The sequence below is a fragment of the Hydra viridissima genome, unplaced genomic scaffold (assembly GCF_058129835.1).
Source record: "Hydra viridissima isolate aposymbiotic clone 2 unplaced genomic scaffold, HvirCarnegie_v1 scaffold_9, whole genome shotgun sequence".
NCBI lineage: Eukaryota > Metazoa > Cnidaria > Hydrozoa > Anthoathecata > Hydridae > Hydra > Hydra viridissima.
Window position 1 is genome coordinate 47,832 of NW_028324308.1, and position 60,948 is coordinate 108,779.

The 60,948-nt window shown below is 32.0% G+C and overlaps 1 protein-coding gene and 1 long non-coding RNA gene across 3 annotated transcripts; both read right to left on the reverse strand.

Annotated features, from left to right (window-relative positions):
- Window positions 1-26,953: 26,953 nt before the first annotated feature.
- LOC149883466 (uncharacterized) lies at window positions 26,954-57,929 on the reverse strand. Of its 2 annotated transcripts, none has more exons than XM_090097946.1 (11): window positions 55,248-57,929; window positions 54,549-54,683; window positions 48,530-48,661; window positions 42,136-42,342; window positions 41,852-41,944; window positions 41,652-41,761; window positions 34,414-34,590; window positions 34,152-34,260; window positions 28,557-28,762; window positions 28,290-28,415; window positions 26,954-27,378 (listed from the first exon to the last, which is right to left on the reverse strand). In XM_090097946.1, the coding sequence occupies exons 1-7, from the start codon at window positions 57,919-57,921 to the stop codon at window positions 34,516-34,518; spliced, it is 3,426 nt and encodes a 1,141-aa protein (XP_089954072.1). In that variant the 5' UTR covers window positions 57,922-57,929; the 3' UTR covers window positions 26,954-27,378; window positions 28,290-28,415; window positions 28,557-28,762; window positions 34,152-34,260; window positions 34,414-34,515. The 2 variants fall into 2 exon arrangements, with proteins under 2 accessions (XP_089954072.1, XP_089954073.1); XM_090097947.1 differs by lacking the exon at window positions 26,954-27,378 and adding an exon at window positions 39,357-39,534 and having other exon boundaries at window positions 27,399-28,415.
- Window positions 57,930-57,990: 61 nt separating this feature from the next.
- On the reverse strand, window positions 57,991-60,735 carry LOC149883467 (uncharacterized). The gene is made up of 2 exons (XR_016455698.1): window positions 60,623-60,735; window positions 57,991-58,180 (listed from the first exon to the last, which is right to left on the reverse strand). It is a non-coding gene; the product is annotated as an uncharacterized LOC149883467 (long non-coding RNA).
- Window positions 60,736-60,948: the final 213 nt, after the last annotated feature.

Genomic DNA, 60,948 nt, shown 5'->3' on the forward strand with positions numbered 1-60,948 from the left:
TTTCTTCTGTTCAAATATTTATTACAATTTAAAGTGTTAAATAATGTTACAGAAACGACCTAAAACGCCTGTTATATTAATTTAAACGAACAAAATAGATAAAAAAAAAGAAAAGCTATCATTTAAAAAAAAAAAAGAAAAAAAGAAAAGAAATAGAAGTTGAGGAAAAATAAAAATAAGAACTTCTAACAAAGAGCTCTTCTTTTTATTTTTCAGATTTTAGATGCTTAATTCCTTGAATGAAAAGTTGAACTGATGACCCACTACTAAGGTTGTTCCTAGCCTTCCGTTCTCAAACTAGGCAATTCTGAGAGGCTGTTTGATTAAGTACCGTTGATAGTAGTATCGCACGTAAGAGACTTCTAAAACTCTGATTATTAATTCCTTGAATGAAGAGATGACTTCATACTAACTAACGAGGTTGTTCTTAGCCATCCGTTCTCAAACTAAGCAAAACAGTGAAGTTGTTTGATTAAGTATCACAGTTTGCTGATTTGCACGTGCACCTTTGCCGAAACTGTGATGCTTGGTTCCTTGATTGGATTGAAGAAGCTCATCACCATGCTTTTTACAAGCTGTCCGTTGTTATGTTTTGCAATTCAGTGGTTCTGTTTTGCAATTCTATTTCTGCTTGTTTAAGTATCATCGATGGTGGTGTCGTGCATGCAAACTTTCCGAAACTCTGATGCTTGTTTTACTTGAATGGAGAGATGAGCTTATACTTTAGGTGACTTTTAAAACTGCAGTAATTTGTGCCTCGAATGGAAAAACGAACTCATTCATTACAGACCAAGGTTGTTCCTGGCCATCCGTTAACATATTAGGCAAACCACAGGGTTGTTACCGTAACATTCCTCCGTGAGTACCTCCATCTCGAGTGGCTTTTGGGGAAACGTTCGTTTTAAACTCAAAGGGATGGTTGTTAAAGCTCACAAACGCCTGGTTAACGATTTTCTAACGGCAGAGACCGTGTTTACAATGGATGCAGGCCGTTTGCCCGAGCCCAAAGCGCAAGACCTTTCGGAGAACTCCTCTAGGTCGATGCAACGAAACTACTAGACGCGTGCACCTAGCGGCACGTTACAACCGAAGGACGCCCCTCGTGGACACTACCCCCTGCACCCTATCCTTGTCCCCGGGCTTCCAAACCGTAAACCCTACCCCCCTCCAACTCTTACCCCCCAATCCTCTAACTAAAAAAAAAAAACAAAAAAAAACTGCTTCTCTTCTTTCTTTTGGCATTTTTGCCGCCCTCCGCTAGAAGGGAGTAGGGAGTAACGAAAGTTCGGCATCAAAGTAGCGTTTCGTATGAGATTTGTTTGCCAAAATTTGACCGTTTTTAAAAAAGCCATGACTTTGTGAGAGGGGTTTCTTCTTTATCTTTCTTTCTTCTTTTCTCCTAAATTTATCGAACGATTAAAAAGCTCAAAGCAAAGAAATTCAAAACGAAAGACAAAAACAGCAAGTTTTAATTTCCGCACAACAAGCCAAGCGCTCGTTTAATGTGGAGATTGAAAAAAGCAATCGAATGATTTCATCTCTCAAACCACTGAGCTGCCATTGGTCGGCAGTTACACGTTTGGAGACCATTGAGAGAGAGAGAGTAAAAAGGCGTTTTTTTGAGCACAACATTAAATGCTTAATCGTTAGATGTTAAAAAGACACCTTTAGAACGCAATGTCATTAAACATTTTTTTCGATGTTTTAAAAAATTAATAAATACAAAACTTAGTCTCACACGGCGACAACTTTCAAAAAGCAAACAGAGCAAGAAACCCTAACGGCCAAATTTTCCTTTCGAATCCTTCACATTTCACACAAAAAAAACAAAAAAACAAAAAACAAAAAACAAAAATAAAAACAAAACAGAAAAGGAAAAGAGAGTGAGCCGACTGATTTCGCTCAACTGCCTTAAACGAGAAGTCATAAATGTTTAAAAGTTGTAAATTAAGTTATAAATGAACTGCACTGCAAAACTTAACGACAGTTTATTAAGCATATTAAGCCTTTGCTGACATATTAAGACATTTTAAGCCTTTGCTGTCATCATGAGGCTTTTGCTCCACGAGCCAAAAAAGTACGCTAGAGTTGACAAACTGCATCGCGATCGAAAAGTGTAATTACGCCAACTCTTTTATCCGTTTTAAGCATTTCGTTTTCGCACTTTTTTTTATAACTTGTTTATATTACATTGTTATTAAGAAAACAGCGTTGTTTATACTAAATGTGACATAATTGGCAATTATCCGTAACTAAAAATAAGATAGAAATTACAAACTTGATACCATATATTAATTACTGTAACAAAACTAGACGTCATCGCGTGAGAAAATAAATGTTTATGACACAAAACCTCTTTTTTTGTTTTTGTTTTTATTATTGTTATTATTTTATTATTATTTTTTTCTTCACATTTTCCTTTAATCTCTTTTCTTTCCTCCAAAAAGCGTTTTGATTTGCCTCGCCACAAGCGATGAAATCGATAAAAAACCCTGCTCGGAGATTCTCAACTCTCAACAATGAAAGCAATCAAAGCTCGAGCTTTCGAGCACGTGCGCTAACAGGTTGATGAAACCGTTCAAATATGCTTGATCGCTAGATTTTTAAAAAAACAAACCAGAAACAAACAAAAATAAAAAAAAAAAACAAAAACGAAGAAGGACATCCTTAAGAACGCTCAAAATTTATAAAATAAATTCCTCTATGTTTTTAACCAGCTAAACTGCGGTTGAGTTTTTTCGGTGCAGTTCATTTAAAACTTAATTTACAACTTTTAAACGTTTTAGACTTCTCGTTTAAGGCAGTTGAGAAAAATCAGTCGACTCGCTCTCTCTCTCCCTTTTCGGTTTTGTTTTTGTTTATTTGTTTTTGTTTTTTTTTGTTTGCCTTCGTTTGAAATGCAAAGGATTCGAAATGAAGGGTGTTTGCTTTGTTTGCTTTTCGAAAGTTGTCGCCATGCGAGACTTTTTTGTGCTCAATTTATGATTAAGTCAAGATCTAGTCTAGAAAGTGTGCAAAGTGTGGGCCAATCAGGAGGCTGGAGTGATGACTCGTGAATGCTGAAAACTCCAGACTTTGAGCGGATTCAGCGTACATAGAAAGATATTGGAGCATTCACGTGGGTCTCTCCTAAGCGTTCTATTGGTTGGTCTACTGGCCTTAAATACTACCCCCCTCCAGGTTAGATTTGCGCAACTTTCTCGGACTTTGGCGCCCCAAGAAAGTTCGAGGAAGGCCGAAATGGCGAAGTTTCGGTGCGCTGTTTGTTTTGCTTATTTATGAATTTGTTTTTGTTTGTTTGTTTGTTTGTTTGTTTCGTTTTTTTCGCTTGCTTCGTTTGTTTTGTTTTGTTTTGTTTTCCCTTCTTGATGGCACAAATCAGAAGCAAACAAAACTTTCGGTTATATTCGGTTATATTCGGTTATATTCGGTTCAATAAAAGTTTGTTGGTTTCTGCACAACAACAACAAAAGTCCCTCTGTCCCTCAAAAGCAGTTGCTCCTTTGTCCAAAAGAAGACCCTCTTTGTAATCGATCTTGTCTGAATGCAGCTCTCAAAACGACCACTCTCGAAAACGTCTCCTTTTGCCTATAGGTTTTTATTCCTACCCTTTTGTTGTTGTTAGTGCCATTGACACTTGTGTCAGCAATGTTGTTGTTATTGTTATACTCTGTAAAAGCAGTTGTTGCTGTTGTACTTGTTTGTTGTTTCTAAAGACACTGTTGTTGCTGCTGTTAGCGCTGTTAGTAATCACCCACTTGGCTTGTACTTTTGTTTTTTGTTTTTTGTTTTATTTATCAACACTCTCTGAGTAAGTGATGCTGTTGCTGCTGTTGTTATTGTAGTTGCAATGAGTGTTTGTTAATGTTCCCGCACTTGGCTTGTATATTTGTTTTCTGCTTTTTTTTTTTGTTTTTTTTTCTCAACACTCTCTGAGTCAGTGATGGTGTTGCTGTTGCTTTTGTCGTTATTATGCTTGCGATGGGAGTTGTTACTGTTCACCCACTTTGCTTTGTTTGTTTTTATTAATTTTTTAAATTTTTTCTATCAACACCCTCTGAGTCAGTGATAGTGTTGCTGTTGTCGTTGTTGTAGTTGCAATGAGTGTTTGTTAATGTTCACCCACTTTGCTTGCTTTGTTTTTTGTTTGTTTGTTTGTTTGCGTTTTTATCAATATCCTCTGAGTCAGTGATGCTGTTGCTAATGCTGCTGTTGGTGTAGTTGTTATTATGCTAGCAATGAGGGTTGTTAATGTCCACCCTCTTTGCTTGTTTATAATCTATTTTATTTTATCAACACTCTCTGAGTCAATGATACTGATGCTGTTGCTGTTGTTGTTGTTATACATGCAATGATTGTTGTTACTGTTCAGCCACATTGCTTGTTTTTTAAATCTGTTTTGTTTTACCAACACTCTCTGAGTCAGTGATGCTGATGCTGTTGTTGTTATTATGCTTGCAATGAGAGTTGTTACTGTTGTAGTTATGTCTGTCATTTGTCCTTGTTAGCAAGTTCTATTTGACCTCTCTTGCCTTCTTTCAACACTGTTTCTTTCTTTGAGTCATATGGTTGCGAGATCCTCGTTTAGTTTATTTGTTTCTTTTTTTTTTCTTATTCTTCTTCTCATAATAGCAATCACTGTTGCCACCATGCATATAATGCTATATGCTCTTATTTTTCTTCTTTTGCTAGTGCAAGCTTTGTTTCTTCTTGTTGCTCTCTTTACTTTCTTCTTGCTCTTTTGCAGAGGATTCAAAAAAACACAGCCAGAATAAAAAAAAATCTCACTAACTGTTTTCTTTTTTAGCTTAAGCCGTTGCAAACAAACACCTGAACATGTCTTCTTCACAAGAAAACACTGTTGTTGCCCCTTCTCCAAACTCTAAAGCAAAATAAAAAAAGAAAAGAAAGCAGTCACAAGAACACAGAGACTTAAAGCTCAAAAACAGAGTCAGGGCCGCATTAGTTGCAGTGTGTGGGTCCGTAAACAGGGTTGTACCCCTGTTTGCAATGTTGGAAATATTACGACCGACTGCATATACACTTGAATGAGCCTCATTTCTACGATTCCAAGATGATTAAACAAAAGATTGGAGAGGCAAAGTGATACGACAACGAGAAGCTCTATGTCCCTCAATTTAATCGACCTGCCTTCTTTCGTATTAAGCCAGTAGCTGAACAAGCGTCTGCTTCAGGGTCTGCATCCTCTTTTTCTTCTCCAGCTCTTTCCTCTGATCCTCTTTTAAGCTTGCCCTTACCAGTTGCTGGTTCGTCCGAGGCTCCTTCTGCAAACCAATGCACCTCTGTAGAAAACAAAGAGCTGAAAACCGAATTTGTCCTAGAGTCTGATTTTGATTCCTTAGAGCACTTGGTGTCCAACTCCTCTGTCTTGACTAAAGATACGAGACTCTTGTTTCAGCTGGACAAAGGTGCTTTTCATTTTTATTACCAGTCAGCAGATGAACTCTTTCGAGATTTGGAAAAGTGGCTTGTGGTAGCCAACAACAACACTTTCTCACAAGCAAAGATCTACAAAAATGCAGTTGTGGAAAAATTGACTTGTTGTGACAGCACGTTGACGCTGCACCCAAACGTCCTCACCAATTCCAATATTTTGGAGGATAGATACTTTTCCTTGCACTTTAAAAACATTCGGGTCAATTCCAAGCTGAGTGAACTTGACCAAACAAAAGTCATGTCTTGTCATACGTTGTACAACCGCCTCGTCTACCTTTGTCTCCTGTTTCGTTTTAGTGAAGCCAGAAACGTCTATTTCGGACTTTCTCATGAGGCCATCAGACGGTTGCGCTGCAAGGTGGAGGAGTTGCAAAAAGTGCTGACGCCCTTTCGTTCTTTGAGGAGAAGCCTTGTGAAAAGAAAAAAAGGCCTCAACATCATCAATGTTAGTTTTCTGACCGATTATGGCAAGTCTGCGTATGTAAGAGAGTTAGTGGAATCGATTAGAAAGGCGTCTCTTTCGCTGACTAGAGACAATGCTGTGTCTCTACGAAACCATCTTCTGCTCTCTGTCACTGTAATTAACAGTTTAAGAAAATCTAACATTGCTCTTTTAAACATTAGAGACTACATGGCTGCTGAGTAGAGTGAGTGTGGATATTGCATTGTGCAAGAGCGCTACAAAACAGCATACAAGTACGGAGCCAAAAACATTCTAGTGCCGAACGACTTGAAAGTGTTGATCGATATTTATTTGCTGAGATGCAGAGACCTTCTTGTCAATGACTCTCACTACATGGCTGCAGACACCAAGACTGTTTTGGGGTTAAGCGACTGCTACAGGCCCCTCTTTCCTTCGATGAGAGCCAACAAAGACGAATGTGTGACACTCGGTGCAACTAGAGTGCCTGTTTACCAGATGGGTTCCTCTGCTATCACCTCTAGCCTGACGTCCTGCTTCAGAAAAAGCCAAGTAAACATTCCCATGAAGCGTCTTACTCCCACTTGCATTCGCGGTTCGATAGCCACTTACTTTGCCAACAACAGCAAAGAAGACCGCGAGCGGTTTGCTACACTCTACATGAAGCACAGCAGGAACACAATGGATAGTTTTTATGTGTCCCAGTGGAACGCGGCAGAGGAGTTGCGCTTTGCCCTCGGCATTGGACAGTCCTTTGGAGCCATAGAGTCTTTGACTGTTGAAAAGTCTGAGAGTTCACCAAAGAAGGAGAAGGATGTGATGGACTGGCTCCGAACTAATGCAGAGGAGTACGGTTTTCATGAGGTTCAAGACTTCTTTGAGGAAGATTCAGACTCTGGTTCTGACTCTGAAGAATGTGCTGCTACTTTCAGCTGTACCACAGTGATTCCATTTTCTCCAGCTGTAAAAAACGATGCTCCTTTAGAGGACAGCAATGAACATGTTGTAGGTTTCTTGTGTGAACCTACCTCAACTCCTGTTTCGCCTGTTCCGTCTGAACAAACAATCTCTGGTCTAGTTCTTGAACTATCCCCTGCTCTTGCACAACTAGTTCCTAATGAACAAGCTGTTTGCGTTGATGTAGATCAGACTTTAGCTGTTCCTGTTGACATAGCTTGTTCTCCTCTTGCATTAACATTTTTTCCAGATTCAGCTGTTCCAGTCCAACAGGCTGGTACTGTTCTTGCAAAACAAACTTATGCTGTTCAATCTGTTGGTAGTCTATTTAGCCAAAGCCTTGCTTGTACATCCAGAGGTAAATTCTTTTTGATTTTTGATTTTTATGCAAATCTCATCACGCTTTCAAGAAAAAGAAAAAAAATACCCAAGTCAACTTCTTGCCAAAATGTTATTGTTAAAGCTGCAAAAAAAAAAAACAAAACAAAAAAACAAAGAGGTGTGTATGCAATTGTTGCAGGACTAATTCTGTGATTGCTTCAATGTTTGTACAAGTGAATGATACTAAAACTGATTATGTTTTAGAAGTAAAAGATCCAAGAAGTAAAAAAATCAAGCTGGAAAAGCCGTCTTTCACTCAAGAACACATCGGTAATGTAAAACCTAATTTTTGCAAAGATAGAAAAAAGAAGCTATGCTTATAAATTTTCATTTTTCGCAAGTTGACAAAATTGTAAACATATAAACACAAACCTCTTCTTGCAAAAGTTCAGATAGTTAACAGTTAATAAAAACTAGCCATCATTGCTAAGCACACTTTTAGAAAGTTGTGTCTACCCGATTTCTGATGATGAAGTTAGAAACATCACCGTTAGAAATCATGCACAGCTTGTTATCATCACAAACACTTAGAAACTGTTGATAGTTTTTATGAATTAGGAAAATGAACATGGTTGTATTTTATTTCAGGATCAACTCAGCCAAGAACAAAGGAAAACAAAGCAGAAGTTAGCCAATGGCAATTAGGTAATCATCCTTTGTATTTAGCACAGAAATCAAATGAACTCAGATTAAAAAGAAACAAACAAACATACAATAAAGAAAAGACAAAGAATCTAGTTAAAAATAAATAAAAACTAGCTCAACATCTTTCAAAAACCAGTTAGTGATCTGTCCTTTAATTTTGGCATACATCTTGCAAGACGTTTTTACAGATGTAAGCTCAAGTTGCTCATTCAAAGATTACATTGGCATCTTGGCAAACCATAGCAGTGACAAGCTCATTTATGTCTTGCAAAAGTACCCCTACCAAAGCCATATTAAAGACAAAATTAAAAACATCAAGCTGAATATTAAAAAAGACGGTAGTTTAGAAAAGTTTGTTCAATATGGCAATATCGTGAGACCATTTATGTAGTTTAGATAAGTTTGTCCAGTTTGGCAATAAAGATAGGCCTTTTGTGTAGTTTATTTTGTCTATGCTTTTTGCAAATATTTTTATCTGTTTCGCTAAATATATAATAAACGAGATGCTCTGTTAAACTCTTCTTACATTTCTTATTTAAAAATAGTTCAAACTATTTATCTTTACAAAAGGAAGTCGTTTTGTTATTCTGTTAAAACTTTTTAGAGTTGCACTTAGATATACTTCTGATGTTTTAAGAGTTTGTTAAAAAGCAAAACAATATTTATGCAGCCTAACTTTTGTTTCACTTATATTTTATTTTACGTTTGTCTTGTATTTTATGCCTTTTTGGTTTTCGCGTTTTCTGATCTCAAGCTACATAAACTAAACTTAAAAGAGGAAAACTAAGCTAACTTTTCTTTGAAAAAGTATTCAAAAACTACCTTAAACGAAAGAGAAAGCGCACAAATTTAAAAAGTTGTATCTTGCCATCCAATTCTTCTTGAGCAAAATAGCGAGGCATTTTATGAACCTTTACTCTTTAGTTTACCTACATTTACGCAAAGGGTTATATTTAGTTCAATGTAAACATACATAGAAGTATATTATGTTATGTTTTTTTCTTATGCAGCCTAACTTTTGTTTCACTTCTATTTTATTTTACGTTTATCTTGTATTTAATCATGCCTTTTTGGTTTTTTGCGTTTTGTGGTGTCAAGCTAAACTAAACATAAGCTAAATTTAAAAGAGGAAAACTGCGCTAACTTTTCTTTGAAGAGATATTCAAAAAGTACCTTAAACGAAAGAGATAGCACATGATTTTAAAAAGTTGTATCTTGCCATCCATTTAATCTTCTGCAAAGTAGCGACGCATTTTATGTTTTTTTACTCTCTAATCTATCACTATTTACGCAGAGGGTTTTATTTATTTCAATGTAAACATGTAAAACAGAATCTTTTGTTAAAGATAATGTTAAAGGAGTTGCGCAAAAAAACGTCTGATATACCAGATTGCGACTCACTCAGTCAAAACACGAAAGAAACGCACATAAAAAGCTCTTTGTATACAATAAATTTTTTGTTTGGCAATCCTGTTTTTGTATTCATGCAGCCTAACTTTTGTTTAATTTCTATTTTATTTTACGTTTATCTCTTTATTTTACCTATATTTGCGCAAAGGATTTTATTTAATTCAATTTAAACATACCTAGTAGAATATTATGTTGTTGGTTTTTTATGCAGCCTAACTTCAGTTTCATCTATATTTTATTTTATGTTTATCTTATATTTTATCTTGTCTTTTTGAATTTGGTGTTTTGTGATGGCAAGCTACTTAGTCTAAACTTTAAAGCGGAAAACTACGCTAACTTTTCTTTGAAAAGATATTCAAAAAAACTACTTAGACATAAGCCAGATTTAAAAGAGGAAAGCTACGCTAACTTTTCTTTGTAAAAGTATTCAAAAAGTGCCTAAATTGATAGCACGGATTTAAAAAGTTGTTTCTAGCCATCCACTTCTTCAGCAAAGGAGCGAGGCTTTTTATGCATTTTTTCTCACTAGTTTGCCTATATTTACGCAAAGGAGTTCATTTTATTCAATCCAAACATATATATAGAAGAATGTTATGTTCTGTTTTATTTTTCTTTTATGCAGCCTAACATTTATTTCATCTATTTTATTATTTTACGATTAACTTATATTTTATTTTGCCTTTTTGAGTTTAGTGTTGTCAAACTACAGAGTCTAAACTTAAAAGAGGAGATCTACGCTAACATTTCTTTGAAAAGATATTCAAAAACCACCTTAGACATAAGCTAGAGTTAAAATATTCAAAAAGTACCTATATCGATAGAGATGATAGTACACGAATTTAAAAAGTTGTACCTAGTCATCCATTTCGTCTTCTTCAAAATAGGGAGGCTTTTTATGCACTTTAACTCTTTATTTTGCCTATATTTGCGCAAAGGATTTTATTTAATTCAATTAAACATACCTTGTAGAATACTATGTTGTTGTTTTATATGCAGCCTAACTTTAGTTTCATCTAATTTTTATTTTACGTTTATTATATATTTTATGCACTTTTACTTTCTTACTTACCTATATTTGCGCAAAGGATATTATTTAATTCAATTTAAACATACCTAGTAGAATATTATGTTGTTGGTTTTTTATGCAGCCTAACTTCAGTTTCATCTATTTTTTATTTTACGTTTATCTTTTATTCTATCTTGTCTTTTTGAGTTTTGTGTTTTGTGATGGCAAGCTACATATGCCATCCACTTCTTCTTTATCAAAGTGGCGAGGCGTTTTTTGCACTTTTACTCTCAAATTTATCTCTATTTGCGCAAAAGGTTTTTGTTTGTTTCAGTGTGATTAGTTACAAAAGAATATTTTGTTAAAGATTATGCTGCAGGAGCTGCGTAAAAAACCTCTGGTGACCTTTCCTTTAGAAAAAGTAACTTAGAGACATGTGCGCCTTAGAAAATCCAAATCGCAATTCCATAAATTAAAAGACAAAAAGAACGAACTTTAAAAGCTCTTTCTAGACATCAGTTTCTATGTTAGGCAATGCAGTTTTTGTTTTTATGCAGCCTAAGTTTTGTTTCATCTATATTTTAATTTACGGTTATCTTATACTTTATCTTGCCTCTTTTTTTTTGATGTCAAGTTTTGTGATGTCAAGCTACATTATCTAAATTTTAAAGAGTAAAACTGCGCTAACTTTTCTTTGAAAACATATTCAAAAACTACCTTAAACATAAGCTAGATTTAAAAGAGGAAAACTACGCCAACTTCTCTTTTAAAACATATTCAAAAACTACCTCAAAACATAAGCTAGATTTAAAAGATGAAAACTGCTTTATTTTTCTTTGAAAAAATATTCAAAATGTACCTTAGTCGATAGAGATAGCACACGAATTTAAAAAGTTGCATCGTGTCATCCGTATCTTCTACATCAAAGTAGCGTGGCTTTTTATGTACTTTTACTCTCTAATTTATCTCTATATACGCAAAGGATTATTGTTTATTTCAATGTAAACATTTACAAAAGATTATTTTGTTAAAGATTATGCTGCAGGAGCTGCTTAAAAAACCTCTTGTGATCTTTCCTAAAGAAAAAGCAGCTAAAAGAGATGTGCGCCTATGTAAATCCAAATCGCGATTAGAAGACAAAAAAAAGCGGTTTTTAAAAGCTCTTTCTGGACAACAGTTTTTATGTTTTGCATGGCATGTTTTTTTTTATGCGCCCTTCCTTTTTCTTTTTTTCTCTACTTCATTTTATGTTTCTCTTTTACTTTATTTTATCTTTTTGCGGTTTGTGTTTTTTTTATTTCAATGTATATTTTAAATAAGATTTTTTTGTGAAACTATTTTTACAAGCGCTTTTTGTAAAGGTGAAATGTTCTTAAATACATTTTAACGTTACGAAAAGGATTTTCTTCTGTTCAAATATTTATTACAATTTAAAGTGTTAAATAATATTTCAGAGTCAGTTACAGAAACGACCTAAAGCGCCAGTAATATAAAGTTTAGCAAAATAAATAGAGAAAAGAAGAAAAACATTCATTTAATAGAAATAAAAAAAACAAAAGAAATTGAGGAAAAATAAAAATAAGGTCTAACAAAGAGCTCTTCTTTTTATTTTTCAGATCTTAGATGCTTATTTCCTTGACTGAAAAGTTGAACTGACCCACTACTAAGGTTGTTCCAAGCCTTCTGTTCTCAAACTAGGCATTTCTGATGAGGCTTTTTAGCTAAGTACCTGTGATATTAGTATCGCACATTTCAAGACTTCCAAAACTCTGATGCTTAGATACTTGAATGAAAAGATGAAGCTAGTTACTATTAAGATTATTCCTTGCAGTCCGTTGTTATGTTTTGCAATTCAGTGATTCTGTTTTGCAATTTTCTGTTTGTTTAAGTTACATCGATGGTGGTGTCGTGCATGCAAATCTTTCGAAACTCTGATGCTTGTTTTTCTTGAATGGAGAGACAAGCTTATCTTTTAGGTGACTTTTAAATCTGTGGTAATTAGTGCCTTGAATGGAAAGACGAACTAATTCATTACAGACCAAGGTTGTTCCTGGCCATCCGTTAACATATTAGGCAGCAGTAGGGGAGAACTTTAACGAATGGGACGATTATTGAATGGGACAAACTCAGATTCTTCTAGAAGCATCGGTGTAAGGATATTCAAATTCCTAAAACAAAAAGTGATAGAAACAAGAATTCAACTGACCGACTCATCCATCTTATTGCGCTATGACCGTAATGACATTGGATGTTATTGTGTTTTCGAATGTAAAAAGTAATTTTTAAAAATGTTTTTGTTTTTCTGATTTTGCAGCGATTTTTGAAGTAATGGAAAATAAAATTCCATGTTTAAATAGATAGCAGTCTCTTGTACAACAGTGTGTAAAACATTCAAGCTTAAATAATGGTGTTTTTGGTGTGACTAATCATTTTTGGATAAAGCGATGCGCATATTGAATGGGACAAAATACTACTTATTGAATGAATTTAATAAGGTATTATTTGCAGCTCAGCAGAGGGATGCTACAGTCCCTTACTTTTACCCCCATGGGTAATGGGTATTATTTACACACTTTCATACTGCAATATTTTACTTAAATAAAAATAACTAAATATAATGTTCTAAAATGAGAAAGTTCTACTTTGATTGAAATTTAATTAGAGTTAAAAAGTTTAAAGTTAAAAATTTTTTTTGTGCGGTCTTTATGTATGTATTTAACCACATTTACAATTAATAAACTAATTTGAAAAATGATTGAACTAAATACGTTCATTTTTAATTCTTTTATGTTTGTCCCATTCAATAAGACATACTCAATGAATGGGACAAATGCCATGTTCCAATAAAACTCTTTTTTTACCAATAGCCAAATGCAAATCCAATTTTTTTGTCTTACTATATCATTGAGCAAGAGTCGGTGGTTGTCAAACATATTTAAATATATATATATTAAACAATTTTATCTACGTTTAAAAAGCATTTCGCTAAAACTGTCCCATTCAATGAGGTTTTCCCCTACAGTGAAGCTGTTTGTTTAGGTTTTTATTAAGCTGGTGTGCTTTCAAGGTTTATATTTTCACTGCGTAGTCTCATCAAATTAAAAGAAATTATTTTTAAACGGATATCCTTCTTTCGAATGTGCGCTCTAAGCGTACATAAGCTTTTGTTGTTGGGAGAAATCAGTGCATTAAGCATTCGATGGTGATACACGACTGATGGCCAGGTTCTGATTTTCGAGTGAAAAGAAGAGTCGCATCCGGCCATCAGTCGGCTTTCGACGCAAAACAGCTGTACACACTCGTCCAACGTCCAGTGACTAACTGTTGCAACGAGAAAGTTAGCTTTATTTGTCGTGCAGGTCGTCCGCTTTGACGTAAAGCGCGACAAATTTGCTGAACGCTCGGTTTGAGCCGCCTAAGAGTCATTCTGTTTCTGCGTTGCCAGCGTCTGTCGGCTAAATACGACTGTAGACTCCGCGCAAGCTTTTTCACCGCAAAAGTTGTACAGAGCCACACCGAAGGCTAAAATCGACTTTAAGGTCAAAGGTTAAAATCGACCCTAGAACTTTGAAAGCGACGTCACGAAATTTGCAACACGTCATCGAAGATTATTACGGCTGCCAGATGCGACTCTTTGTACTTACTCTACAAGTCTTAGCCGGTTAAGGGTTCGAGTCGAGAGATCAGACGTTTTTTCGTAACCTAAGAGACCGACCGATCCGTTTGCGACGCTGCGGAAAGAAAGAAGACGTTAAGCGACAGGATTGTTACCGTAACAAACCTTTGTGCGTACCTCCATCTCGAGTGACTTTTGGGGAGACGTTCGCTTTAAACTCAAAGGGAGGGTTTTTAAAGCTCACAAACGCCTGGTTAACGATTTTCTAACGGCAGAGACCGTGTTTACAATGGATGCAGGCCGTTTAACTGAGCCCAAAGCACAAGACCTTTCGGAAAACTCCTCTAGGTCGATGCAACGAGACAACTAGACACGTGCACCAAGTGGCACGTTACAATCAAAGGACGCCCTTCGTGGGCCCCTCAACCCTAACCCTAAGCCTAACCCTAAACCTAATTATTTAAGAGGCACATCATACACCCACACATATGCTCCCGGCACATCCCACCATATCCATGCTTACTCCTGCTAAAACCCTCTTTACCCTAACAAACGCAACGTAACACCAAAATAAAATTCACAAGTTTACAATGCGCACATGCAACATAAAATAAAAAATAAAAAATAAAAAATAAAAAAATTTAAAATTAAAAGATAAAAATAAAAAATTAAAAAATAAACAGAACACACACACAATGTAGAACAAAACATGAGAATAAACATGATGAAAAGCATATCATCATTGCATATCCTATCGTCTCCGCGCTTGCTCTAATTAAACTCTCCTAGCATAAATTCACGCACCCGTACATCTTCACATAAAAATAAAAAACAAATGATGCGAGAATAAACTAACAATAAAATAAATTAAAACACACACACAACAAATAATAAATAATATATAATGGAAACAAGAAATGAACTAGTTAAGAAGCACATCATATTTCCACACTCTTACTCACGGCATCTCCCACCATATACGCGCCCACTCTCACTAAAACTCTCTTAACCGTAACAAACACATCCAAATATTAAAATAAAACCCACCAGTAAACAGTGCGCACACGCAACATAAATAAAAAGTTAAAAAATTAAATATAAAAGATAAAAATAAAAAATGAACAGAACACACACACAATATGGAATAAAGTATAAGAACATACTTGATAAAAAGCATACCACACATAAACGCACATCTTCACGGCGCAGCCTACCGTCTCCACGCTCGCTTCGATTAAATTCTCTTAACATAAATACACGCACCCGTTCATCTTAACAGTAAAATAAAAAACAAATAAAACGAGAATAAAATTATAATAAAATAATAAAATTATTATAATATATACAATATCACACACATACACACAACAAAGAATAAATAGCATAAATAAGAAATAAATCAGATAAGTGGCACATCATACACCCACACTTATGCTCACGGCACATCCCACCATATCCGTGCTTACTCCTGCTAAAACTCTCTTTACCCTAACAAACGCACCCTAACACCAAAATAAAATTCACAAGTTAACAATGCGCACACGCAACATAAAATAAAAAATAAAAAATAAAAAATAAAAAAATTTAAAATTAAAAGATAAAAATAAAAAGTTAAAAATTAAAAAATAAACAGAACACACACAATGTAGAAAAAAACATGAGAATAAACATGATGAAAAGCATATCATCACGGCACATCCTTTCGTCTCCGCGCTCGCTTTAATTAAACTCTCCTAACATAAATACACGCACCCGTACATCTTAACATTAAAATAAAATAAAAATAAAAATAAAAAAATAAAAAAACAAATAATATGAAATAAAATACACAAAAAACACACTTACAACAAAGAATAAATAATGAAACTAAGAAATAAACCAGATAATGGCACATCACACATCCACGCTTACGCTTACAACACACCCTACCATATCCGCACTTACCCTCACTTAACTCTCTTAACCCTAACTAACACACCCTAACGCCAAAATAAACTTCACAAGTTAACATTACGCACACGCAATATAAAATAAATGATAAAAAATAAAAATAAAAAATAAAAAACATAAAACAAAAAAAAATAAATAAACAGAACACACACACAATAAAAAATAAACAGAACACACACAATAAAGAATAAAATATAAGAATAAACATTATAAAAGACATATCATACACTAAAGCACATCTTCACGCTTTTATGAAAAAATAAAAAAATTAAACTCAGATCACACCAGCATCATATTTAATAGCGCATACCCGTATGCTTTCATGAAAACAACTCCGCGCTCGCTCTGACAGAAGCGCACACCACACATACAAAACACGCATCCACAATAAACAATAAAAATATCAAATATAATAGAAAATAAATATATATAAATATCAAATGCAAAAACCAAACAGGAAACTAAAACAAATCACAAATAAATTAAACACAGAGTATATAAACAGCATAACACACCATACAACAACACATGCACAGAACATAAAACATGAAAATAAATAAATTTAAAAAAAAAAAAAAATAAAACACCACGCACATTATCATGGCACATTTTACCACCTCTACACGCACCCTAATTAGGTCTCACCACATATACGCATACACCCGCACAATTTAACAAGGAATAAAAAATAACAATTAACATAACATGACAATAAAATAAAATAGGGATGGAAAATAAAATGAGAACAAATAAAAATTAAGAAAATAAAAATACAAATTTCAAAAACAGAAAATAAACATACAATTTTCAAAAAAAGAAAATAAAAAATCGCGCGCATCACCACCACACATCCTACCACTTCCTAACATACTCTAATTAAATTTTCGTCACATGCCAAAGTCAAACAAAAATTAAACAGAAACAGTATAACGAATAAAATGAAATAACACACGCGCTACAAAACACACACTATAATAAAAAATAAAAATAAAATTAAAACAAAAACCAAAACAAAAAAATTTTAAACAAAAACTAAAATAAATAAAAAAACAAAATATAAAAAGTTAAAACATCCTTTAAAAAAATCACACGCTTTGCCAACACACATACCACCATTTCTGAACGCATACCACTTAAACTTTCATCACATACACACATGCATCCGTACTGTACTTAAAACTTCCATCACACATACACATACATCCGTACATTTTTTGAAAAAATTAAAAATACAAAATTTTAAAAAAGTAAATAATAAAAAATAAATACTAAGCATTAAACAACAAGTAACAAGCACACACAACACAAACCTAATATAACAACACCTCAATAATACCCGTATAGATTAGAAATGTTTATACTATTTCAAACAAAAAATAATTAAACAACAAAAAATCACGCGCTTTATCGCAACACATACACATTCGCATACGTCAAAGCGCCATAACAGTTCACAAAATAAAAATAAAAAACAAAATAAAAAACAAATTAAAAAACAAATCCACACATCACAACAAAACGCACACAACAAAATCTAAAACAATAACTACATAACAGAAAATAAAAAAACAAAATAAAATAAAATAAAAAATAAATATCACAAGAAAATAAAAAATAAAAAAATATTAAAATTCACGCGCATTACTCCTACACATCCTGCCATTTCCGTACTCGCCATACTTATACAGTAGCGTCCAAAAGTAATTGGACAAACACCTTATTGGTTATATTTTTCCATCGAGTTTACATTTTTAAATGAAATTTTGCATAAGCATGTCAAATTATACTACAATTATGAAAAAGAAAACAAAAATCCTAATTTGGGAGTAATTACTCAAATTTTTAATAAAAGAATGGAAATGATTGGCTCAAAAGTAATTGCACAAACTAAATATGTTGTTTAAAAAAAGCACTTTCTCAACAAAGGATAAATTTTCAGCATTTTTTTATGAAGATTTCTGTTAAATAATATACATAATGTTACATAGTGTTATATTCTGTTACATAATGTATATAATCTGTGCATAATCCTAGTACTTCGTTGGAAAACCTTTTGCCACAACGACAGCATTAAATCAACGTGGCATTGAATGAACCAAATTAAATAAAACATCAATTTGTATTTCTTCCCAAGTGCGCTTAATCAACTCAAATAAATCATGCTGATTAGATGGTTTCCGAACACTAACTTTTCTCTCAATATGTTCCCAAAGATGTTCGATTGGGTTCAGGTCCGGAGATTTTGACGGCCATTCCAAGATACAAACTCTTTTTTGAGCTAAAAATTCCATGACTAGCTTGAAGGTGTGTTTTAGATCGTTGTCATGTTGGAAAGTCCAACCACGCAACATTTTGTCTTTTGCATGTGGCAGCATTATATCTTTGATTATTCCTTTATACATGTTTTGGTCCATAATGCCTTGAAATCGATAGATTGGACCTACTCCATCACGGCCAAAACATGACCAAGCTATTATTGAACCACTACCATGCTTTACTGTAGGAACTTGATACTTAACATCATTTCGAACACCTAATGGACGTCGAACATATTTAATACCATCAGGAACAAACATATTAAACTTTGACTCATCACTCCATAGTATTTTCAACCATTGGTTTGCTGTTTAATTTAGCGAATGTTAACCGTTCTCTACGATTTTTTGCAGAAACAAAAGGTTTTTTAACAGGTTGATGGCCAAAAAGGTTGTTTTGTCTCAAGCGACGCCTTACTGTTGCATAAGCGCAAGAAGTTTGATGTGACTGAGTAAGTTCTCTATGAATTTCTTTAGCACTCTTGCGCGGATCTGCCTTTGACGATCTTACTACAACATTATCTTGGGGAAAAGTTGTTGAATTCGGGCGTCCTGACTTCTTTGAAAGTGACTCCGTTGTTGAAAAACTTTTAACGTATAACCAACTGTTGATCGCGGAATGTTCATATCTATTAACATTTGCCGCACAGTCTTACCATTATTAGATGTATGTACAATCAACTTTTTCAGTGCCTCGCTTAAATATTTATTATGTCCCATTGCAAATTATTGATAATTGAATGTTTTTATAAAAATCTGCCTTCAGAAAAAGAAGTTAAAATAGTCTAAATTATATCAACATTGTTAGAATTTAGTTTGTCCAATTACTTTTGAGCCAATCATTTCCATTCTTTTAGCAAAATTTTGAGTAATTACTTTCAAAAGGGAATTTTTGTTTTGTTTTTCATAATTGTAGTATAATTTGACACGCTTAAGCGAAATTTCATTTAAAAATGTTAACTTAATGAGAAAATATAACAAAAAAGGTGTTTGTCCAATTACTTTTGGACGCTACTGTATATATATACATATATATATATATATATATATATATATATATATATATATATATATATATATATATATATATATATATATATATATATATATATATATATATATATATATATATATATATATATATATATATATATATATATATATACTTAAATAATTGTCCAATATATATAATATTGTGCCCTAGCTCTGATTTTGTAAATTCTTTTAATTTAATTATATATATTTACTTCATTTCACTGTTGGTAAACAAATATATAGTAACTAACACGTGGTAAACAATGTAACTTTATACACATGTCTTCTCAGTGAACTTTTTGGCTTTGAACCAGTTACAAGAAACTGATATCGACACGGTTTTTACTCCGTGATTTTACTGTTTTAGCATCCATTACGCTAGTCTACTCCATTCATGTTACAAATTTGCTCGTCTTTTCCATTTAAGTGACCTAGGTATTACCATAAAAATGTCTAACGGATTTGATCAAACTTTCATAGAAGACGTTAATTAGCATAAACTATTTGCTGAAATGGAAATCCGAAGCAAATGAAAGGAATATCCAAAGAAATAAAACTGAATTTTATTAGAAGCAGAAATTTACTTTTTGTGTTATACAAGCAATAAGTTCACTTTGTGTGTTGTAAAAAAGTAATACAATTCTAAAAAGCTTAAGTAATTATAGGTAAATGATAAAGGTATTTAGCTTCAGTTAGCAAGGTAAAGTAGGCAAATCAATGTTTAGTTTCCAGATAAGTTTGATGTGATACAGTTAAAGCCGAAAACAACAAACCAAACAACACATATAAGTATCCTAGCTATAGCCTCTGAACTGTCTTTTGGTCGAGTTGGAGATATTGACTAATTGCATTCGCAGTTTTGCAAAGGAAACTGGTCTTTACGTGAAAAGTCTGTAAGAGAATCAGGTTTAATAAGCAGAAACTTATCTCAATGGAAGGGATGATAAATATTTAGTGGAAGGAAAGAAAACAAAAAAATTTTTCTAAAAACTATCCTGAACTTAATAAGAATTGTTTAAAATAACTTTGAAGGATAATTCCAAACGTCCAGCCTTAATTTGAATGTAAAGTATTTCAAAAATATGTTTTTTGATGCTAAGGAACATATGAAAGCTAGACATTTTAATAAAAATTAACAATCTTTAAGGAACCTCATTAATATTTAAGTATAAAGTAGAAGAAAAAAAGCGATAGTATAAAGCCGCCTAAATGAAATGCTTGTAAATTATTATGGCTTGCATGAAACCATATCACACTACTCAAGCTCTTTATATAGAAACTGAATTGAAAACTTTTTCAATTCTTTTTTTGTTTACATCTGTTTTCAGTTTCGCGAGTTTTGATATCTTTCAAGACTTATTTGTCTAAACATGTTTTCTAGGAAAAAGAGTAGAGCTTTCAAAGAACAAACCGTAAGAGATAGAGTATGTTTCACTTATAGTATGTTTTAGCTCTTTAGTTTGTTAGTGTTTATTGTTGTTGTTGTTATTTTTTACAATTTTTTTTTTTTTTTTTAATTTTCTTTTATCAATGCTTACCATTTATTCGATTTGAATTTATAAATAGGAAAGGAAGAGAGGGCAACAAATGAACCAAATTACAATTATAAACTCTAACAACACCTTTCAAGGTTTGCTTGATACAAAATCAGTAAAAGAAGGAATATCTGAAAATGCAATTGATGAACACCTTTATGGGGTTACTGAAAATATAAACTCATCTCATGAAAGTAGCGACGAAATGCCAAGAACTCTTTAATTAGCCAATCCCAAAACGGCGAAGTGATAAACAATTGCTGCGATAAAGTTAGCGTTTACTATTTGGAATCATGAAAAACATTGTTTTGATATTTTAGTTTCTATTTGAAATGGAAGTTTATGTATAAATATTTTTCTTTCATTTTTTGTATTTAAATTATTATTTTATGCAAACAAGAATCTTTAAAGTTATACAAAGATTTATTTATTGTAAAATATTTAGAATCATAAATAAAGCTGCTTATTAGGTTTAGGGTGTCAGGAACTATTTATACTTTCCCTGAGACACTAAAGAGTCACTTTTTGAACTTGATAATATATTTTACATCTGACTGCGAATCAATACATTTTACAAAGTACACTCTGTTTTTATACATTTTTACAATCGCTTCATTTTCATACATTTAATGCAATAACAATTACATACATTAACACCTACATATATTAGCACCTATAAACATTAACACCTACACACATTAGCACCTACAATCATTAACACCTTCGTACACGCTAATTACATCCTGAAGACTTTATTCACGACAAGGGTTAGGGTTAGGGTTAGGGTTAGGGCTAGGGTTAGGGTTAGTTGCTTTTTCATATGTAACCTATCTTCGCGGTAAGGACTAGATCCCACGCACAGCGACTCACCCAGCAACACGGCAAGGGCCGGCAGGAGTACCAGCCACGAGTCCCAGTATACAACATCCCAGGAGGGTCACTCGACCGAGCGGCAAGGATTGGACGGTTCCCAGCAGCTGACTACCCAGTGCAAACTGTTAGGGGTAGTCTACCAGACCGAGCGGTCATTGATTGACAGGAGACCAGCCGCGAACCACAAAGTGCAAATTATCCGACTGGCGCCTGGCAAGGATCGACAGGCGCCCAGGATCAACGTCACAAGACTACCGAAGTTCGGTTACTCGGATGGACCACGTACGGCCGTGGACGCCCAAGTAGGAAGAGAAGGAAGGAGCTCGGTTAGATTTAGTGTTAGTGTAGCATTATTAAAGTTCAAAAAGGACAGGTGTCCAGAAAGGGGTATGTTACGTAGAGAAAGTGTTGGAGGGGTTTGGGTACGAACTGTTAACAAAACCTATTAGGCGACGAACGGGATGCGCTTTGGGGTGTGACAGGGTGCGAGTTGTAAGGGGTGACTACGCAGTGTGGGGAGAGATGAGCAGAAGGCGAAGCGCTGGTGTAAATCTTGGGGTGGGGGGGAGGAGAGCGCCAGAGCATTTATTTATTATTTGCGGTTAATGTTTATGGTGTGTGTTTATTTATTATTTGTGGTTATTGTTTACGGCGTGTGTTGGTAGTTGTTAATAATGTTATGTTTCCTAGTTATTTACATTGTGTTATTCTATATTATTTATTTTTAGTTGCCGTGAGTATTATATGTTGTGGAGTGTTATATTATTATGAGTTAACGGTTATGGATAGTTTATTGTGTTGCATATTTTTATTTGCTGTGGTCGATTTTGTTATTATGTGTTGAATGACGTGTTATGTTTTATGTGTAATATGCTGTGAGTTGCAACTTTGTATATGGTTTATAGATATGGTATGTTATTAATTTTTGTGCCATTATATAAGGTATGTTATGCATGGTGTATTATTATTTTTGGTTTATTGTTGTTATATATTATATTTGGTATATTTTTTTGTTGTTATTTACTGCTATGTTTTGCTGTACTTTTATCTTATTAATTTTTGTAGCATATCAATCATGAAATTATTCTTTAGTGTTTAGTGTTTATTATTTGTTATATATTGGTGTTATTATGTTATTGTTCAGGTGGGCTTTTATGCGGGGTGGGGGAGGGGGAGGTGGCGGAGGGTTTTTTAGGGTTGAACGTGTGATTGATGCGAGGTGAGTTGGCGCAAATGATGAGGTGCGTATATTGATAATGCCAATATGAGGTGTGTGCCAGCAATGTGTGGTATAATAAATCAATACGCGATATAATAAATAAATATAAGGTAAACGCGAGCAATACAGGTAATACATAAAAAAGAAACAAAACTTATGGTTGTGAAAAACCGTGTGTGTGTTGTATTGTGCGAGTGTGCGGGCGGGCTGTTGTAAATTATGAATTAGGTAGTAGAATACCAGATTCTCTTCAGGAGATGGCGAGTGTATGCGGAAGGAGCGCGTACCCTGGTATTTGACGTTTCGAATGTTTCGTCTACCGATATCTAAACTACCCCGTCGGGGATTTGTCATCGAGATCGGCGGGCGAAACCGATCCCTACGTCAAGTCTTCATACGAGGCGCACCAAGTGAGGACGTACTACCGTGAGCCAATTACCCTGACCTCGACCCGTTTTTTAGAGCCGCCAGCACATTCGCCTAGACAACTGGGACTAGTCCGTGATGGTGGTATGTGGTGCAAAAAACGCATGCGCAATTTCACTGTGACAACTGCTCAATTTTTCAAGGAGTTGTGGTAGTGACGCTATAACATTGTTATTGTTCACCTCTATAGAGTGCTCCGTTTTTTTGGAGTTCTTTTGAGGAGACTTATTGGCGCGTGTAGGTTAAAAGTAAATAAGTATAACTAGAGCTAGTGAAAGCTGTACAGAACCGGTGAGTGATATAGTGGTGAACTTTAAAAAAGTTAAAAAAGAAGTAAATTACCTTGGGTGGTTGGTTATCCCTTGTGGAGTTTGAGTCTAATGCCCTTACGTAAGCCATATTAAAAAAATACTTTTCCAAAAGACTATTAACTACTCCAAGATGTAAGAATTATTTTTCCTAGAACTAGCAACTAATCCAAGATGCAAGAATTATTTAATCAGGTAATCACTAAGAGTTTGTACAAAAAGGTATCAAAAACGCCAGTAAATGTAAATTCAATGAAGTAAAAGACTGGCTACTGTGAGATAAACGTTAGTAATGTGTTTGAGGCAATACTTGCGTTGTCAGCTTTGAGAAAAGGTGAGAAACAGTTAGGAAGCCAAAAAGGTTGGAAGAGAAAGGTGAGAAACGATTAGGAAGCGATTAGTACATATTTGCAGGACGTGTTGGAAGCTGTTGGTAGGCAATAATGTACAGTAGCGTCCAAAAGTAATTGGACAAACACCTTTTTTGTTATATTTTCTCATTAAGTTAACATTTTTAAATGAAATTTCGCGTAAGCGTGTCAAATTATACTACAATTATGAAAAACAAAACAAAAATTCCCTTTTGAAAGTAATTACTCAAAATTTTGCTAAAAGAATGGAAATGATTGGCTCAAAAGTAATTGGACAAACTAAATTCTAACAATGTTGATATAATTTAGACTATTTTAACTTCTTTTTCTGAAGGCAGATTTTTATAAAAACATTCAATTATCAATAATTTGCAATGGGACATAATAAATATTTAAGCGAGGCACTGAAAAAGTTGATTGTACATACATCTAATAATGGTAAGACTGTGCGGCAAATGTTAATAGATATGAACATTCCGCGATCAACAGTTGGTTATACGTTAAAAGTTTTTCAACAACGGAGTCACTTTCAAAGAAGTCAGGACGCCCGAATTCAACAACTTTTCCCCAAGATAATGTTGTAGTAAGATCGTCAAAGGCAGATCCGCGCAAGAGTGCTAAAGAAATTCATAGAGAACTTACTCAGTCACATCAAACTTCTTGCGCTTATGCAACAGTAAGGCGTCGCTTGAGACAAAACAACCTTTTTGGCCATCAACCTGTTAAAAAACCTTTTGTTTCTGCAAAAAATCGTAGAGAACGGTTAACATTCGCTAAATTAAACAGCAAACCAATGGTTGAAAATACTATGGAGTGATGAGTCAAAGTTTAATATGTTTGTTCCTGATGGTATTAAATATGTTCGACGTCCATTAGGTGTTCGAAATGATGTTAAGTATCAAGTTCCTACAGTAAAGCATGGTAGTGGTTCAATAATAGCTTGGTCATGTTTTGGCCGTGATGGAGTAGGTCCAATCTATCGATTTCAAGGCATTATGGACCAAAACATGTATAAAGGAATAATCAAAGATATAATGCTGCCACATGCAAAAGACAAAATGTTGCGTGGTTGGACTTTCCAACATGACAACGATCTAAAACACACCTTCAAGCTAGTCATGGAATTTTTAGCTCAAAAAAGAGTTTGTATCTTGGAATGGCCGTCAAAATCTCCGGACCTGAACCCAATCGAACATCTTTGGGAACATATTGAGAGAAAAGTTAGTGTTCGGAAACCATCTAATCAGCATGATTTATTTGAGTTGATTAAGCGCACTTGGGAAGAAATACAAATTGATGTTTTATTTAATTTGGTTCATTCAATGCCACGTTGATTTAATGCTGTCGTTGTGGCAAAAGGTTTTCCAACGAAGTACTAGGATTATGCACAGATTATATACATTATGTAACAGAATATAACACTATGTAACATTATGTATATTATTTAACAGAAATCTTCATAAAAAAATGCTGAAAATTTATCCTTTGTTGAGAAAGTGCTTTTTTTAAACAACATATTTAGTTTGTGCAATTACTTTTGAGCCAATCATTTCCATTCTTTTATTAAAAATTTGAGTAATTACTCCCAAATTAGGATTTTTGTTTTCTTTTTCATAATTGTAGTATAATTTGACATGCTTATGCAAAATTTCATTTAAAAATGTAAACTCGATGGAAAAATATAACCAATAAGGTGTTTGTCCAATTACTTTTGGACGCTACTGTATATATACTCACATATACAGACATATACACATAGTCACACGAAACAAAGAATACATACATTAAATACATACACACATACATACATACATGCATACATACATACATACATACATACATTCATGCATGCATGCATGCATGCATTCATACATACATACATACATACATACATACATACATACATACATACATACATACATACATACATACATACATACATACATACATACATACATACATACATACATACATACATACATACATACATGCGATTAAATATAAAGTAATATGCGAAATATGAATATATGCATCATGCATGAAGCCTTGCAGTTATGCAGTTTAGCAATTGCAACCACAAAGTACTGATATTAGTCACATCTGTAATGAATGTATTTTAATCTTTTTAATTACGTGCTTGCATTTAATATGCATGTTCGTTTCTTTTTACAAAAGCTTTGAAGACAGTTTTTTATATACTGTTGGAAAAACGTTTTTAAGTTTTCAGTATTAAGTTCCCACAGCTAAGTGTTAAACTTTTGTATTTAATTTTTCCTTGAACAATGTTGATTATACATTTGAATTACTGTCTGAATTTTTTTTAATGAAATGAAATGTTCCATTCACTTGACATATGCATATACATATTCATGCATGAAATACTTTGCTGAAGCCATATTGTAGTGTTTCAGCTGCACCTGCTTTTTCAAATATTTGTAGGGTTTGACAAAATATTCATTGAATTCTGTTTATTGATCTGATTCTAAGAAAACATTTTATAGATTAAAAAATATTGATGATGTTTTAAGTTGTGTATTGTGCCACAAGCCACAAACATCATTAGTGTGCATGATGTATATATGCTAATCAAAATACCATGGGATTTTGATAAACCAAAGGATTCTATGAAGAAATCTTTAAGGGAGCACATGGTACTTCAATTTTTATTAGTCAACATAAAAAAGCATGGATTATTGAAAAACCATGATAACAGTCTTGTGGTATTTCAATTGGACACCATGGGAAACAAATAAACAATGGGTTTCCCATGACCTATCAAATACAAAATTAAATACAATGGCTTTTCTTCACTGCTTTCAAGTTAAACTTACCATAAGTATACAGTTGTACGTTTTTTGCTATTAGTGCAATAAAAAGTCACAGCGCGTCAAACGCATTTCAGTAATTTTCTTTATTACCGCGGTTGTAACTTGTATTCTACTTACTTTCTAAAGCTGGTCTTTAAAATCCTTTTATGAAGAGTAAGTTTAACAATGAAAAATAGATGTATAAAGTTCTTCATGAGAAATTTTTTTGTTTTGGAAGGTGCAAGAACACTCGACGCAGAGAAAATTAACATGCGTTTTACAAATTATAGTCCATCTTTTATATAAGTATTGTAAGAGTTATAGATTTAAGAAAATATCTTAAAATTTATTACTATTATATCATATCTGAAGCAAATCTGAAAGCTTGCTTACGTGATTTATTTTAATAAAGTTTGGGCTTTTATCACTTGTGCATTTTTCATTGTCCAATTGTGAAAGTCGTTTTCATTATGTTTTTAAGGTGTTGTAAATACATTTTAAACTCATACTTATCACGATAACATTTTAAACTCATACCTAGGAAAAAACTCATAACGAGGAATGCAATAGACAGCAGCTCCAATGAAAAGTAAGATCAGAATGCTAACTCCCACGGTCGTTCCAATAGTAATGGAGAAATAATTATCTAAATTGAAAAAATATATCTTTTTTTCTCATCAAAGCAAATGCCATTAATCATCTTTTAATTATCTTACTTTCATTTTTATATTTTCTCATCGCCATCTTATACTTATGTTATAATCATCTTATAATAGCTTGATAAAAATGTCATTATCAAAAATTTTCGTTAATTTTAAAAAACTTTAATTTCTGAAATCTGGGTTTCTCATTTAAGAAAATTAAAAAAAAAAAAAAAGAGTAGAAAAAGCTTTCATGCAGATTTAACTCCTAAATGGAAAAACTAAAAAATTGCAGTAATTAAATTTAATTGAGAAAGAAAATCTTGTATCACATTCATTTGATCTCAGAATGTTTCATCTAAGTTATTACACTAGTTAGTAATGTTTCAAATTCATGAGAAGTTATTTCACGGATTTCTTAACAGGACTTGAAGCAGAAGATTTTTTCCACGTGTAAAAATATGAATGGTTTAATTTTTCCCCATTTCAGCATTTTTTGACTTCCTGCGATCCAAAATGAGGAAATTGCGAAAAATTACTCGAATTTTTCATTTCGGAAAATGTCAAAATCTAAAACACAATATTAAAGTTAAACGAAAAAATATTAACGAAAACATTTTAGAATTTTATTTTGACCTTATGGAAATGAAGTTTTGAGAATTGTTCTTTGAAGAATACCTGCCTTTTCCCATTAATTTATAAAAAAATTAAAACTGCTATTTCTTAAACAAATAGATCATTAGTTTATCGATTTCTTTCCTTCTTATCTGCTATCAAAAGCCAAAGAAATGATTTATAACACTTTATGCTCCTATTTTTATCTTAATCTGCCAAAAGATATCAGGATGGTTGTTTAATTATGCAAGTATTTCGTCGTTCTACTTAAAACTTTTACAACTTTGTTAAGTTCACTTACTTGTGGGCTTCTTGGCTGTTTTAACAGGGTTATAATATCCAGTTGTTTGATAAACGCTATCTGAGACATAGCCACGCAGAAACACAGTGTAGTAAGTTTCAGGAAAAAGAGAAGGGTTTCGAACATCTATATTATAGCACCAAATATAATTACAAATAAAATGTATAGAATATCAGCCCACATATTATTTGAAACAAAGCAAACAAAATACTTGACGAAAATTATAACTGCAATAAAGATAATTTAACTGTAAACAAAGTATCTCACCTTTAGCATTTAATTGAGTTTCTCTTCTTTTGCGTTTAGTAATTGAATCAGAGCCAACCAAAAATGTTTTTTGGAATCTATCTGAGATGATTCCTGCAAGGTAGATGCCATCCAGATTCATTTGAATATCTTCAATTGAATATGATGCCGGGCTCTTTGGAGGAAGATTTGGACTGTCAAGTTTTTTAACAACGACATGGTAGTCCCTGAATAAATTTTAAAGGTTCTAATAAGTTTACCTGAATGCTATTGAACAATTAAATTTTAAAAATCAAAGCACTAAAGAAAAATAATTTTTCAAATATTAACGCACGTCAACAAGGAAAATGTTTGTAAAACTTTATCAAACCAATTCACCAAAACGTTTTGTATTTACTGGGTGCTTAATCCCTTTTTGCATCAATTTGCTTTTGTTAACCACATTCTTTCTCAATGATATCGATTATGTATGCTGCTTATTTTGTGGTTGCAATTCAGTTCATGGCTTAAATACGTGAAAAAATCTTCAATAAACTAAAACTGGGCTGAACTACAGGGTTTTAACTCTCCTTGCTTAAATCAGAACTCGGGAAAGTATTCTCAAAATAAGCTACAATAAGCTAAGTTAGCAATGAAGGTGTGGACAGCGCGAAATAAAGATGATGGGTAGCAATTAAGATGTAGACAACACATGAACTTTAAAGAAGCATTCAAGGTATCATGGCATTTACTCATAAAACATTTCGCGATGTAGTGGGGGACTTTAGTTGATTTTTTCAGGTCACGTGGTTCAGGACCTTCAAAGAATGACGACATTCCTCGACAGTTATTTTAAAGTGCACAGAGTTTTAAAATTCAAAGTGCAATATAGATTCACAGAGCAATCAGTTATATGAAAATAAATTTTACCAATTGGCTTATCATTAAATTAGTTTGTACTAAAAACTGCTCCAGGATCATACATCAGAGTATTACTTTTTTCCAGTTACAGGGATGTCTGGCTCACTGTGCAATGGTTTATAGTTTCTGGAGAAGACTCACTAGAACTCGATTGACTGTCACTAAATCTGGAACCGGACTGCATAATATTATCACTAGACTGAAGTGGCTCAGTGATAGTTCATTTAAACATTCAATTTATTTGCTAACCTCTTAACTTTAAAGATAAACCTAGAATCATTTAAATGATTAAAAATATTTTTTTCGCGTTTTGAACATAAAAGTAATTTTTTAAAATATTATAATGTAAGAAGATGGTGGGTGACAACTTTTTTAAAAACTATTTTCGGAATCAGTGAATAAAACACCAGAAGTAAAATGATTTAAATAAGTTTTTCACTTGTGTAATCTGTAACCTGTGTAATCTGTAGCCTTTTAGAAATAACATACAAAATAGTTATTCAAATTAACTTCATAAAATATATTTGCAAAAGTATCTTTGTAATTAAATTATATATGTAAGTAATTTAATAAAAGTTTACTTTTTTAGTTTTGAGTTTAGAAATATTAACTCAAAATATAATCTGACAATGTGTGAGTGGTGTGTTCTTTAACATAGTATAATAAAAAAATAAAATCCTTTTCAATAAAAAAAAAGACTTAACTAAAACTTTTCACATTTGTTTTTATTTGACATAAACCAAATAAAGCGTAACATCCACAACTGCTACTTCAATTCAACTATTAAGGGGCTCAGCCACCACTCTTATCCAGATTTGAAAATAATTACTCTTAAGAGTACCACAAAAACCTTTTAGAGGGAACATTTTGCATACCTTGACGAGAAAAATTAAAAAATTCTACTTGACCATCAAAGAAAAAAAAAAAAAGCTTGAAATTAATAGTATTAAGCTAAATTTGTAAAAGCAATCAAATCACTTTTTCGTTCTCTGGCTGATCAGAGAAACAAGCATTTTATAATTGATCATTATTGAAGTCTGTAAGACCACAAATTAAAGCAATTTATTTGATTCGATTTAAATAAAGTTTTGTTCTAAAAGAAATTCAGGTAGATTACTTTTTAAAAAATTAAGTTCTTGACACAATTCACGGAAACATACAATAATGTGTACAGACAAATAATAAATATTCAGTCAAACATAAAAAGTAATGAACTTTCCTTGTCGGATTCTACAACATTTCAAGAGAAACCAAGAACTCTTACAAATGTTTGCTATTATATTTAACAAGAAATCGCTACAGATTTCGTATAAAATCCGGCTGATGAAATTGTCTGATTTTTTCTGTATAGTCAAAGAAAGGAAAGACTTGAAAAGCAGATTCTTTCTCTGCAGGTCTTTAAAGAGTACCTATGTTTCTCAGAAGTTTTTGACATTCATTCCCAGCAAACTGACCTCCATTGATGGGCTGGAGATTGATGTGAAAGACTTTTGGCCGCTCATCAGGCTAAATCCGGGACTCTTTAAGTGCTTTCAACAAGTAATTGATCAAACTAAGCAATTGATAAAGTTCAATTGGCGGGAAAATGTCTAGAAGAGCTGTCAAGTCAGACGAATCAATATCACACCATGTATAAGGGTGTGAGCTAGCAATAGATTGAAACCAGTAAGAAAGGTTTGCTTACTTCATGTTATTTGACAAATGAAAATCAACTCCACTTAAACAAATTAAAGACAGGATGTTTTTGAGTTTCTTTATCATTTTCTGGCATATCCTCAGCCAAAGTTAACAAGGAGTTTGGACTTAACTTCACTATCTCTGGCTGTCTGAGGTGACAATGTCTTTTTGTCTTGTGGAGGAGTGGATGGAATGCTTGAATCTTCCTCTTGAATGCCAAAACTGACCTTAAGAAAACCACCTCCAATATCAAATCCAAGCTTCACTAAAAAGTCATTGTAAATGTGTTGTTTGAATAAAAGAAAATTCAGAAGGTTAAAAAGATTTTTGTTGTAAACCAAAAATTCCTTTCGCTGCTGTAACTTGTCACAGATACATGTGTGTAAGAAATTGTCAGCCAATTGTTTGCCGATGCTAATAAACTTTTCTTTTAAGTTAAATTAACAATTTTAGCATTTATAACTTGACTTATTTTTGAAGACAACTATTAATGTAACTTTTTAACAACACAGTGTTGTTTCGAATATAGACAAAATCTTTTGGAGTCCCTCACCAGTGCAATGAATGCACTCTCAGAGATATACTCTCTTTGAAAATGTATTCATTACAATTAAAAGGGACTCCTCTTATAATTAGGTAAGACAGCCAGAGCGCCTTTTTTGGTTTTGTGAAGTTGCAGAAGTTTTTAGAAATCCAGAGAGTGGGTTCGGAGTGCCTTTAAATAACTAATTTGACAAATGATGCAATGACAAGGCTGACAAAGTGTCTCTGGTCTCACCATTACAGTTTTGAAATCATATAACTTTGGGAAAGTAACATACTCACTCTTACTCTTCTTTCCTAAAGGAACTCTGCTGGAGTTGCATAATCCACTTGGTACCTTTGGGTCAGAAAATTCAGATGTGAAAGAAAAAGATGATTCTTTTTGTTCAATCAAAAACTTACCAGTTCTTGTCAGCATTTTTATGATAAACACGAAAAAAAAAAAAACTTCTTGAAAAATATAAACAAATGCCACTTGAAACCTACCTTTTCCCGGATTTTAAGAAGTTTGTTAAAGGTGTTAAATACTATAAGGGTTATACAAAATTTTGATGATAATTGATTGATTGGTTCTTTATACTCCAATAATTACATATTTAATATTTTACGTAGTTTTTTTTGAGATCATGTTTAAAATTTTATCTGTCTCTGTTGATTTAAAATATTAAAATTTTTAAGATAAGTTTTTTTCTCAGAGTGTCATGAAAGATTTCAATTTTTTTGATTTTTCTTTCCAGAAGGTGTGTACATTGTGCCTTCCAAAGGGTACTTCTGGTACTCTTAAGAGTAATTATTTTCAACTCTGGATAAGTGTGTAACATTCAACTTGTTTAGCAATCAGTTGCAAATGTTTATTAATGTTTCAGCTAAAGTAACTTCCAAAGAAAGAGTTAAGCTGAATTAACATAATATCATTATACTTTTTTTAAAATTCTTCAGACTTTTTCAAGTACTTATTTTTTATCCCCATCGCAGTGCCTCATGGTCCATATTCTTTGTTAAACTAACAATTCTTCTCTTTAAAACCTACAAATTATTCGTAACTTACCATACACTGGGAAATGACCTACCAAATTTCCTAGCACTACTCTTCTGGTTAACTTTTGCGGGATTAGATCAAGACAATTCCTTTTTAACCACATCAGTTTGTAACCAACTTGCATTCAAATGATCCAAACATACGAACAAAATATCATTAATCTGTTGACTTTCTTTTTCTCTAAGCCATATATTTAAAATGTCTCTTGACATAGTTAAGGCTCACCATACTTTATTGTAGACAAAAATATCACCTATCGTCCATTCTTTACAAATTCCTAATGATCAAAACAGCCCATTACAGGTTCGATTTTACTATCAATGTTTTGTTGAGAGTTCCCATTATGTTTTAGTCATGCTCTTAAAATCATTTTATATTGATCTCGTCCTGATAATCTTTTTCATATTCTGCTCTTGCGCTTTTTGGTATCATATACTGTATATCTTCATTAAAAAACCGGTCGGGGTTTTATCCATCGCTTCACTTCAGTTTTTTACTCCATTCAACACTGTCAAAAGCTGCTTTGAGATCTTTCTTTTTTAATTTTAGTTCCGTTGAAATTTTTTTTCTGAAAAAAAAATTTCAACAGAGCTGAAATTAAAAAAGAAAGACCACAAAGCAAAAACTGTTGCTCCGCGATATGAAATTGTTTCTAAAAGTGAAATTGAAACTCCCCCTTGTAACATAATATAAATACCACTTACATTGATGCCGTCAACCTAAACACTCACGATCGCTGATGTAGAGATTAAACATTTCTTTATGTGTCAGCGTATTAGGAGAATTTCAGCATTTAGGTTCATATTTAAAAAACTAAACTTTGATTTAAGATTGTCTTTGGACATTTCGTATCTTACATAGCTGTTGTAACCATACCATTAACATTTAAATTAATAATAGATGGTGCTCTAATTCCACTGCTGTTGAGGAGAGATATATTGCAGATTTTTCGCCTCTGCACTCCTTTTGCTCTGAGCATTTTAAAGCCAGGTATTCTTACTTGTCCCATTTAAAACAACAAAAGATCTTCTTCGGAAAGATCTTCGTAAGCGAGCAGCCCTTTGCAATCTGATTTACTCAAAGGGAATTATTTTTGTATCGGTTAGCTTGTAGTTTTAACAAGCAAAGCGAACAAATGAAATATCTTTTCTGTAATAGAAAACCCTTATTTAAACAAAGCTTCGCTTTAGTTAAAATTGAAAATCAAAAAATAACCTTACAAAGTTGTCATTATAAACCATATATACATATATTACTTGGTTAAAAATATAAAAACTATCGAATGCGTAATATTATTGAATTTTCAAGAGATTTCCGTATTTAAATTACATGAAGCTGATTTGGTTAATAGGTTAACCTAGTAGATAATTTACGCCCTTTAGTTTGACTTATTCTATACCACTTAACATTATGAGCATTAAATCCAACATGAAAAACATAATGCAAAAGTTTTTAACCTGATTGGACCATTAGCTTCAGAAAAGTGCACAAGATTTATTGTGAATGTGTTTGCTGTAATTTTACTTTCTTCCACAGTCGGCAAACTATCAGTGAAATTTGGAGGGACTAAAATAAAAACACATCAGAAAGACTTAAAATTGCAACCAAACATTTTCAAGTATTGAGAATATTAATGCTATGAATCATGGTTATCTCATATAATCATTTTTAAAAATATGAATAAGCTTTAAAAGTGTTTGAAAAAAATCAATTACATACCTGATAAACATGTCGCTATTTGAAAGGAAACGCTATTTGATTCTACACCATTCTCAACCAAAACTTTTATTGTGTAGTTTGTATATGGAGACAGATTATCAATTAAACATGTCTCGCTTTTGTCTGGTTGCATTGAATAATGAACGAGGTGCTGTATAACTCTTTCTTGTAATAAACCTGATTAGTAAGAAAGCACTGTTAGTCACAAAAAAAAAATACTAAATAATGTAAAATACCAAACACAAAACTGTAAATAAATTTTTTAGTGGTAAAAAGTGGCCAATTACCCTTAAAAAATCTTCATTTGCTGAAACGACAACAGATGTATGGAAATATTAGGTTTACAACTAAAGATTACTTTCCGGTAACTAACTTGAAGTTTTGGTTTTGTCACAAACCAAGTTTTTCATTTTCTTAAACTTCTCTTTTTTTTAACTTTCCATTTCTGTTGATTGTCTCATTTCCAATAAAAAATAAAAGCATGTTAGAAAACTAAAGCTGTTAGAAATTAAAAAAAAAAACAAGCCCGCAAAGAAACTGACAAAATAAAATAAAACATTTTAAAGTTTAATTGAATAAACATTTTGATAATGCATTTTAGTTATTGATGTTATAGTTAGTTTTTTTAATTTTTTACTATAACAAAAATTGAAACTCGAAAGTATTGAATGAAGCTGGTTTGGCACGTTTGATCACCGAAAGAACTTTAAAAGAGAATTAAAAACAATTATGCCGAAATAAAAAATCTGTATCTCGAAGTGCAGTATTTTATGTATCGCTAAACGTTTAAGTTGTGAAATGCCCAAGAACAACAAGGTTAACTAAAAAAGTTCTTTACATATGCTCCTCTTAATTAAAAAATGGTCTTCTATCTATGATGCATAAAACTAGCATACTTAGCAATTTCGTTTGTGACCAGGTTCTACGTCCTACTGAGTAATATTGAGTATTTGAAGTGTTTTACAGGTTTTGCAAAATAATATATTATAGCAAAAAATATTAAGCATACTACAACAATTTCACTTCATAAATTTATATTAATAAAGTTTTATCAATAAGTAATATCAAAGAGCACAGTATGACGTTCTTTAATAGGGTTGGTCATACTAAAAACATTTTGAAACTGAAACTTGAAGAGTGATTTTATTATGGCTTGAGGTAAGTTAACCAATATTCAACCAAAAAAAACTAAAAAAAAGTTTTTGTGTAAAAATTAACTTGAAAAATGTAATAAAACGATAAAAATTACATCTTTACGAGAAAAAGTTAATAAAACTCTACTTATGTCTTTTAAATTTTTAATTATCTAACTTAAACAAATGGACTTAGATACTAAGTTTAATTATAATTGTTATGAATGAGTTATAGAGCACAGTTGTTTGTTTTATGTTAGTATTGGATTTATTTATGTGCATGCGATATCAAAAAGTTGCAGTTGGTGTAGAATATTTCTTGTGGTTTTTTAGTATAATTTTTTTGTTTTACAGTGAATAATAAATAAAATGTTGTGTTATGGATAGTTTAAAATTGAAACAAACTAGACATTCTTCTGCAACTAATTTAACTAAATATCATGGAGTAAGAAAAGATTGGCTGGAAACTGAAGTTCCTACACTGAGGGATGTACTATGGAAAGGTCTACATATTCCAAAAAAGTTGCTTCTTTCTGACTATCTTGATAGGATAGTTTTTTGACACGATACTGATAAGTGCATTTTCAATATTTACCCAGTGGGCGCAGGATATCCGATGATATCCATAGGACATCCATTAAACAACTGGACGTCCGCTGGGTGTATATGGACGTTTAGTGGATAGGAAATATTACAATGTTAACCCTTAATGACCTCAGGTATCAGATCTGATACACAAATTTTAAACCACTGTATTTTTTAAATGGAAGCTTGTTTTTATCTGAAAACACCAGTTGTTACAAATGTGAGAAGTGAATTTTTTGATTCTGTACAATTAGTACTTTTCATCCGGGTATATTTTTCAGTTTATAAACATTTGAAAACGGCATTTGCGAGGAGTGGTTCACGTGGTGTTTACCAAGTGTTGTTTTTACTTCTATTTCATATTGGTTTTATAAATTTTTGTGCTGTTTTTTACTTTTTTTTTTAGAATCAAGGTGCAGGAAAACTTTACTAAATATTTCATGGTTTTTGGTTATCAAATATGCATAACAATTGCTATTTGCATTTGTATGTATCAAATTTGATACAATGGCCGTTTAAGTATGAAAGCTTTTTCAAAAAAAATTCAAGTTTCTATTTTTATTCATTTAAACAAATATAGAAAAAAGTTTTATTGTATATTTGTCTAGATGAATAAAAATAAAAAAATAACTGTCTCTGATGTTTTAAACTATGCATTTGATGGAGAAAGTGATTTTGGGGAGAGTGATGAAAGTGACAATGAGTTTGATTTGGGAAATGATGCAGCCAATACTAATATTGAAGAAGTAAGTGAGATAGAATATGATTCAATAAGTGATGATGAGCCATTAGCATGTATAGCATCAAGATCAGTTGAGAATGCTAATGAGACACCCATTAAAAAAAAAAATACCACACCAACTACTTACATATGGAGAACTAAGAACTTTGAACCCCTAGATGACGTAACCTTAAAGGAGCCTGGAATGACACCAACACCAGATATGGAGAAAAAAACCTTTCAATATTTTAAATTGTTTGTTAGTGATGAGATGTTGAACAATACCACAGAGCAAACAAATATTTATATTTTGCAATCAAAAGGTGCAGAAAAAAAGCATACTAGGAATAGGGAGTTTTGTCACGTGAAATTTTATCGCGGAAAAAAATATATCGTACGTTTTTGAAAAACTTCGTCCAAAAAACGCAACAAATGATTTTATGTAGGTGCCGAAGAATGAAAACCCACCCATGAAAATAAATAGTATATATGTATATACAGATGTTATTTTTTTTAGAAAAGGTTGCACTACAATAAATTTTTTAGGGACATCGTTTTGCTTTAAAATTGATAAAGTTATTTAACTTTAAATATTTTGGTTTTGTTTATATACAAGTAATTTAAGCTAATTCTTTCGTCCCCACATAAAAATAGATTCTGCAACTATTTAGTTACTATGTCAATCAGTTTTTTTTGTTTGTTTTTGGTAGTCTAATAGGGTGGGTTTTTTGTTTTCTAAGTGGAAATTTTATAAATTTCCCCCGTCTTTAGATATTTTATTCTTAACGCAACTTTTTACGCAAGAAAAAAAAAACAAGGTTTTTTTTTTCGGTGCCAAAAGTTTAACAAGAAACTTTAAGGAAATATTTCATTTAATGTGTATGAATTGAAAATATTAAAACACGAATATCTTTGGAGCTAAATAAGCTACAGATGTGGTTGAAACCATTTGGAAAATAAAATATATTAAGGAATCCAATGCATTTTAAATATAAAAGATTTACATTGGCTATAAAAATTGCCTAAGCTCCCTACTAAGAAAAGATATTGAGAAGTTTATAGGTGTATTTCTCAGGATGGGTTTGGTAAGGCTCTTAAGTCAAAGATGATATTGGGAAACACCTATGATGGGGTTTCTGCAGTTATGGGAAGGAACAAATTTGAAACGATTCTTCGGAATATTCATTTTGTAAACAATTTAGAAATAGCCGAGGAAGAAAAAGCAAATGACAGCATATGTAAATTACGAACATGGATAACAGAGCTCCGCCAAAACTTTTTGAGAGTTTCACCAGAAGAGTTTCACGCTGTTGATGAGATAATGGTTTCTTTTAAAGGGAAGTTCCTACTGCGTCAGTACTTGCCAAAAAAGTCACATAAACGGGGGTTCAAGCTTTGGGGTCGAAGTGGCACTTCAGGCTTTTTATATGACTTTGATATTTATCAAAGGAAGTTAAAAAGCATTTCTGATACAAGTTTAGGTATCAGTGCAGATGTAGTACTCAGTTTGACTTCTTCACTGCCTGATAAACACAACTTCAAAGTCTTTGCTGATAACTACTTTAATAACTTGCCCTTGATAGTTGAATTGAGGAAGCGTAACATTTATTTTGTAGGAACAATTAAAGGTTCACGAATGGAGAAGACACTTCTTCATTCGTGAACCTCTAATTGTTGAGTTAAATAATTTAACTTTTTTCCATTAATTGCCTGGCCCTTTAATTTGAGTGTCTAATCATTTGAAATCTGCTTCAACTTATGACGTTAAATAGGCTAGAACACTTATGATAAAGTCAAAAAAATTAAAGTTGTCTAAAATATTAGTACAATTTTGCCCGTTGTATCAGATTTGATACAACTCAAAAAAGTGCATTGTCATCGTTTTTATGACAAAGAAAATTTTTCTCAATTTTCTAATGAAAGTAGGATTACTTGTACCAAAAATTAGAATTTTTTTAACACTTTATGCTGCTTTGGGCATTTAAAGGTTAAGTATTTCTAATAAAAAAATTTTACCACAGTTAAAACTTTATATCTTTTGTAGAAGATATCATCTAACTATCATAGAAATCTCTGTGGCATTGGCAGACTTTTCGAATTGTGGAAAGGTAAGCTGGACAAATTGTTGGATATAACAAAATGTAGCTGCAACATATTACTTCGTACAGATGAAAATTCTCCATGCAAGGAGGTTAAAAGTGTGATCCAAGAGTTCACATTTTATGCATTTGTTCTAAATATGTTAAGGTGCCACAACTTGATTTATTATGGCTCAAATCTCAAAGATATAAGTCTTGCTAAAAGTCAGGCTTACAAATGCATCAAATAAACAAGGTAGAAACAGATAGATAGTTTAAGGCAGAAAAATAAAAGATATTGCATCTTTAAAAAAAAGAAAAAATTGGATTAAAAAAGCTTATAATAATATACAGATTCAAATAAAAAAGTCGTTGAAGCTGAAGTTTATGAATCAGTGGGACATGACTTTAATTAAGAAACTTCACCTGAAAATATTAAAGGTGCAAATAAAATTTCTTCTAAAGACAGTTCCAATAATATCAATTGAAAACCTCCCCATATGTTATCATTACACAGAATTGTATGAAGATTCCCAATGCAGCACTAGCATCTCTTCGATTTGACATATCATCTGCTGCTACATCTGCGGTTGTATCTGCTTTCCTTAAAGAATTGATAAAATCTAATTACTTGACTCCAAAAATGGTTAATTTAGCATGTGATCCGAAAAAACTTAGAGAACCAGGCAAGAGTTTATGGTTTTGTCAGAAAAACTAATTATTGAAGTAACTGACAAAGTCATAGTTGTAAACGGAAGAAAATATTCTACTCTAGTTTTGATAGAAGATTCATATACTAAAACGTTTTGTCGGAGAATGGAAAAGCAAAAAAACATGTGTTACTTCTGAACTAGATGGAACTTATTTGACCCATTACACATCTTCAAAAGGTCCAAAGAAACCAGTTAAAGAAGCTGCAATCGGGCTTTATAATTAAATGGTTCCTAGAGGAACTGATCAAACTACAATTGGGGTTGAATCGGATTCGACAAATTCAATGATTGGGTCTGGTAACGATGACTTATCGGAAGATAAGTCATCGTTACCAGACCAGAGGAAACTTGATACCAGACCGGAAAAAAAATGATTTCGTAAATAGGATGTGGCATATAAATGATGAGCCCACAAACTCCAAAGATGGCTGAAGTATAATATTAATATGTGGTATAGAATCAAGGTAAAACACTCTATTTTTGAGGGGCCCCATCATCTAATCAAACGTCTTCATTTAATAACAGGTCAAACAGTCAAAAATAAGGATGTCGTTACAAGGGCTATTCAAAATGGAGCATTTCATGGTCATTCTTAGTCTCTTCTTATTTCTCTTCTTGCAAGCTCATCAAATAAAAATAAAACTTTTGCAGTTAACATGTTTCTGAATGTTAGAGGAGATTCAGAGCTAGGTGATGCGAGTGTAAGAAACCTAAATAAACCTCAACTCAACTTTGATGCTGTGACCTCTTTGAACTCATTGACTGGATTAATGAACAAATCTTGGAGCCGAATTTCACATACAATATGACAAAAAAAGAATTAAAAAAAGTAATAGATTCTCCTATGGAAGTGCCTCACTACCCTCTCCACACCTAGTCAGGTAAAAGAGTTGTAAAGCAAGTGACTGAAACAGCAGCAGCTCTTAATGGTTTTTAGAGACATTGTTCCAAATCTTAAGTCTAAGAAAATTTAATCAAACTGTGTAGTTGATGTTCAAGCTTGATTTATGTGAAAATTTTATTTTCTATCAAAACATGTTTTTTTTTTTTTTTAAATAACTTATGTAATTATAGTATATTCAAACAAATCCGTGTGCGTTCACAAAACATTTTGATGTTTCACATAAAAAAGTTTCAGGCAGTTCATCTGCAGGTTTTAAATTTCATATAATACTTTTTTAGTATTAAAAAAAAAAATGATAATGAAAAATTCGCAACCCTCATTTTAGAAAGGATGGAAGTTTACATGTGGTTGGCCAAGGACAAATCTAATTCAAAACTTTAATTTTTACCTAACTTGCTTGGTTTTTTAGTACTTTAAAAAGAATTAATTCAAATAGTCAGTAACATATTTATTTAAAAAAATCATTTTCTGGTAAAATGCTTCAACAACCAGCTGTTATAAATATTTATCGTAGTTTTATCCATTTTTTTTTAACGGTATTTACTTAAATATTGCAAATTTTATGTTCATTTTTACTCAAAAAAAAAAGTTTTATTTCAATATTGTTTAGAAATAACTACCACATAATAAAATCACTCCCTCCCCAAATTGTTATTTTTGGAAAATAAAATTTTTTTTAAAGTATAGCATTTCCCATTCTTTAAGAGCTACAATCGATTTTAAAGCATTTTTCGTCATTTAAACTAATGCGTTTCAATTCGAAATAAAAAAAAACAACAGGATTCCTGTTCAAAATGCCATGATAAGTTTAATGTATGTAATTTGGAAAAAAGTAAAATAAAATGCAAACTGCGAAAATGGCAAAAATGAAAACTTGTGATAAATAACTTCAAAGCAATTAAATTTTGCACTATGGAGAATTAAAGTCTATCTGATTAAATATTGCCTTCAATATATCACTTTAAGTATACTTTTTCAATGTTTTATTAAATTTCTAATCTAAAATTTATTTAATATTTGCATGGAGAAAGACATATTTTTAACACTCCTCAAGCAATAAGTTTTCACAGCACATCAATGAAATAAATCTTATAATAAACTTACTGTGTAACCTTTTAAGATTCCATAAACGTTTATAGGAGCATTCCATTTTACAATTATTGAGGTCTCTGTTGAAACGCTTAATGAGTCAAAATTTTGAACATTGGTTGGAACTAGAATGAAAAGAAAATCCAACTGTTGACAAGATTAACTAATATTTACATTTATAAAAAATTGCAATACCCAAAAAGATCTAGGTATACCGTCTTGTTGAGTGAATGCCAAAAAAGCAGCAAGTGCACTTGGACCATATGAGTTTTCAGCCGAGAGTTGAATAGTATAACTACTATATTTGCCTATAACGAAAAATTAAGCAAATGATTAAGTCGAATGACATTCAGGATGACAAATACATCTAATAAAAACAGTAACTTGAAAGTATCATCTTCTAAAGAAACTTAAAAACGAAAAAGCCGAGAAATTCACAGTATAGTTTAGATAATGTGCAAACAGTTATGCAAATGAAAGTAAGCTAAAACTCACAAACCTAGATTAGTAATATTATATGCTGTGACATTTCCAGTCTCTTTACAAATTTTATTCGCCTCCACTGAAAGTCCATCTAGAGACAACTGCTGATAGCATAATATGTAACCTAAAATAGCACTGGATGAGGATTCCGGAACCTTCCATTGTAAATTCAACTTTTGTTTTTCTTCATTTATAACAGAAATAAATATAGGCCTTGTTGATACTAAAATCAAAAAAATTTTATTTTTTTCGTGTTCAGTGTTAATAAAACTCTAAGTGTAAAAAACAAACAGCAAAATAGTTTGAAACAGTAAGAAAACTGTACAGAGTCATTTTTATGTAAGCTTTGTACTTTAGATGCAATTATCTCTGCAAATTATTTGACTAATTACAAAAAAGAGTTATTTGGAAACTTTTATTCCAAGAAAGTTTGATTAGAAAAAGTGTTATAATTAGTGGTTTTTCTTTAAATTACTTTATATTGCAACTAAAAAATGTTTAATTTATAAATTAGTAAAGAAAAATTTTTTTAATTACTTTGCAGATAAAATTCTTATTTAACTTTTATATGTAGTTGAAAACAACGTTAAACTATTTTTTACTGCATTTCAATACTTTGTTGCTTTTCCTTTTACTTTAATAACCAGGCTGCCATGCATTTGTGCATTAATCCTAGAAGACATTTTATCTGATAACTTTAAATTTTCGAGCATAGTTAAACCACAACTTTTCTTATAAATTCTTTTTTTGCAAATGTTCTACATCCTTTTTTTTGGCTAGTGAAGACCATAAATTCAGTATTTGATATAAACTAGGACTTAACGCTGGCGATTTTAAAACGCTTAAGTGATTTTCTTCAAAAACATCTTCAGTTTTTTAGCAGTGCGTTCAGAATCAGTCTTTTTGAACCACTTTTAAAACATTCATCACGTTAAAAACTAGTTTTAGCAGAAGTAAACTAGAAAATGACTTTGTTCAACTGAATTCTGTTCTGACACATAGATGCTATGTAACATCTGAAGATCGCTATTTTGTGGAATTTCAGGTAATTTTTAATAAACCTACCTAATTATTCAGTTTGTATAAATATATAAATAATTTATCTCCAATCTCTCTCCAAGATAAACCCAACATGAAAATGGTTGAGTAAGTTTTATGAAAATTTCTCACGAAGCGTAAATATTAGCTATAAGTCAGCATTACTTATCCAATTAAACTTTTATTGCAATCTACAAACTCGTTATGCAAGCATATGTATTTGAAAGAGATATTTTATTAGCTGACTTATTGCCAGAATGAAGGTTGCTACAAAGTGATTGAAGAGTATTATATACATTTATTTAAAGGGTGATTTTTTAAGAGGTATAGGAATTGGTTTTCAAAAATAACACAAAAAATTTGAAAAACTTGATGAAATCTTTATTTGAGTCGATAGAACGGTCGATATGATTTAATGTTTTAAGATTATTTCATGTAAATGTTGGCCGCGGCTCCGCTTTAGATGGCCCATGCGTAAGGTCCAATTTTGGCACACCCTCTCCAACATATCGGCCGGTATCTCACGAATAAATGCTTCAATATTGGCTTCCAGTGCGTCAATCGTTGCTGGTATATCCCTGTAGATATTAGCCTTAACATGGTTCCCCAAGAAATAGTCCAAAGTCGGTAAATCACATGATCTGGGAGGCAAATTGACGAGCCCCAAACGTGAGATAAACTGTGCACCGAACTCGCCTCTAAATTGAACCATTGTTTTGTGTGCTGTGCGGCATGTGGCACCGTCTTGTTAAAACCACATGCCAGCCAAGTTCAGCACTTCCATTTCGTAAAAAAAATTTTGTAATCATTGCACGGTAGCGTTCGCCATTCACAGTAACGTTCCGGTTATTGTCGTCTTTAAAGAAGTACGGCCCGATGATGCCACCGGGCCAAAATCCACAACAAACAAAGACTTTTTCGGGATTCATTGGTAGCTCTTGCAATGCTTCTGGCTGCTCTTTACTCCAGATGTGCCAATTTTGCTTCTTAACGTATCCATTCAAACAGAAATGTGCTTTGTGGCTGAACACAATTTTTCGATAAAAATGTGGATCTTCCTCCAACTTTGTCAGCGCCCATTCACCAAATGTTAAATGTTGTGGGAGGTCGTGTGGCTACAATTTTTGCACCAGCTGTATCTTATAAGGTTTTACACTCAAATCCTTTTGCAAAATTTTACACGTAGTGGGGTAACAGAGGCCCAATTGCTATGAACGGCGGTGAATCGACATTTCACGGTCAACACTAACACTGGCGGATAAAGCCACAATATTTTCTTTGGTCCTCACTCTTCGTATCCATTTTGGTAGTTTAATGTCAAATAATGTAAATTAGGCTCGTAATTTAGTCACAAGCTTTCGAATAGCTCCCTCAAAAGGCCGACCAAACTGCCCATAAATTGGAAGAAGTGCGCAATGCACTCTCTTAACAGAGCACGAGTAAACTTGCAAGCGTTGTTCGTTCGTAAGTCGTTTCATGGTTAAATTATAGACCAAACTGAACAAGTTTGACAATTACACAAGACACGATGCACGCGTGATCTGTCAAAATCAGTGATGCCAAAAGATAGCAGCAAAAAAATCACCCTTTATATAAACAATTCAAAGGACGATTTGCCCCATCACGTTTTCTGCTAAGAGATACCGAGCAAGCACAACCAACGGGTCCCAAATTGGAACTATCTGGGATGTCAAACGGTAACCGTATGGGATTTGGCCACGTTATCAACACGAAAACCATTTGGGCCAAATAAAAAGAAGCGAAAACTCTTTCGACTACTTTTTTTTTCCCTTTATTGATCCCAAATTTCTCCCGGATGTGTTTTAAATAGATCTAGTTTAAATATCTTTTTAAAAAGTTTGATTATTTATAATTTACATTTTTTAGACTTTATTATTATTATCATCATCATTATTATTATTATTATCGTTTTTCATATTATTATTATTATTATTATTATTATTACTATTATTATTATTATTATTATTATTATTATTACTATTATTATTATTATTATTATTATTATTATTATTATTATTATTATTATTATTATTATTATTATTATTATTATTATTATTATTATTATTATTATTATTATTATTATTAATATTATCATTATTGTTATTGTTGTCATTATTATTATTATTATTATTGTTATTATTATTATTATTATTATTATTATTATTATTATTATTATTATTATTATTATTATTATTATTATTATTATTACTATTATTATTATCATTAATGTTATTATTATTATTATTATTAACACTTTCGGGAGAAATCTGGGATCAAAACGGGCAAAAGAAAAGAGTAGCGGAAAGGCAAGGAGGTTTAATACACAGGAGACTGTATAACGTGATTTTTTTGAAGCCAGTTTTGAAATTTGGCCGCCATCTTGGTTAACCCAAATGATTGCAATCAAATGATTGAATAATTGGTCAGTTTATGCTTGATAACTTATACTATCATGTAAAGAATTATTTGCTAACTGATAGTCTTCTTCAGTTCATTTCAGTAACATTCGGAATACTGAAAAAGACATTCAGATAGCTGTATTTCAACATGCTACCAACAAAGACTGTATTTCAGATACACGAAAGATTCTTGCGAAAAGAAAACCATATGTTTGTGAGTTGAAACAAGTATATATTTACATGTATGTAAGATAATAAGCTATAACTTAAATGTATGTATATAAATGCATATATATACATGACACTATCATAACATATATATATATATATATATATATATATATATATATATATATATATATATATATATATATATATATATATATATATATATATATATATATAATTAAGTTATAACTTTTAATTTCGCTTTATATGATTTATACTGAATAATAATAAAATGATAGATATTGATAAACAGATTTAAATTGACATGCCATCTTGTTCTGCCTGTGGGTGTACTTCAAGAGATTGTACTGGTGGCATTACTTTTTAATGTTATGTAAATGGTTGATACAGAGAGAAAGTTTTCCAAAGTTTTCTGCAAAGTATAAAAATGAAAGTTTATAAATTCATATTTTGATATTGGTGAGGTTGTAAACACAGCAATAAAGATATCAAACAAACGACAAATTTTTACGACTGATCTAAAATAATGACAAAGTTATAAATAAAAAATCATATGTAGTATATTTATTGCAAAAAAAAAAAACTCACATATAATATATTTATTTCAATAAAAAACTATTAAGTGATTTTTCTGAAATCCCCCTTCCAGAATTGACAGTGTTTTTAAATGCATGTCTTTTACTACCCTAAGTTATTCAAAAGGAAATAGCTTACAAATTTGAAATTTAACACAAAATTTTTTTTGTGTTAAATTTCAAATTTGAAAGTTATACCCTGGTTTGTGTTAAATTTCAAATTCGTAAGCTATTTCCTGGTTTGCAAGTACTTTTCAGCATACCAGGTACTGGTATGCTGAAAAGTACTTTCAAACCAAGCACTGGCACCTTGTTCTGCCAATGGGTGTACTTCAAGAGATTGTGCTGGTGGCATTACTTTTCATAGGTACAGTAATTTTTTTTTTGGAAAAATAAGAGGTTTATTGGGTTGTAATAAATACCCTTCAGCAAAACAGTTTATTGGAACATATAAAAAATTGCTGATGCATAATGATATTCAAGATATTCTTCATGGAAACTGTTTGCCATTGCAATTGCACCTATTTTGACTGCTTCTAGTAAATACCAAAAAATTGAAAACATTAATGCTCCTTCTGTTAGTGTTTTGAATAACTCTACTAGCAGAAATAGGATTATTGAACTACTAGAAAACTCTGCTACTGATCATGATTATTTTTTTTGTTTACATGTTCACAAAGTATTGTGGCTTGTATTGCAGGATTTGCTGTATTTTGGGGAAAATCTGGGGAATTTGCTACACTGTGAAACATGTATTTCAGCGCTAAATACAAGTAGCAAACAAGAACAATATGCATAAACTTGAAAACAAAAGGTGTATTATTGATATTTCCTTCAGAAGATGATCATGACATTTGCATTTTGTGTGAAAAGTTGTTCAGAATCAATGTAGTACACAACAGCAATGATTCATCATACTTGTCAAATGTAAGGTGCCATGCAATTTTGCAGTCAGTATATCAATTCACAAAAGTTTGTTTTTATTTCCACAAGAAACATTCATACTGTGTAAAACATGGTGTCTGCTAATTTTGTGTTGACATACAACTATCTTAATGTCTGTTTCAGTATTTCATATATTTTGGAATAAGCTGAACCAGATAATCAGTTAGCAAACAATTCATTGTAACATAATACAACCTCGAAAGTATAACTGGCGAATTATTTATTGACTTGTTGCAATTCTTTGATTTCGTTTCATCTGTGTTTTCTCCATAGTTCTGCGCAAAATATAAAATTTTTTTGGGTCAACCAAGATGGCGGCTGACTTTTAAAACTGGCTTCAGCGCGTTTTATATAAACGTATATACCGTGCCGTCTCCTGTGTATTAAACCTCCTTGCCGAAAGGTTATTCGTTTTTTTAAATTTGCACATAAGGTTCCGGTGTAAATCCCGCGGCCAAATCCCGTACGGTTCCCGTTTGACATCCCTGTTCCCGTTTGGGTCATGTCTGGTTGTGCTTGCTGGATAGTCAGCACTAAACTTTGCGTAAAATTTATTTAAGCGCAGTAAGGCAAATAAATTGTAAGATGCAAAAGAATAAAGATGAAAAAAGATCCCCAATTAAGGTACTTAGAACAATTTTTGTTTTTCAAAAAAAATCCTTACGATATATAATTTGCTCAAAATGTAGCGGCTGTGGAGGTTTGTAAGCAAGGTAAAATTTAAATTTTCGGAGTTTTTTTTACCGTTACAATAAAAAAGAGCCTCATCTCCTTAAATAGTCAATATAAAAAGATATCTGATGCTATCATGTTTCATGGCAACTACGAGTATGCTACAAGTATACTTACAGAAATTTATAACTTTGGAGTTAAAATATTTGATCGCTTTGCTTTGAAAAAACTTTTTAAATTATGAGTGAAAAACAAGCGGCCATATCATTATCAGCGGGAGTGCATTACCTTTGCTTAAAGCAGACATAAATCCAGCTAACATATATATTGCAGCAAATTTTAATAAGCAAACGAATAAGATGGTAAATTTACATGCAATCGTTTTCAAAAGCGCTTTCCAATTGAATTAGGAGGAGGGTTTTAATTTTATTTTATGCAATTAAACTATATTATCTTAGAGATTCACAAATACAGGTGTCTTGTGGGAATGTAACGAACACCAGACTTTAAACTTTTCTTGCTTTAAATTATTAAAAAGATAGTTTTATAAGGACAGTTTAAAATGAATTACCTACACAACTGATACCATCCGCATCCAAAACCCAACCATTCTTGTATGAGCATGAAAAACTTCCTTTCTGATTGACACACTCAGTGTTATTCTGTGTACAAGGAGAGATTTCGTTTAAACATTCGTTTACGTCTAGAACATAGAAAAAAACTCAGCAAAATCTCATTTTTATTTATTTTCTAGATATAGCTGTATTAACAAGTAAAATAAATATTGCTTCACAATATTTTTCAAATATCACTATTAAAAACAAAACAACAGAAAAGTTTGTAATATAACTAACTTTGTAATGTAAATAATGTAACCATGAAAATATACAGCATCAAAATCAGAACACCAAGGTTATTTGAAAATTTTTACGATTTCAAAGTATTCAAAAATTAAAGTTCTGCAGAACTCCACATTTTTACATTTTTTTTTTATTAGCATATTTCACAAAACACTAACAAGTACAAAAAGACATGCTTTTTAAAAGAATGATGTCACAAGAGAATATAAATGTTTCAGATCCACTTCATTGTTTACTCAAACACTTCACTACTTGGAATGCAGTTTTTCAGTTTAGTTTCCCTAATAATCTATATAGAGCAGAAACCATCAGCTTCTAATCAAACTATAATTGCCTAAAGTTCTTAGACAATTAAAAATCCTAACTTACTTAGAAATAACTGGAAATTGTCGCGAAAGGAAATTTTGATATTTGACAGTTATTAAAAGATTTTACATTAAGAACTCGTCACCTTGTGCCTATGACTAATAACTCAAATGAAGTTATATGGAGCAAGTTTCTAACTCTGGATGTTTATGAACTGTTTTTCAACATGTTTGCCTTGTAATTTACAGCCAGAGAGCAGTCCGGAAAGTGAGCAAAATACTTTAGACGTAAATTTCGTTGTTCATAATGAGATTTTCTTAAAATTCGTTGTTCATAATCAGATTTTCTTAAGAAGAAAAACCACCCTATTAAAGTACTAAAACTCAGTGGGTTTTTTATATATTGTAATTTACGATTTAAAATTTATTTGTCAAACTGATTTTGTTACATTTTGCACTTCTACCAAAGCAAAAACAACATATACGAAAAATAAAAAGAAAGTAATTTATCTGTGTTTGACTGTGCTGTTGTGATAATATTTCATGTTGAAATCGATCAAATTTGATTGCGGACACCCAATGCAGTCCCCTACTCCTCTTTTCGTTTTTGAAACCTGTTGACGTTTGAAGTACTCTTTATTTTGATGATTGTGTTAAGTAGCACGCGTTGCTTCACAACCGCATACTTATAGCTCTAAGGTTCACAGTTAAAAACAAGTGCTAGTTTTGGCATTGAGCTTCGTTGTTAAACTGAGACGCTATGATAATGCAGCAACGGTCAACTAAGAGATAACATTCAACCATTATACTTTCTCATTTACCCATTCAAGCATATTTATCATACTTTAAATCATAGCATCCCGATGCTAGCTAACATGGTGGAGGCTGGTGTTGAATAACGTTACGCATTCTTTTAATTCCGTCTAATAAATAGGATCTATCAGTGGCTTTTGCAATCCATCGAGAATTGCTGACTTGTTTTAGTTCAAGTACAGTAACGGAAAAAAGTATCCGGACAAACTATTTTTAGGTATAATTCTATGTTAAATGAAGGCAACCTCATACTGCTTTATATATTTTTGTAGCTCTCGACAAGCTCTATCTAAGTGCACCATCAAACATTTACTGCACTAGGTAGATGTCTCTTTTAGTAAGAAAAACTAAAATGACTGTGGAAAAAAGTATCCGGACAGTTACTTTCTGGTGATTTTTGGTCAAGACTTTCAATAAAGTTTATGATGAAAGATCTTGTAAGCATCCTAGTAGCTTAGAATAATATAAGTAAAAATGATAAAAATCATAATTTTTATTTCTGTAACATTTAGAATCCATAGACAACCGTTACCATGGTGAAAAGTAAAAAATTTACAGAAGTTGCTAGGAAAGAGATTGAAGCGCTCTCAAAAGAAAGCAAAACGGTTGGAGAAATAGCACAACAGCTTGGTATGCCCAAATCAAATGTTCAAGATACTCTGGGGAGAATTAAAAAGCATGGACTACTCAAACGTTTGCCAAGATCTGGACGAAAACGAAAAACAACTCCAAGAATTGATCAAAAAATCCTCACTTTGGTTGAGAACTCTGTGAGACCAAATGCAACAGATACGGCAAATCAATTCAGAGAACTCGAGTTAGTCAATATAATTCCTCGAACTGTTAGAAACAGGCTGCATGAGTATGATTTACATGGTAGAGCACTTGCCAAAAAACCGTTACTTACCAAACAACATATTGCAAAGTGGTTTGCGTTTGCAAAGAAGTATCAAAACTGAAACCTTGACGATTGGAAGAAGGTATTATGGTCGGACGGAACGAAAATATGCCTTAATGGTTCAGATGGTAGACATTGGACATGGAGAATACCAGGTGAATTAATGCAACAAAAGCATGTAAAACAGACAACAAAGCATGACAAGAAAGTCATGGCCTGGGGATGCTTCAGTTGGAATTGTGTGGAGCGTATTTATGTTAAAGAGAATACATAGACTTGCCCTAAGTATGTTAGAATACTTTCAAATCATATGCTACCATCTGCTCAAGAGTTATTCGATGGAGAATTCTTATTCCAGCAAGATGGTGATTCAAAACATACGACAAAAAATACAAAAGCCTGGCTCCAAGGAAAAAATATCGAGATGTTAGATTGACCGGCGCAAAGTCCAGACTTAAATCCTATAGAAAACCTATGGAAAGTAGTCAAGAAAGAAATTGGTAAGCTCATATTGACGAAAAAAGACGATATCGAGGAAGCACTCAGAAAATGCTGGAACTCTATAGATATAACGAGGTGTAAGAACCTGGTTGAGTCGACGCCTAAGAGTATTGACGAAGTACTAACTAATATAGGAGGATGGACTTAATATTAAAGAAATAAATTACAAAAAAGAAAAATAAGTTTTTTGTCCAGATACTTTTTTCCACAGTCATTTTAGTTTTTCTTACCAACAGAGACATCTACCAAGTGTAGTAAATGTTTGATGGTACACTTAGATAGAGCCTGTCGAGAGCTACAAAAATATATATAACAGTATGAGGTTTCCTTCATTAAACATAAAATTATACCTAAAAATAGTTTGTCCGGATACTTTTTTCCATAACTGTAACTTAAAAATAAATGAGATATGAGCATTAAGAAATGGTAGTATCGTACCATCAGAGACCAAGATACTTCAGAAACAACATTTTGGAATTTAGGATCTCTTACTTGTAATTAAATTTTAGATTAATATATTGATAAACGAAACTATGTGTAAATTACTAATGTCTATAGCCTTTTATGTGTGATGGTACCTTAGAAAAAACTTGTGGAAAAAGAGAATGTGTTTCAAAATCACTCAAACAGCCATTAATTCTTGTATCAAAATTTTCAAAACAGGAGGCGTTTGATGATAAACAATCTTTTAAAATACCTCTTTTTATATGTGCTACTTAGGTAGTTGCATTTTAAATGCAGACTTATATGGCTTTCTTCAACAAAAAAAGTTGTTTTACATTTGAAAGCTCTTCAAAATTTGTGCGTATTCTCTAAAAGTTTCTTTTAAGGTCACATTAAATGCAGCTCCGCAAGAAGCCGTTTTTAAGTATGTGTAAAAAACTTTTTTGTGTTTTTGCTCAAGGCAGTGGCCATGCCTGCACAGTGCACTACAATTAAGAATTAATTGATATTCGCAGACAACTTATTTTAACGGTAGTCGATCAGTGTTCTGCTAAGGCGGTGGATGTCTGCTTGAAAAAAAGACGCTTGGTGCCAAGAAACATGGGGTTGTCATGCATCCACCAAAAATTGGTGTTCATAAATGTGAGTTTGATGAACAGTTAATAAGCCTAAAAGTTACTTCGACAAGGTGTTTATAAATTGCAAATTATGTTGTATAAACAGTCCAAATATTAAGTAGCCGGTTTTCAGTATTTCCTTTACGTGCCAAAGACGTTAGCATTTTACTTTTTAAATTTTTTACAGATATAAAAAAGCTAAACGCTAAAAGTTGTAAAGTTACATGTTGCATAAATAGACCAAAAATTAGAAGGCTAGATTCCCAATATTTTTATATTTGCGTGTCTTATTGTTAAATTAGTTTTTTCAAACGTTTCTTATGTTTTTTCAATTTGGAATGTAGCAACTGCATTTATATAATGCCATTTGGAATATATATATATATATATATATATATATATATATATATATATATATATATATATATATATATATATATATATATATATATATATATATATATATATATATATATATTCCAAATGGCATTTATAAATTATATGAGCGACTTTATGAACGCTTTCTCGAATGACGAAATTTTGCCTTTTCTGACAAAATGAGTTCACAGAAAATGAGCTAACTTTATGGAATACCATATCGTGCACTCAGCAACATACTTCTCGGAATGATGGTTGGAACCATTACAGTTCAAAAGTAATTAAGGTTAACAATCTACCAGTGAAAGTGAATGCTCTGTCAGAATGGAAAGTTCCTCGAAAAATGTTGGATGTACTCCTTTTGGTCAAGTATTAATTGGATAGAACAGGTTTCAACGATGTCTGCAATTTTCAATATTGTCAAAATAATGATTGTCAGAGCTCATTCTTTTTTCATTATTAGACTCAGAAACTATTTACTGTAGTTTACATTTATTTCAGCTGTATTTGAATATTCATTAAAGAATTTAACTAAGAAAACCTCTTCTTTTTTTATAAACACTTCAGAATTTCTACAAGGAATAGTTAAAGACCACCAGTTTACCTCCAGAGAAATCAACAACAGTTGACGCCAAGCTGATGACAAAGTCTCATGATTGAATAAAAGTGAAATGGTCTTACTTCTACACATATAATTGAAATGATATGTTATCAGTCACTTAGACTTTCACCGATTGAGTGATCATTCATGTTTTGTGCTTTAAAGCTCAGGCAAATGTTCCCAGTTTATTTCATTGGCATAACAGTGGCTTTTTATTGCTATTTAATCTTTCAATACACATTCTTGTAAGTATCTTTTTAAAGTTGCAATTCTAGAGGGCTCATATCAACTTTCGTAAGCTTCTCCGCTGTTCAATGCTTGCACTGTCAGTCGTCTATTTGGCCAAATCAGTTTATTTTCTTAATGCTATATAATCGAATGAGGTCTTCCCGTACCTATTCTGCTTTTATAGGTGTTAGTTATTTAATATATTTTCTAAGTATTCTGCACAGCTCCGTTGGATATTTTCATTACCATTGCAATGCATTTACATGATTTAGTTGGTTTGTGCAAAGAAAAAACATTCCGTTATGAAGTTGATAAGTATTTTTTCCACAAGTATTTCACGATTAAAAATGATCGAAATATAAACTGAACAAACTTCTTAACCTACTTATTCATTATCAGAAAAAGCAAAAAATACTAAAAGTATGAATTTCTTCAAGATTTCCTTTATACTTTTTCACTAAATATCAGTATTAATATTCATGTAAAAAACATAGTTTTGCCAAAACTCCATACATTCACGTAAAACTCTAGTATTTTATAATAGTGAAAAAAAAAAGCTCGAAGTTGACCATTAATCAACTGCAAAACGTTATAAGTAGCCATATGCCAAAAATTCATAACCAGGCTCATAACCGTAGCTGGCTGTACAATACACAGCTTACAGTACTTGCTTGCTGAGTTCAGCTGGCTTTAGACGGTTTGCAAAAGGTTAAAAAACCTTTGACTAACTTAGACACTCTAAAGCACGTGTCGTACACTTATATGACGTAAGTTTTATAAGTGTACGACACGTACAATTTACACAAGTTTAAATCGTTTTCTTTTAAGAGTTTAAAGAAAACGATTTAAACTTGTGTAAATTTTTCGATTTCTTATATGTTTATTCAATTGGGAAGTTAAACAAACATATCAACAAAAAGAAAAATTAAATAATAAAGAGCTTACCTTCACATAATTTTGATAATATTATTGTTTGGTAGCCATTTTTACAAATGCACGTGTAACTACCGTTCAAATTTACAAAGTCGGCAATAGTTGAGCAGTTATGCGGGAGTATATTGCACATATCTTTATAAAACGCTAAAAAATTGTATATATATTGATATTGAGGAATGAAATTAGCTTTTAAAGACTATCATCAGTTAATTAATGAAAATTATGAAGATATTACTTTAAGATTTATATATGATGATTTCCTGTACATTCTTAGGATAATCATTTTTTAGCGTTCTGACCGGGAAATCCAACAAACAATTTTATTTAAATATCTTTGGCTTCAAATGAAACTTAGATATTAAATACAAAGTTATTTTAATTTATTGCAAGAACATTGAAATATTTCCAAAATGCAAAAGGAAATTAATATAGGTAAAATTAAAACGCAATTATGTAAACATATAAAATTTAGCATATTTTGTAGTTTTACATTGTTTATCCTTGAGTAAAATAGTAAGATAAATATTACAATCCCTTAAAACAAACGAAATAGCAATTTCAGCAGTACTAAGTAATATACTCTTTATACTTATTAAGTAGATGCTTATTAAGTAGATAAAAATAAATAAAAACAAACTTATTTAGTACAAAAGAATTTATTACTATAGAGCACATTAACCACCTTCTCATTTAGTTCATAAAACTTACCTGTTTCCGTTAACTGTCCCAGCGCAATAAAGTTTCTTGTTTTCTGATCAAAACATTTGCCAGATATTGATATTGTTCTTACTTGCAATAACATGATAGCAGTTGTAAGATTACAATCACAGTTCATGGGATTACTACTAATGTTAAGTAGATATAAAGTCGTCGATTGAAAAACATCAGACGGAAGACTAGATATTTTGTTGGAAAATAAATCAAGACTTCTTAATGATGTTAATGAGTTAAACACGTCAGACAGAAGATTCGATATTTGATTATTATTTAAAAATAGATAAGATAAATTAGTAAGGGACTTGAAAACGTCAAGCGGAAGATTCGATATTTGGTTATCAGATAAATAAAGAGTTCTTAAATTAGTTAAGGACTTGAAAACGTCAGGCGGAAGAATGGATACTTGGTTATGAAATAATTTAAGAGTACTTAAAGAAGTTAAGGACTTGAAAACATCAGGCGGAAGACTGGATACTTGATTATCAGATAAATCAAGAGTACTTAAAGAAGTTAAGGACTTGAAAACGTCAGGCGGAAGATTGGATATTTGGTTTTCAAATAAATAAAGAGTACTTAAAGAAATTAAGGACTTGAAAACGTCAGGTGGAAGACTGGATATATGGTTGCTAAATAAAGAGAGATCACTTAAATTAGTTAAGGACTTGAACACGTCTGGCGGAAGAATGGATATTAGGTTATCAGATAAATAAAGAGTATTTAAATTAGATAAGGACTTGAAAACGTCATGCGGAAGAATGAATATTTGGTTATGAAATAAATTAAGAGTTCTTAACGAAGTTAAGAACTTGAAAACGTCAGGTGGAAGACTGGATAATTGGTTAGCAGATAAATCAAGAGTACTTAAATCAGTTAAGGAATTGAAAACGTCAGGCGGAAGAATGGATATTTGGTTATGAAATAATTTAAGAGTACTTAAAGAAGTTAAGGATTTGAAAACATCAGGCGGAAGACTGGATACTTGGTTATCAGATAAATCAAGAGTACTTAAAGAAGTTAAGGACTTGAAAACTTCAGGCGGAAGAATTGATATTTGGTTATGAAATAAGTTAAGAGTATTTAAAGAAGTTAAGGACTTGAAAACGTCAGGTGGTAGATTGGATATTTGGTTTTCAAATAAATAAAGAGTACTTAAAGAAGTTAAGGACTTGAAAACGTCAGGTGGAAGACTGGATATATGGTTCCTAAATAAAGAGAGATCACTTAAATTAGTTAAGGACTTGAACACGTCTGGCGGAAGACTGGATATTAGGTTATCAGATAAATAAAGAGTATTTAAATTAGATAAGGACTTGAAAACGTCAGGCGGAAGAATGAATATTTGGTTATGAAATAAATTAAGAGTTCTTAACGAAGTTAAGAACTTGAAAACGTCAGGTGGAAGACTGGATAAATTATTAGCAGATAAATCAAGAGTACTTAAATTAGTTAAGGAATTGAAAACGTCAGGCGGAAGAATGGATATTTGGTTATGAAATAATTTAAGAGTACTTAAAGAAGTTAAGGACTTGAAAACATCAGGCGGAAGACTGGATACTTGATTATCAGATAAATCAAGAGTACTTAAAGAAGTTAAGGACTTGAAAACGTCAGGTGGAAGACTGGATATATGGTTCCTAAATAAAGAGAGATCACTTAAATTAGTTAAGGACTTGAACACGTCTGGCGGAAGACTGGATATTAGGTTATCAGATAAATAAAGAGTATTTAAATTAGATAAGGACTTGAAAACGTCAGGCGGAAGAATGAATATTTGGTTATGAAATAAATTAAGAGATCTTAACGAAGTTAAGAACTTGAAAACGTCAGGCGGAAGACTGGATAATTGATTAGCAGATAAATCAAGAGTACTTAAATTAGTTAAGGAATTGAAAACGTCAGGCGGAAGAATGGATATTTGGTTATGAAATAATTTAAGAGTACTTAAAGAAGTTAAGGACTTGAAAACATCAGGCGGAAGACTGGATACTTGGTTATCAGATAAATCAAGAGTACTTAAAGAAGTTAAGGACTTGAAAACCTCAGGCGGAAAAATGGATAATTGGTTATGAAATAAATTAAGAGTATTTAAAGAAGTTAAGGACTTGAAAACCTCAGGCGGAAGATTGGATATTTGGTTTTCAAATAAATAAAGAGTACTTAAAGAAGTTAAGGACTTGAAAACGTCAGGTGGAAGACTGGATATATGGTTCCTAAATAAAGAGAGATCACTTAAATTAGTTAAGGACTTGAACACGTCTGGCGGAAGACTGGATATTTGGTTATCAGATAAATAAAGAGTACTTAAAGAAGTTAAGAACTTGAAAACGTCAGGTGGAAGACTGGATAATTGGTTAGCAGATAAATCAAGAGTACTTAAATTAGTTAAGGAATTGAAAACGTCAGGCGGAAGAATGGATATTTGGTTATCAAATAAACTTAGAGTACTTAAAGAAGTTAAGGACTTGAAAATGTCAGGCGGAAGACTGGATATTTGATTATCAAATAACTTAAGAGTTGTAAGTGAAGTTAATGACTTAAATAAGTCAGGATGAAGACTGGTTAATTTGTTGGATGACAAATCTAGAGTTTTTAGTGAAACTAAAGATTCGAATGTGTCAGATTGAAGATGTGATATTTGAGTGAAGCTAAGGTAAAGTTCGGACATTGAAGTTAATGATTTAAATGTGTTAGAGGGAATTTCAGTTATTGCGCTTGATCCAAGGCGAAGAGTTCTTTATGAATATAATGAATTAAACACACCTGATGGGTCAATGAACAAACTGAATGGTAAAGTAAGACGCGTTATATTAGATGGAACTCCGTTTGATATTTCGGTCAATGAACTGTATTCACATACTGTCTCGTTTAAGGAAAAATTACAACTAGTTGGACTCGTCTTTGCATTGTTTTTCAATAACAGGATCCTAAAGAAGATTATTAATTATATTTTGCTTAAAAAATCTTTTAAGATACATTAATATGTAAACCTTAACCCAAGATCAATAAAACATTGAAACTAAAAAAATTCTTCAAAATAGTTTTTAAACAAAAGCAGCTGAACTTTACGGATTTTTTGGTGCTGACTGTCGCTGGCATATATTGTTTTGTATTACCTATAGCACTCTATTAAGTTGACTTAAAGAAGTTAATGCATCGAAAACGTCAGACGGAAGATTGGATATTTTGAGGGCAAATAGGTTGTAAGGATTGGAGTACTTTTCCAATTTGTTAAAAAAGTTTATTTACTTTATATACATTGTCTTTTGATGATTTAACTTTTCACACATCACACAAATACTGTTCAGAAGGCTTTTATCATCACAGTTAGCCTTACATGGTGCACATGGAAAGAAACAGAAAAGTGCGTTTCTGTTTGTGGAAGGAAAACATACACCGTGAAAAAAAGAAGCAGAGCATTGCAGTAAAATATAGATTAGTGCAATACGAAACTTTTACTACCAAAACCTACCATTTTGATTTACTTTATATTTTGGTATAATAAAATGTACAGATGTATACGTTAAAAAAAGAAATGTCTTAAACTAATTATTTTTAAATGTGAAATAAATAAAAAGATCGTTCTTGGCAGCACTGTAAACATTCTTTCTTTAGAACAATATAGCAAAACATTTTCTCTCATCAAGTTTGTGAAGTGTAAATATTTTCCAATGAAAAAAGTTTGTCGATAATTCTAACAAAGACTGCGTTTTTTTATTAGACAACCAAAAACAACTGTAGTTATTTTGGTTAGAGCTTTGATTCCGATTGATCAATCTAGCAATTTGAAAGAAACATACTGTATTATAAAAATTTTGTTGTTGAATAATTATCTGGAGCATAGCTGGATTCTTTGTGACGATTTGAATGGTTGATTTTCAACGTGGGTTTGCTTAACTTCCATATTATCTCTGCATTTTGGGCAGTCGAGCAAAAAACCAACACCAGGTGCATAAAGAACGGCCCATTTGTGATTGTCATGGCGGTGGAATTGCCATGTTTTGTGAAAAAAACGTTTTGAAAAGTTTACAAAGATCAGAGGTACAAGAAAAAAAATCTACCAAATTGATTTTTTATGAGGAATCGATACTGGCTTTTATCGTTATTAGTAATACAGTTTAAATTGTTTTTAATGAATCTAAAAAGAAGTTTAGACAGTAACTGAATGGTTTCTATTCTGTTGGTTTAAAGTTACACGAAAACAAATGTCAATATAAGAGCAATAATTTCCCACTGCTGGAAGGGAGTTCTAGGGTTAGTAATAGCGATTTTCAAAAGTTTTACACAACACAAAACAAGTTCATCATGTATAGGATTATCTCATGTTAATGACTGCGGTTCAGTGATGGTAGGAGTGCGATTGCAAAACGACTTGTTTAAGAACGATGAAGAAACATTTTGAGGAGTTTTTCAATGTTCGCAGCTAAATAACTAGAAACTATAAATGCTTTTTCTAATGCAGATAAAGTATCAAGAATCTCGTACGGCTAAGAGTGCTTTCATTCTCTCAGTAGGATATAGCATGAGTCATTAAAGGAGTCTTTTCTGACAAAAACCTAGGCCTAAGTTTTTAACAAAGGCACAAAATCTATCTAGTAAAATGTCAGCAGAGTTTAAGTTAAAATGTAGGTCGCAAGTTATTTCTTTAATCAAAAATCTAGCAATTATCTAAACTTTAAAAAGCTATTTTATCCTATAACAATGAAATTTCCTACAGCTTAACTTAATTGCTCAGTAATTAAAGTTTGTAAAAATTGTTATTCAATTGATATTCGCTTCGTTCTTATCTTAGAAGTCATACCTTTTCATCACCAAGATAAGCATTTACAAATACTTTGCAGGAATGAAATATTGGTTTTAAAAAGGTTTTTGAACTGAATATTTTCTTTTTCTTTATTATTTTGCCATTAAGTTTACATATAGCACGAATAACATTTTCGAAAATTAAAAATAGTATGATAAATGAAAATGGTGACCATGCTCTTACGGTGTACATAATTTGCTTAAACCCAACTTTTTGAATCATTTTATATTAAAATTGCTTAAAGTTAACGTTAAACTGATCTAAGGACTGTCCTTGGGCTGGGGTTTGTATTAAAATGGGACAAAAAAGTAGCCCTGAACATTTGAAATAACAGGGTTTGAGTAAATTAAACCCTAACCAACGTTTTTTAGGAGCCCTAAAATAACTAAAATTGCTAAAGCTAATTCTAATCGCATACAAGCATTTGAAGCATTTATTTCATAACCCTTGTTTTGTTTATGAACAAGAAAACTAAGATATTTCCTTCTCTGCTCGTTATTATCATACTTCCATTAAGTTTAGGTTTTGTATGGCTAACAAGTCAATTTATATAAAGTCAACTTACATTACGATGCTGGCGATATAATAGAAGATCATACTTTAGTTGATTTCCTTGACACTATTACGTTTTGAGCTAAATGAAGATGAATAGCTGATACCTTATTAAATATATGAAGTATTTTAAATGCGCAAGCTTACGGCACTGATTTTCGCATTCATTGAATCAAATATTGGATCTTTGAATGCGCAATTTCAAGATGTATGAATACAATTTAAACGACACTTACTTAAATAGATTATTTGTTGAGCTTTATCGAAATTTAGTCCTGTATTTATAATAATTTTTTTTCTCATGTTAATATATTTTCAAATGCAAATGCGAATTTGATT

Excerpts from the sequence above, each read along its gene's own strand:
- LOC149883466 (XM_090097946.1), bottom strand. The coding sequence starts at position 57,921 with ATGTCCGAACTTTACCTTAGCTTCACTCAAATATCACATCTTCAATCT. Across the intron at positions 48,662-54,548 it reads ATTATCAAAATTATGTGAAG|ACGTAAACGAATGTTTAAAC; the intron begins GTAAGCTCTTTA and ends TCTATGTTCTAG. Across the intron at positions 41,762-41,851 it reads GGCATTCACTCAACAAGACG|TTCCAACCAATGTTCAAAAT; the intron begins GTATACCTAGAT and ends TTTTCATTCTAG.